The 70,555-nt window shown below is 45.8% G+C and overlaps 2 protein-coding genes and 1 pseudogene across 2 annotated transcripts; all 3 read right to left on the bottom strand.

Annotated features, from left to right (window-relative positions):
* Positions 1-18,270: 18,270 nt before the first annotated feature.
* On the bottom strand, positions 18,271-21,413 carry LOC136493092 (uncharacterized). The gene is made up of 4 exons (XM_066489136.1): positions 21,101-21,413; positions 20,379-20,811; positions 19,837-20,057; positions 18,271-18,959 (listed from the first exon to the last, which is right to left on the bottom strand). The coding sequence occupies exons 2-4, from the start codon at positions 20,788-20,790 to the stop codon at positions 18,390-18,392; spliced, it is 1,203 nt and encodes a 400-aa protein (XP_066345233.1). The 5' UTR covers positions 20,791-20,811; positions 21,101-21,413; the 3' UTR covers positions 18,271-18,389.
* LOC136491942 (cytochrome c-type biogenesis ccda-like chloroplastic protein 2) lies at positions 20,849-49,715 on the bottom strand (annotated as a pseudogene).
* A 100-nt stretch (positions 49,716-49,815) lies between these two features.
* LOC136491941 (uncharacterized) lies at positions 49,816-50,805 on the bottom strand. Its single transcript, XM_066488134.1, has 2 exons — positions 50,483-50,805; positions 49,816-50,398 (listed from the first exon to the last, which is right to left on the bottom strand). Exons 1-2 carry the CDS (start codon positions 50,803-50,805, stop codon positions 49,816-49,818), a joined length of 906 nt encoding a protein of 301 aa, XP_066344231.1.
* Positions 50,806-70,555: the final 19,750 nt, after the last annotated feature.

Below are 70,555 nucleotides of genomic sequence, written 5' to 3'. Positions count from 1 at the left end.
AATGTCATGCCTTGAAACATTTAATTGATCGGTATTATAAATTCATTGGACATAAATATCCAGCTCAATAATAAAGATATGAAGCACGCTTGTATCTTCAACCTGACACCACCAAGAAGGCCAGTTTTTCAGAACAAGTTTCATAAGAAACCAAGTAGCAACCAAACACTTAATTAATAAGTGGGTCTTATGAGCAGGGAGAGCACAATCATCAAATTTACTTCGCTTGATCCATTTTGAAGACCAAAATTTGTCTCCCATTTACAAAATATGTAGTATCTACGTCCCATTTTGATGTTGTAATATAAAATATTGTCATCAATTTCAATTGAATATCATAATAATGTGCCATCACATTTGATATTTCATTAATTAACTTGTATGTAATCTATATATCTGCAAAGAATGTCATTATATTCTTCATGCTATATATAGACTTATATGGGAGTCAATCCAAATGCAAAGAGGAATTTTGCCTAATAGATAGTTGCACCACAAACTCTATACATAGGAAAGCAAAATATTCCTAAACTCTTACATAGAGACAAAAAATATTTTGTTAATCGCTTGACGCGATGTCATGATAGTGGGCTTTGGTCGTCCTACTATCATACTCCCTATTGGTACTCAAATAATAATCTAAATCTATTCTTGTATTCTAATTCCATAATGTACCTAATTAAAATTATAGAAATATCTATCAATTTGGTTTTCATATGGAAACCCCAAGATGACAACTAAGAGGAGTATTTTCTCTGAACAATGGATATGGCAATACTTAAACAAAATATCCTTAGTTGGATTTGACTACACATACATAACTTGTATCCAATATTGCGTACAAAATAATTCTCTCTCTTGATGTTAACAAGACTTGGCACATTTTCCTTGGTTATTCAACTATAGAGATAACGTGAGAATTATTGTCAATTCTATTGGTCATAACATTAATATGAGCCACTAAATTTCTTGAAGAAATTCAAGAACATACATGTGACTCTATTTACCATTTTATGGACCATAAAGATACTATGTAATGCATATTTATGCATCCATAATATAGTCCCAGGTGTGTCTCTTAGTCATGAGAACCATCACTATACCAAACTCATTGCTCGAAATCTTAATTTAGAGCAAATCATCCTAGACACGGGACCAAATTCATTTTATATGGACTGTTTGGTTTTTGGGTACTATATCAAGTACCTTATGTCCATACCCATAATGGTTTGATTGAGTCTCTTATTGAGAATCAAATTGCATGACATATTAAGATAGAATTGTAATTTACCAGCACTAAGTTGTTTTCATGCGGCCTTACACATCGCATCGTTAATTCAAATTCATCAAGGTGCACTTATACAACTCCCTCCGTTGCAGTATGTACGTGAAACTTTGGCCGCAGCCAAACATTTCCCATCTACGCATCGAGTATGTTTTCACATACCCATATCACCACCCCAACATACCAATGGGCATTAGGGATCTGAAGAAGTAACTCTGTAGGGGATTTACAAATTGCCCTATGTTGATCACATTTGAGAATAATTCTAGGCATTCAGGGGAGATTTATACCGCATTAAGAATGCCAGGAATCAAAAGAGCAATCCTCACATCCACGTACCAAAGATTCTAAACCTAATCAATTAGAATATCTTATATTTGCATCAGCTGTAAAGAATCTGCCAGAAATATTTACTAATAATAAGGGTGTCACAAATTCTTCTTATCCTACTTAGAATGCGCCCGAAAGAATGAAGGTACCAATTAAAACCATTCAACTCCTACTTCCAAAGAAGAGGGGGATAAGTACGGCCGCTCCTACGGATAATGCTCCAAGTAAGCGTCCGAGGATACCGAGGACAAGATCCTCCAAATTAGTAATTCCAAGCCAACCTCAAGTTGGTAGACAGACAAATGGATGAGCATCCAAAACTCGGATCAAAATCCACCTGGATCAACGGTGCACCCAAATTCTAATTCTGGGGCATTGGAACACCCTGACTCCATATGAGAAATGACTCGGAGTCCAAAAGGATTAACATTTTCACATGCTATATTGATTCCAAGCAATGAATCAATCATTTAAGGACTACAAATTGTCGTGATATATACTCCTAAAAAAGATTGCTTTTTCACCTTACTGGATCCAGACCAAAAGTCCTAGGCAGAGTGTCTTCACACTCAAATTTGGTCAAACTAAAAGGTGACAATTAAGGAGAAGTGCTCTTATTCAATGATGAGAAGTATTACCATAATAATATCTTCTCTCACATAGTCTCTTTTCAGAAGCAAGGTGGCGACCAATGAGAGCTTGTAGCATATGGTTTCATACAGAGACCTAGCATAGCATACCCCATGTTATGTGTGAAAATGAAGTTTTCCAAATTCAATAATTGGCAGATCAAATGAATTTGATAGATTCGGACATATAAGTCCCAATGGACTTCACATTCTGAATCCAAATACAAATCGCAACATACATTGTGTATAATTAAGCATGATCACGTATATTGATTATTTTAATATCATCATGATACACAAATAATTATGCAATCATTTGAGATACAATTTCCATCATGTGGATTCGAGATGGAGGATTTGGGTAAGACCAAATATTGCCTAGGCTTACAGCTTGAGCACCGTCCTTCGAGGATTTTAGTGCATCAATCATCCTATATCCAGAAAATATTAGAGAAATTCAATATGAACAAATCATATCATAACAAAACCCCGATGGTCGTTCGTTCTTTAGAAATAGAGAAAGATCCATTTAGACCACAGAATATTGGAGAAAAGATATTGAGACCGAGGTTCCATATCTTAGTGTTATTGGAGCACTTATGTATCTTGCAAATTGCACCAAGCCTGATATCGCATTTGCAATGAACATACTAGTTAGACTTAGTGCAAATCCAACTCACCATCATTAGATGGGAGCGAAGCATATCCTCAGATATCTTAATGGCACAAAGGATATTAGTTTATTCTTTAAGAGAAATCATGATCCTAATATAATTGATACACGGATGCTGGTTACTTATCTGTTTCCCATAATTATGAATCTCAAATAGGATTTGTATTCTTATATGGAGGTACAACTATTTCATGAAGTCTTCTAAACAAAATCTGACGGCGACCTCTGCTAATCATTCTGAAATTATTGCTCTATACGAGACATCAATTGAATGCGTATGACTTCGCAGAATGATTAACCACATACAACAGTCATGTGGTAATGGTTTGATTGAATCACCTACAATTATCTATAAAGATAATTTCGCTTATGTTACATAGATGCAAACAGGTTACATAAGAGTAATGTCACTAACCACATTGCCCTTAAGCTGGTTTATCCCCATGAATTACAAGGGGAAATAAACATCTTGCAAATTAAGTCATGCGATAATCTCACCGAGCTATTTACTAAGTCCTTACCAACATCTATGTTTCAAAAATTGTACATAAGATTGGTATGCGACGACTTTGAAATTTGCAATGATCAGGGGGAGACATCTCTTAGATTTTAACCTATACCAGTATCATATTATACTCTTTTCTTTCATAAGTTTTACTCACAAGGTTTCTTGTTAAAGTTTTTAATGAGGTAATATTAACATAAGCATGTGTCATATTTTCTATTTTCTCCACCGGGGTTTTTATGTGAAATATCAAAGACACATATTTCCCTCACAACTCATCCATGATTTTTTCTTGAAAATGTTTTTCATGTGAGTTATCCAAGAGGCAATACCAATAATATGTCGTCATATTTTCTCCTAATTTTTTCATTGGGTTTTTACAGGAGTTTTAGCGGCATATCACCTTATATTGCTCCTCACATTTTTCATGAAAGGTTTTTGGGGGAGTTATCTTTATGTCGTATCTCCAATATTTTTCCCCACTGGGGGTTTTAATGGGATACCAATGACATAGTGGTTTATTTAAACCACAAAAATAATTATGCTATTTTCTCCTTATTTTTCAATAAGGTTTAAATGAGTTTTTATGGCATATCCATATATTCCTCAGATTTTTTTCATAGGGTTTTTTCGAGAAATTTTAGCTTATAGTTGCATTGATCCCAAGGAAGATTCGATCAAGGGGGAGTGTTGTGAAACGACACCTATACGTGAACAGGCGTCTACAGACAAACAAACATCTCTTCATGAGTGATCTCATCCATCAAGCACAGGATTAGTGGATAGGATTAAACAATTAGTTTTAGTCTCAAAGGGCATGCCTTTTGGGAACTATCGTGTCCCTTCGTGACACCCCTTCACTTGTATAAATATATTTTAGATATCAATGAAAGCAACAATTCTTCCAAATCTTGTTCATTTACATTCACACTTTTAACAGGAGTAAAGGACCGCGGGTTCGGAAGAAAGACGCGCGCGGCTGGCTGCATGGGACGGGAGAAGAAAGGAAAATGCGCGCGACTCGGTCTAACGGCGTAGGACGGAGCAACATTTCACGCAATTATTCCGAGATGGAAGCTGCCCTGTTGGCTTGGCTGATAAACCATGGCTGAAAGTACTGTTGACTGATTTGTTATGAGAGAAAAATATTGTTCGTTGGCTGAAAAAGTACGACTTATAAGCCAAGCGAACAGGGCGAATGAAGGGATGTTCTTGGGAGCATGCAGTAATTAATGTATTCCTTGGTCTTTATAATTTTTGAGTTGCGCCTAGTATCCTGACACGGAGGGAGTAACTTCTAATTGCTAGTAACTTCTAATCGCTATGTTCTCTCTCTTTTCGCTTTCTATGCCCTGTTCACTTGGTTTATAAGCCGTACTTTTTTAGCCAATAAACATTATTTTTCTCTCACAATAAATTGGCCAATAGTACTTTCGACCCTGGCTTATCAGCTATCTATCGATACGTGAGATGAACATTCCAGTTGGTGTGACAATTTGACCAGTGATTATATATGCTTGCTCCCTTCGGACTGATTCGATTTTTTGCAGAGGCTGCCGTAAATTAATGCGCCGAATCAATTTCTAGTTTAAGTTTCACCGAGTCGAGTTCAAATTTGCTCTGCATTCTAAATTATCTTGGTGGGGGCATTTGTTTGACATTATTCTTTTACATTTTTTTGATGAAGGATCTTGTTGATTCACAATCATTACATCAAGTTGATACACTAAAAGTAAATACGTTTCTAGCTTCTGCATAAACACAATACCATAAGCCTAAATTTTGATAGCAAACCAAACTAGAAATGCTCGTCCAGGGAAATTAGATTTGGTATACATTCACAAAACGGGCGACCAGATGCCAGGTCATAAAGAACAATTTGGATAATCACTGAAAGCATCTAGGCCCCTAGTTGGGTTTCGGTGATTAATGACAATATGTGATTACTGTGACTAACGTGTGTTTTGTAGAGGCAATTAAGTTAGGTCATGGTAATGGAGATTGATTGGGCAATCATGGTGGTCATGCCCCTACGATGGAAATCGTTTTGGTTTTCAAAGGATGGATGATAAGGTTAAGGATGGACTAGTTCTAAGTGTTGTTTGGAGTTGAAGAGACACTTAGAGTAGTTTAGGACTTTATTTTTCCTTTGGCCGTACTATTAAGGGGGGTATGGATGGGTAGCTTGACCTAGGTGAGTCTAGTGGGTTAGGTGTGGTACACACTTGCTAAATCTAGCACTAGGTAGCTCCAAAATAGCCCTTAGATCCAATGGAACAAACTTCATTCACATATGATCGAGAGTTGAAAGTGAATGGAGGGTCAAATACTAAACGGGCGCTGGCTCTGGTGTGACCGGACGCTGGATCAGAGTCCGGTCAGTTCATTTGACCAAGCTGGTTTCGTCTGGTGCGACCGGACGTTGAGAGATGAAGTGACCGGACGCTGAGAGCCAGCGTCCGGTCGACTCCAGTAAGGTTCCAGAGAGGGAAAATTACGACCGGACGCTGGCCAGCGTCCGGTCACACTTTAAACACTAGAGTTCGGGGTGAACTGATCGGAGCGTCCAGTCACCCCGTAGAGGCACATAACGGTTCGTTTTTCAGCCAGTGTTATAAATACCACCTCCATTCGTGTGTGGGGCTACTTTTGCTCATTCCAACAGCTGAGAAACACCTTTGAGAGTGCCAAGAAGAGCAAGGTCCTAGTGAGGTGATTGAGATTTGAGAATCCCAAAGAGAGCCCTCATTAGTGAGATCAAGAGTAGCAAAGTGTGCATCCACCCTTCTTATTAGGCTTGTCATGGTCAAGTGAGAGTCTGTGCTTGTTACTCTTGGTGATCGTCATCACCTAGATGGCTTGGTGGTGATTGGGAGCTTGGTGATCATCTGAAGAGCTTGTGGATGACCCAACTCAAGTTGTGAGCGGTTGTGGGTGATTCACCATGACGGAGTGTCAAAGAATCAACTTGTAGAGAGCACTTGATCCTTGCGCGGATCAAGGGGGAGCTACACCCTTGCGCGGGTGCTCCAATGAGGACTAGTGGGGAGTGGCGACTCTCCGATACCTCGGCAAAACATCGCCGTGTTCCTCCTTCTCTCTTTATTTTGAGCATTTACTTTGAGCAATTCAATTCTTGTCATTTACATTCCTAGAATTGTCATGCTAGAGTAGGATTGGAACTTAGGGTGCTAAACTTTTGTGCGTTAGATAAATAGAAATACTTTCTAGGCACAAGGGGTTAATTGGGCTAACCGTAGAGTTTAATTATTGCAAAGAAATTTAGAATTAGCCCAATTCACCCCCCCTCTTGGGCATCTTGATCCTTTCAATTGGTATCGGAGCCTCGTGCTCACGTATTTAGGCTTAACCGCCTAGTGAAAGATGTCTCACGGGGATGTACCTCCTCCTATCTTTGAGGGAGATGATGTTCCATATTGGAAAATCCGCGTGGAGGCGTATCTTGAAGCTCTAGATGTTGGAATACTTAGAGCCGCCTCACAAGGTTTCCCAAAACCTCGGGATGCCGCACACCCACAAGGCGATGAGTTGAATTACGAAAAATGGAATGCAAAGGCTAGAAACACCATATTTAGAGGCCTTTGTAAAGATATGTTCAACCGGGTGAGGAACCACAAAGACGCCCATGCACTATGGTCGGACGTTTGTGCGCTCCATGAGAGAACAAGGAGTGAGCGTGAGGAACACTATCATCTTGTCATAAAAAAGCTTAACTCTTTTGAAATGCTTCCTAAAGAATGTGCTAATGAAATATATTCACGTTTGAATGTTCTTGTAGAGGAAGTCAATGGGCTTGGACTTACTCAAATACAACCATCCGATATTGTAAGAAAGATCTTGAGTGTCCTCCCCATTGACAAATATGGGCATATTGTGACCGTGCTTCATCAAGGTGATCTTTCCACCGCTACACTGGCACAAATCTTGGGAAAGATCAATGCTCATGAGATGTACATGCACATCGCATCACAAGATGGCTCATCCTCTACCAAGAAGAAAGACAAGGACTTAGCATTCAAAGCTAGTCAAGAGAAGGGCAAAGCAAGACTTGAGTATGAGAGCTCAAGTGATGATGAAGTTGATGATGCAAGCCTTGCTCTCATGGTGAGAAAAACCGCCAAGATGCTAAAGAAGCTTAACAAGAGTGGCATCAAGTTTGATGGCAAGAAGAAGAAGTTTTTCACAAGCTCTAGAAGGAAGCCAATCTATGAAATGGATTGCTACAATTATGGAGAACTTGGTCATCTAGCTCACCAATGCACAAAGCCCAAGAAAGACAAGTTCAAGAACAAGAACAAGGGCAAGAAAGATGACTCAAGTGATGAAGATGAGAAGAAGAAAGACAAGCCATACAAGAAGAGAGATGGCAAGAAGAAGAACTTCCATAAGAAGAAGAAGAGTAGAAAGGCATACATCGTCGGTGATTGGCTCACGGACATTGATTTATCTAGTGGCTCATCCGATGATGATAGTGACAACGAGAAGGTGGCCGCCATTGTTATTGACTCTTAATCATCTTCACCGCCACCATCGCCATCATCCTTTACACACCTATGCCTTATGGCCAAGGGTGAACGTAAGGTATCAAATGATGATGAGAGTAGTGGTGATGAACATGCTAGTAATGATGATAGCGATAGTGATGATGATGAATATGAATCACCTTCTTATGATGATCTTGTTAAATTGCTAAATAAATACTCTAAGATCATTATAAAGACTAGAGCTAAGAATGACAAGCTAGAAGCTAAAAATGATTCTCTTTTAGCTAAATGTGATATAGCTGAAAATACTAGTGTTGAGCTTAGAGAAGCAAATGAAGTTATGTCATCCAAACTCAAGGAGCTCAAATCTTCTAAGAAAGAGCTTAAAGATAAACATGATAAACTTGAGAGGATGCACAAAGAGCTCATCACTAGCCATAATATGCTGAAAGATGAATATACTACTCTCAAGATTAATCATGATAATTTTGTTATTGCTCAAGAATATTTATCCAATGAGCCATATGATGCTACTAACAATGTTGTTAAGATTGATATGGCTACATCATGTGATGATTTGATCATTGAGAGCATTGAGCAAAGTTCTAGTAGCAAGGGAAAGCAAGTGGTTGAGGCCGATGATTATGATGAGTTTGTCAAGCTCAAGAATGATAATGAAAAGCTCAAGAAAGATCTTAAAGAGATCAAAAGCCACAATACTACTATTCTAGAAACTCTTGATCATGATGGTGAGTTGATGCTTGAGAATGAGAAGCTCAAAGAAGAAAACAAGAAGCTCAAGGAAGAGAAAAACAATGATGCTCTTAAGAAAGAGAACAAGAAGCTCAAGTTGGAAAAAGAGCATCTCAAGATTGGATTGAGCAAGTTCACTAGAGGCAAGTATCTTCAAAGTGAGATACTAATGAACACCGTCATGAAGATGGATAGAAATGGAATTGGGTATATGGCAAACAAAGAGAAGAAGGCTCAAGCTCAACAACAACAAAAGCCAAAGCCAAAGAAGTGTTTTGAGTGTGGACAAGAAGGCCACTTTGCTCATGAGTGCCAAACTCCACCACCACAACCCTTGTTCAAGCATGCTTGACCTTTTGCCTTCAATGCTCACTACATGCTTAGAAAGGATTCTAGTGGGAAAATGAAAGTCTTGTTCTTAGGACCTTCCAACAAGAATAGGCCTAAGAAAATTTAGGTTGCAAAGTCACTTGTTGAGAAGGTGAAGGGCCCTCAACAATTTTGGGTTCCTAAAGCTTGATCTCTTGTGTGTAGGTGAACTACAAGACCGGTGGAAGTCATTGGGTTATTGATAGTGGTTGCACACAACATATGACCGGTGATCCTTGTATGTTCACCTCACTAGATGAAGAAGTAGATGGACAAGAAAGAATCACATTTGGAGATAACTCAAAGGGCAAGGTTAAAGGATTGGGCAAAGTGGCAATATTAAATGATCATTCAATCTTAAATGTGCTATATGTTGCTTCATTGAGCTTCAACTTGCTATCTGTTGGTCAATTATGTGATCTTGGTTTCCAATGCTTGTTTACCGAGAAGGAAGTTGTTGTATCCAATAAGGATGATGATCAAGTGATATTCAAAGGATTTAGATACAACAACCTATATCTAGTGGATTTCACCTTCGAAGATACAAATTTGAAGACTTACCTATTCACCAAAACAACACTTGGGTGGCTATAGCATAGAAGACTTGCTCATGTTGGGATGAGCTCACTCAAGAAGCTAATGAAGAATGATTTGGTGAGAGGGTTGAAGGATGTGAAGTTTGAAAAGGACAAGCTTTGTAGTGCATGTCAAGCCGGCAAGTAAGTTGCAAATACTCATCCAACCAAAGCTTTCATGTCAACCATAAGAGTGCTAGAACTCCTTCACATAGATTTATTTGGACCAACCACATACAAGAGTTTGGGAGGAAATCTTTATTGTCTTATGATTGTTGATGACTATTCAAGGTATACATGGGTATTCTTCCTTCATGACAAATCCGAAGTTGCATCTTGCTTCAAGAAGTTTGCCAAGAGAGCATAAAATGAATTTAAAGTGAAGCTCAAGAAGATTAGAAGTGACAATGGGAAGGAATTTGACAACACAAACATAGAAGCCTATTGTGATGAAGTTGGAATCAAACATGAGGTCTCCACAACATATACTCCTCAACAAAATGGTATAGTTGAGAGGAAGAACCGAACATTGATCACTCTTGCAAGAACAATGCTTGATGAGTACAACACCCTCGAAGCTCTATGGGCGGAAGCTATCAACACCACATGCTATGCATCCAACCGCCTATTCCTTCAAAAGTTCCTTGGCAAGACACCTTATGAGTTGCTCAATGGGAAGAAGCCAAACGTCTCATTCTTTAGGGTGTTTGGTTGTAAATGCTACATCTACAAGAAGCGGCAACACCTAGGGAAGTTTCAAAGATATTGATTTTCTTGTTGGTTACTCATCAAAGTCCAAAGCATGTAGAGTATTTAATCATGCCATCGGCTTAGTTGAAGAAACATATGATGTGGAATTTGATGAATCTACCGGATCCCAAGGAGCACATGAGAATCTTGATGATGTAGGTGATGAACCATTGAGGGAGGCTATGAAGAACATTTCGGTTGGATACATAAAACCTAAAGATGATGAAGATGATGTACAAGTGATTGATCCGCTTTCTTCATCAAATGTGCCACAAGATGGTGAAAAAGATGGGAGAGTGGAAAATAAAGACACTCATGTCTCCCATGATCAAATGGTGGTACAAGCATAAGATGTTGATGCTCCACAACCTCCTCCTCAAGTGGTCAATAGAAGAAATACACCTCTACTACAAGATCATCCACAAGATCTCATCATAGGGAGTCCATCAAATGGTGTAATGACTCGCTCACAAAAACTTGTTTCATTTATTGCTCATCACTCTTTTGTCTCTTGCTTTGAGCCTACTAAGGTAGAAGAAGCTCTTCAAGATCCGGATTAGATAAATGCCATGCATAAAGAGTTGAACAACTTCACCCGCAATGAAGTTTGGACTCTTAAAGAGCGACCAAAAGGTGCAAGAGTCATTGGAACAAAGTGGGTGTTCTGAAACAAGCAAGATGATCAAGGCGTAGTTGTGAGGAACAAGGCAAGACTAGTGGCAAAGGGTTCTCTCAAGTTGAAGGTTTGGATTTTAGAGAGACCTTTGCACCGGTTGCAAGACTAGAAGCCATTCATATCCTCCTTGCATATGCATCACATTATGAAATGAAATTATATCAAATGGATGTGAAAAGTGCATTTTTAAATGGCTTTATTAATGAACTAGTCTATGTTGATCAACCTCCCGGGTTTGAAGACCCTAGATATCCTAATCATGTTTATAGGTTGTCCAAGGCATTATATGGGCTTAAGCAAACCCCAAGAGCTTGGTATGAGCGCCTTCGGGACTTCCTTATTGAGAAGGGCTTCACCATTGGAAAGGTCGACACCACACTATTCACCAAGAAGCTTGATGGATATATCTTCATTTGTTAAGTATATATTGATGATATCATCTTTGAATAATCAAATGAAGATTCTTGCAAAGAGTTTGGTGAATTGATGTCGAAGGAGTTCGAGATATCAATGATTGGAGAGCTTACATTCTTTCTTGGTTTTCAAGTCAAGCAAATGAGAGAAGGGATCTTTATCTCTCAAGAGAAATATACTAATGATCTTCTCAAGAGATTCAAGATGGATGAATGTAAGCCAATCAAGACACCAATGCCAACTAATAGATATCTCGACCTAGATAAGGGAGATAACACGGTTAATCAAACTCTCTACCGCTCTATGATTGGTAGCTTGTTATATTTAACCACATCTAGGCCCGACATCATGTTTAGTGTGTGTATGTGTGCTAGATTTCAAGCTAATCCTAAGGAAAGTCATTTGATTGCCGTTAAAAGAATCCTTAGGTATCTTAAGCACACACCAAGCATTGGCCTTTGGTATCCCAAAGGAGCTAGATTTGAATTAATTGGCTATTCCAATTCGAATTATGCTGGATGCAAAGTTGATAGAAAAAGCACATCCGGAGAGTGCCATTTGCTTGGTAGATCACTTGTGTATTGGTCCTCCAAGAAACAAAATAGTGTGGCCTTGTCCACCACCGAAGCAGAATATATTGCCAAGGATGCTTGTTGTGCACAAATACTTTATATGAAACAAACTTTGCTACACTATGGTGTAGTTTTAGAAAAAGTACCTCTTTTGTGCGACAATGAAAGTGCGGTAAAACTTGCAAATAATCCGGTTCAACACTCTCGCACCAAGCACATAGATATCCGTCATCACTTTCTTAGAGACCATGTTGCAAAGAATGATATTTCACTAGAAGGTGTAAGGACCGAGGATCAATTGGCGGATATCTTCACTAAACTGCTAGATGAGGCAATATTTTGTAGATTGCGGAATGAGCTCAATGTTCTTGATTTTAGCAACTTTACTAAAAGATAAGCTTGTGTTGTCCCTTGCATTGCATTGTAATATACAACATGTTTAATGTTTGATAATGCATATAGGGCTTGTCTAACATGGTTAAGATAACCGCCGTAAAGCGTGTGAAGAAGCTTAACCTTGGATCAAACTTGACAAGCAACAAGATTTACTTTCAAGTATTGCATTGCATATGCATGATTGTTGTTTGTCGTTTATCTTCAATTGCCCTCTTATTGCCTATTTTCTTAAAAAGAATTATAGCCTAAGGCAAAATATTTTTAAAAAAATTGAGGGTTTGAGAGAGGTCACTCACATCAGTCCCAATTGGTGTTTATTTGGATCTTATTGGAGTTGGGACTTGATTGGAAACAGGCAGCACGATGGACTTTGAAGATTTGCTAGAAAAAGACTGACCGGACGTGGCACCAGACTCTGAAGTCCAGTGTCCGGTCAGTTCATAGGAGGTAAACTGCTACTGAGAAAGAGTGACCGGACGCTAAAATAGTGTTCTCCCAGTGTCCGATCAGAAGGCGATCCAGCGTCCGGTCAAGTGAAGAACAAAAAGTCTGGATCGACCGGACTCTGTCTGTGTCCGGTCAGTTGGGATCAGACACGTCTGGTCGTGACTCCAGGGGTTTTGGACCTTACTGGAATCGATCGGACACTGGGTGGCAGCGTCCGGTCGCTACCACCGGAGCGTCCGGTCAATAGAAAACGTGCGGGACCTAGATTCTTTCTTCTTTCCTAATCCAATATGTCGGGGGACCCATATAACTCAATCGCCGCGCGCACTTTTGACCTAACCCGCCGACATCGCCGCCGTGCCTCTATCGTCTCGAGCCACCACGCTACGCCTAGCTCTCCTGCGCCGCATTGCTTCCACGCCAGCGCCGCCTTCCGCACCAGCACTGCTCGCGCGCCACCGAGCAGCAACGCCGCACAATCGCAGAGCCGCCCGTGCACCCATAGTTCTCCAGCGCCACCGAGCAAGCCCGTGCCCTAGCTTCATCACCGCCAGTGCCCTAGCCATTGCTCCCCTCGCTGATTCATTGCAGTGCATCGCCGATCCACGCCACTACAAACCCTAGCCGACCTTGATTCGTTTCTTATTCTTTGGTTCGTCGGTTCATCAGGTAGCAAGCCCTCAATTTAATTTCGCACCTAATTGCTTGCTTTCTTAGGGTTTCGTATCTCTAGATGAATAATTAAAATTATTTGTATATCCTATCTTTTCTATCGTGCAGCGAGTCGGTGCCGTTGAGGTCCTATTTGCAGTTGTTAGTCAACTCAAAGCCAAGCTCGCGAGTACGGATCGAGGCTAAGCCTCGAAAGTGACAGTCGGCAGTTGATCTATGTCAGAGGCAGCAGTTCTTGTCAGATGGCTCGTGTCAAGAACACCGAAGGTGGTCTAGGTGATGAGGATCTGAGGTGTCCGCCTCGCTTGTCTGCAGATCCAAAAGGCAAGGCGACAAAGAAGTTGGCAACAAGGAAGCGCAAGTATCTAGATACAGATACAGCTCGAGCAGCCACAATTGCAGAGGCTATAGAGCATGACGAGAGAGGAGGTGCTCGTAGTGGTGTAGTTATTGCAGATCAGCAGCTTCCACCAGCGACGAGAGAAGCACTTGAGCAGGTTGAGCGCCGTCATGGTGGTCCAGCTGGGACTGTCATGGTTGCAGGACGACGTCTTGCCATTGATGAAAGTCAGCCTCAGGGGGAGTCACAGCAGTAGCCACAGGCAGCAGAGTAGACTCAGGTGGGACAGCAGGCTGAGGAGACAGAGTAGGCACCTCAGCCACAGCTTCGCCGCTTTGGTCATACTCGTGCTCCAGTCACACCGAGGGTAGATACACAGCGGAGGGGTTCTCGTCCATCGCCCAGACCACAGGGTCCGCCTCCAGTGACACATCTAGATCTAAGGGCCGCCATGACCAAGCAGGTGTAGCAGCTCAGGTTTGTGGACTTTGAGCAGTGGTTCCCGCCGAGGAGGGATGATAGAGCTTCAGAGGGCTTTTACATACCACTACAGGAGGATTTCTATAATGCATATCTTAACAGTGGTGCTGTATTCAGATCTCAGAGGGTGTGTAACATTGAGTCTATTGTAGCAGTAGCCAGAGAGCACATTCGCCAGTACCTATCTTACTTACTAGGGCTAACAGATTTACTTTGATGGACAGACTTATATGTTCCATCTTGGGTCCGTTAGTTCTATGCTACTCTCTGGATTGACCCACAGCATAGATATATTCACTTTGCATTCAGAGGCAGAGATTACAGGCTGACGAGCACTAGGGTTAGGGAGATACTCAGGCTTTAGGAGCAGCCCGTCAGGTTACATGAGGTTTGCTATGGACAGACAGCGCCTCCCAGATGCCCTCATGGCAATATGGTGCCCCATACAGATTTGGTCTACCATTGCTTTACAAAGCCTTTTGGCGAATGGTCGAGAAGGAACCCCAGTGATCTCACTCTCACTGCTCACATGCTTGAGGCTATCATGAGGAGGACACTGCTCCCGAGGATGGGATATAGAGAGGGCTTGACTCGTATACATCTATGGCTTCTTAACTCCCTGATGCAACAGACCATATTTGACATTTGGAATCTCATTCTTTCAGAGATGGAGGATACTATTGTTGAGGGGTTCAGATGTCACCAACAGTTGCCCTATGCCCACTGGATCACATTCCTTATTCACATGACAGTTACAGTGAGGCCGCCTAAGATGCTAGCTAAGTACAGTGGTACTACTACAGAGTTCCCTACATACAACCTGACTCAGATGATCCATCATAGTACACTGAGTGCACCTAGCCAGTCGTGCCATCATCTAGAGGTGCCAGAGACTACAGCCCAGCAGGATGATATTATCAGGGGTATTGCAGCTACAGAGGAGGAGGAGCTTACTCAGCAGCAGGGGATGGTTGAGAGCGACCCCAGTGATAGCTCAGACGAGGACTACCGGGACATTCCTCAGATGCCTACACGTCGACATGATCATGAGGCTGGCAGCTCCAGTTCAGCTCTACCTGCACCGTAGACAGACCCCGCTCTACTTGCTATACTTGAGCGGATAAGGCAGGATCAGGTTCATTAGGCTTAGGAGACCGCTGCCACTTTTGCACAGTTCCAGACTCGGCAGGATGAGTTTCAGAGACAGCAGCTGGCTATTCAGCAGCAAATGTAGGCTCTACAGCAGCAGCAGCAGGCCATGCATCAGCAGTAGATCCTCATGCAGCAGCAGCTACTTAAGTTTATGCAGCATGTTGTGATAGTTATTAGGGCTCCACTGCCACAGCCTTCGCCCTAGCTTGGTCTGACTGCCACCACTTCTATGACTCTAGCATTACAGCCTAGTGGGCTTCAGAGTCAGGGACAGCCACCAACATAGTTTGCTTCACCTACAGAGCAGGTGTCCCAGTATTTTGCTTCGCCAATGCTAGCCCCGCAGTTCACACCTTTTCAGATAGGCTTCACACCGACTGAGACTTCCTTGCTGCTAGTGCCAAAGACTACAGTGTCCAGGAGCCTTGGTGCTTCCTTTAGTGAGTTGACAGGGCAGCCTACTTCGCCATATCTACATGTCCCAGGTCCTTCTACAGTTGCACCTATTACTGGGACTACAGAGACGCTCCTTTCCTCAGTGGCATCATTAGAGCCGGTTGCATCAGTCATACCAGCACAGTCTACAGTAGCTCCAGTCCCTGATCCAACCCAGACTGCTTCAGCATCACTTCCAGCTATAGAGGGTCAGACTGCTCAGAGCTCAGGGTCAGATGATGATGGCACCCAGTTCTAGCTCGCTCCTCGTACCTCAGCGCCTGGCTCGTCCGCTGCAGCCCCTCCGACCGACCCTTAGGTTTTGGTTTTTGACGCCAAAGGGGGAGAGGGATCGAGTATGTTAGATTTAGGGGGAGCGACATATCTAGGGGGAGCTTAGTTTATCTATTAGCTTATCTATTACATTTGGAGTTTACATTTGGAGTTTTTATGTGTGATACACTATTATGCATTCATCGTATGTTTACTTTTATGCATTAAACTATATTTATGTGATAGTGATATCTACGTGATCGTGATATATGACATGTGTGCTCTCTACTTTGAATTATTTATATGTCATATCACTTGTGCTATGCTCATTTGCTTTTGCTTTTGCGTTTTACTCCGATGCAAATGAGCTTCATTACTTGTACTCATACTTATTTCATATCTTTTGAGTACATCATGTTGGCTTAGGTCATATAAGCTTGCCTAACACTTTTGTTCTTATTGCCAAAAGCTTATATGAACCAAACATGTTAAAAACCTCATCTCTTTCACATACTCGAGGTGGTATTGTCATCATTCACCAAAAAGAGGGAGATTGAAAGCATCTAGGCCCCTAGTTAGGTTTCAGTGATTAATGATAATATGTGATTACTGTGACTAACGTGTGTTTTACAGAGGCAATTAAGTTAGGTCATGGTAATGGAGATCGATTGGGCAATCATGGTGGTCATGCTCCTACGATGGAAATCGTTTTGGTTTTCAAAGGATGGACGACAAGGTTAAGGATAGACTAGTTCTAAGTGTCGTTTAGAGTTGAAGAGACACTTAGAATAGTTTAGGACTTTGTTTTTCCTTTGGCCGTACTATTAAGGGGGGTATGGACGGGTAGCTTGACCTAGGTGAGTCTAGTGGGTTAGGTGTGGTGCACACTTGCTAAATCTAGCACTAGGTAGCTCCAAAATAGCCCTTAGATCCAATGGAGCAAACTTCATTCACATATGATCGAGAGTTGAAAGTGAATGGAGGGGCAAATACTGACCGGACGCTGGATCAGAGTCCGATCAGTTCATTTGACCAAGGTGATTTCGTCTGGTGCGACCGGACGCTATGAGCCAGCGTCCGATCGACTCCAGTAAGGTTCCAGAGAGGGAAAATCACGATCGGACGCTGGCCAGCGTCCGGTCACACTTTAAACACTGGAGTTCGGGGTGAACTGACCGGAGCGTCCGGTCACCCCGCAGAGGCACATAACGGTTCGTTTTTCAGCCGGTGTTATAAATACCACCTCCATTCGTGTGTGGGGGTACTTTTGCTCATTCCAACAACTGAGACACCTTTGAGAGTGCTAAGAAGAGTAAGGTCCTAGTGAGGTGATTGAGATTTGAGAATCCCAAAGCGAGCCCTCATTAGTGAGATTAAGAGTTGCAAAGTGTGCATCCACCCTTCTCATTAGGCTTGTCTTGGTCAAGTGAGAGTCCGTGCTTGTTACTCTTGGTGATCGTCATCACCTAGACAACTTGGTGGTGATTGAGAGCTTGGTGATCATCCGGAGAGCTTGTGGATGACCCAACTCAAGTTGTGAGCGATTGTGGGTGATTCACCGCGACGAAGTGTCGAAGAATCAACCCATAGAGAGCACTTAATCCTTGCGCGGATCAAGAGGGAGCTACACCCTTACGCGGGTGCTTCAACGAGGACTAGTGGAGAGTGGCGACTCTCCGATACCTTGGCAAAATATCGCCACGTTCTCCTTTTCTCTTTACTTTGAGCAATTCAATTCTTGTCATTTACGTTCCTAGAATTGCCATGCTAGAGTAGGATTGAAACTTAAGGTGCTAAACTTTTGTGCGTTAGATAAATAGAAACACTTTCTAAGCATAAGGGGTTAATTGAGCTAACCGTAGAGTTTAATTATTGAAAAAAAAATTAGAATTAGTCCAATTCACCTCCCTTTTGGGCATCTTGATCCTTTCAATCACATCGTCAGGCCAGTGCAGGGAAAATTGAACATCAGATGCACGCACACGCCACATTTGTCCGAGATAACAACACTTCAGATTCTCCGTCAAAACAAAATCATCAAGTACTAAATCATTAGATTATATAATACAAATTCATAGTTCGAGAGATAGTACAAATTCATTCAGAATAAACAGCCAGTAGGAAGTTCCAAACCTTCATCAGTATTTTTTCAACTAATTTAGAAACGGGACCAATAAACAGTGATTTCCAACATACAGCTACCAATTCGCAGTTCCTTACAGCTTGTACCCATTTGCAGAGGTTTGAAGTCCTTTACATCCCTATAGACATCAGAACCATTCCTAGCAGCAACGAAAACTATCAGCTTTCCATGAGCTTCGATAGAAACAACCTGCCGTGCCAGCCTGATCTCATTACCAGTAAGAGACAGTTTCTTATCTCCAGAGTCAAGCAACACAATATGCTGTTTTATGCTGCCGGCACGGACCGCAAACCGACCACCAAAACCATCTGGCCATGTCCCAGAAGCAACTCGCACTCTGATTGTAGCTTCCATAGAATCAGTAAGATGGCCAAGCATCAATTTCAGTGTGCTCAGCCTGCTCGTGTAGGATCGCTGAAACAAGCACGATTCCAAGGTAGGGTTTGGTCCCACTGACGTAGCTAGAAGGCTTAATTCTTTATCATCAGATCTAGTAGCACCCTTCACATACAATGAAGCCTCAAAGATCACAAGACCATATGCCATGACAGCACGCACAGGGCCTGTCAATACTAAGCATGGATTCTGCATGCAATACCATAAATAAACAGTAAGTAAACTAAGTAAAATAATTGAGCAGCAGCATAATAAATACACACCAAAAAACTAAAAGAGGCAAAGTGCATTGCATAAAGTATACCACAAATGACGGGAGACAGATATTTGCTCCATGGTTTCAGCCATACACAATTTTAAAAGGGACATTTGTTGCATGTTTGTAACACAAGATCAAAGAATGTTTTTTTAGAATAATTGTTGCCACTTGCAAACAACCATGAAACATTTTCTTGCTGAAATACATTGGAAACTGCTGGCACCAAAACATAAACCACAGAATTCAAACAGATTTGAGGGGTAAATAGCAAAATAATAAAACATTGTGGGGGCAGATGCAAAGGATATAGAATTATTAGCAAGGAAATAAGTTTATATCCCCCCCCCCCCCCCCCTCCCCCCCTCCAAAAAAGAGACACCCACACCTGACAACAGTAACATACTTCCTGTTTCCATCTACAAGGATACATAACATAGTTAAAATTCATTCCCACCTTATATTCATCTACCAGTATGTTTGTACAAGATCTGAGCTCTCTACATAATTCCAATATAAGTAATGCATGGCAACTCTGGGCATGGGAGTCCTGGAAAATTTTTACAAAGCAATAATACAATAACACCATCTATAATTCATCCTTCTGAGGATAAAGAGCAGTCGGTAATAGAATTAGAAGATCATTTGGGTTCAGAGAAACAATGGGTACAACAACGGCATAGTACTAATTACTAAATACATACATGCTTGGATGCTAACAACAAGAACAAGTACACAGGGAGCATAAGTAGGAAATAGGCACATTGGCAATATTAGAGAAAGAGAAGTGGAAATAGGCACACTTCGGACCTGATCTGTGAGTATCTGACAGTTATGCCTTTCGCGCTTGAAGATAATATTACGACTGAGATCAATCGAGTCCCGTAGAGCAACCATACCAAACACCTCAAGCGGCCACTTTAAACCTTCAATTATTTCTTCAACTTTGACTGAAAATACTTGTAGAGTACTGCACACAATGCCACCCCGTGGAGCAAGATTATGTGTAAAACGTTTGCAAGGGATGTTAGCTGCATGTAGTTGAAGTAGATATCAGATGAGTTTAGGATGTACAACCCCAGTTGCAGGCAGTACCTAGTAAGCACTAAGCAGTAACAATAAAACTAAATATGTGCATAGATTGCATATAAGCTCATTTTTGTTCATTGATCCAGTTCTGATCCTTTTAGATGTATATCATTTGAGATCAAAGGAACGCCATTGTAGATTGATATTATAGGAGTATTTAGTATGAAATTCGAAAATACAAGGAGTACCAAACCAAAGCAACAAGAACCAACTAACTAATTAATGCATGAGTCAAGAATGAGATAATTGAAAGTCTAACTCACTGTTCTTATCGAAGCTACCATAGACCTCCAAATAGATTTTGTCCCACCTCTTTCTGAACATCTTAGCTTCGAAGGCTAAAGGATCTGTTATCTCCTCTGGGTCCCGATCACGTTCTTTCTCATCCTGCCTCCTCTTCCACTCCAAATACTTCTCATACCCCCTCTTAACTTCTTCCTTAACGGGCTTTATCTTCATCGCCGCCATTTCGCTTCTCACTTCGCCTTCTCCTTTGAAGGTTCCTTTCCTTGCAGCTTCCCTCCCCTCCTCGCCTTTGGGATCTCCCTCTGTTTCCTTCAGCCTTCTCTGCTGATCTGCAATCTCCGCATCGGAATCGACCTTCCCCATCTCCTCACTCTCCCTAGACAGCTGCTTCATCTCCAGGACGTCTGGATCATCCGCTTTTTCATTCATCCTTCTCACCCAGTGGCAGATCTAAGATTTTTGCATGGGGTATGTCAGATCAAAATTTTCATATCCAAGCCGGTAAAAGTAGCATAAAAATTGCCCAGCAACTCAGTATACAAATACTAAAAACTGCCACGCGATTCAGAGCATATATGCATAAGTAATAAACCAATACATGCCCGCTAATTTCTATAATTCTACTACCTACATACATCTACAAGCTACATCAAAATATCAAATTAAATCAGAAAAAGTTAGGGTTAGAGATTTTGCAAGCAAGAAGAGAATGGAGGGGAAGAGGGTTCTCAGTTCTCACCAGGCTTGCCGCCGGCCGGGCTGCAGAGCGGACGACGCGGGAGCTGGGGGGCGCGCCGGCGTGGCTGGAGACGGCGGCGCGGGGACTTGGGGGCGGGCCGGTGCGGCTGAAGACGACGGCAAACAAAGCGGGGACTGCGGGCGTGGAGGCGGAGAGCTGGGGCCTGGCTCCCTGGGGAGTCCGCCGGCGTCTTAGGGGCCGACTCCCGACTGGGCCGTCGTCGCCCGTCGCGAGGAGGCGGACAGGTGTCGAGGAACCTGGGTCGGGCGATGCGCCTGCCTCGGAAAGCAGTAATATTTGGCCGAGTAATGTGCACCAGCGGTACCGCTGATCGATCGTTAGTCCTCAAACTTTTCATATGTGTCATTTCGGTCCCTAAATTTATTCGACTGTGTTATCCCGATCTCTAAACTTGTAAATTGAACATTTAGATCCTCAAACTTGTTCAGTTGTATCATCCCGGTCCCTAAACTTGTTTTTGAGTCTCATCTGAGTCAAAAACAGGGTGATATAGAAACTTTATATCAAAAAAAATAATTCATAACTTTTTCATATGAATTCAAATGAAGATAAACTTTATATCAAAGTTGAAGCCCTCGACGCGATCTACGACTTTGTAGTTGAAAAGTTTTTGAGTTAAAACTGTTTAGGGTCCCAAAATATTATTGTATGTTTATAGATTTTAAAATTTAAAATTTAAAATTAAATTTTGAGACACTAAATGACTTCAAACAAAAACTTTTTAACTACAAAGTTGTAGATCGTATTGACAACTATAACTTTCATATAGACCATATCAATATCCAAGATGAGGTACTAGTATTCCCAGTTTAGTCCATATCAGAAACGGAACGAACGCTAGACCAGCTTAAAAGCCTGGACCTAGGAGGCTGTTAACTCTGGATCAATCCTTTTGCGCGAAGCGAGGACGAAAGCGCAAGAGAGTTAATTAGCAGGTGTGGCTCATTCAATGTGTAGAGTGGGTCTTAGCCGTCTTCCCGAGTCGAGACGTTACAAATGGTAATCAGAATCAACTCTCGCGGTTTCACGATTGCGTATGATCCGAAAGCCTGGACATGTTGTGCATGGCTCTAGAGAGGACGTGACATTTGGGGCGGGGAATTGGAAATACGGACGTGGCCAAGAGAGTCGATCCTGAACATTTGTGCCATGTAAATTGGTTCGATAGCTCGACGAGGACGTCAAATCCTTTGAGGGTGGGTGGATGTGAGACCCAGCCCATTGGGCCGGACCAAATTCGTGACACTGTAGCGATGATGTACTAGTATTCTCAGTTTAGTCCCACACCGAAAACGGAACGAACGCTAGACCAGCTTAAAAGCTTGGAACTGAGAGGCTGTTAGCTCCGGATCAATCCTTTTGCGCGAAGCGAGGACGAAAGTGCAAGAGAATTAATTAGCAGGTGTGGCTTATTCAACATATAGAGCGGTCCTTAGCTGTCTTCCCGGGTGGAGGTGTTAGAGATACCTGACATCAGTCAACTTAATATGTGTAATTTTTTTTCAAGAATATTGGAGGAATTTACAGTTGGCAAGTTGAAAGCGACAATAGGCACGCTCGAGCCTGTCTGTCAAGAAAAAAAGATGACAGCAAACAGCAGGTTCAAGGCCCCCATGGTTTCTTGGTGTGTATGATCACCAGCACTGTTTTGCTTCAGCAATGTTTGTGCACAAAAGATGACAATAGGAACCAAGTTGACAGTGGACACCTATCAAACTGATTCTGTAAAACATCTGCTCTTTTTGCTGTCCCAAAACCATTTATTTGATTACCCTATCACGTGGGATTGTTTAGCTAACAAAACTATTAGGTACTACTATACCCTACAGAAAACATGCTCAAGACAGAAGTGTGACAGAAAGCATAGCACAGGTTATGCGGTGGTTGGAATCATAAGTCAAAATCCCAACGACTACTTGCGTAGTCGTATTTTTCTGTTCTGGTATTGATACGGATTTCCGTACTCTTTCAATCTATCCAGAAATTAATACATTTTAGTAGGGTAGACCGTAGACCCCCAGGCCCCAATTATCGAGGCCCATACAGTGATGCAGACTACTGTACTGAGGTCAAGATGTTTTGCTTGTCCCGGAATGCTCTTGGGTTTATCCATGAAGATACTCTGGTCCTTGAATTGATATGGAATAACTTATCTAATGCAATTGTGAGTTTTCTAAACTTTGCTTCCATTTCATGTTTTATCGCAACAACCATTAAACTAACCTGTCATTTGCTTTATTGCAGGCTCAAAAACCATCGTTGCATAACATGAATGGTTTGTTTAGAATTATTGTTACACTTGATGCCGGAACTAGTAAGCTCATGAATGGAGATGTTGTAAAGCTTATAGCTGGTTACTTGGTTGATGCATCTTTGGTGCGTACTTTTTTCCAATTTTAGAGCTCTGACACTCATACTTGGGCGATTTGATACATTTTTTCCATTATTTTGCCGATTGGGTTTATCCATGCCGAGTATCTTCTGAATGACAACAAACTCTACAGAAGACAAACATAATAATTAGTGGCACAAAGGTAGAATAAACTACTTTGATCAATTGATCTTGTGCTATTACTATATTTTTTTGAGAAATTCAAAATTCCAATATTGTTTAATAAATTTCAACTCGGTTTGAACACCCACCATGAAGTTCTCAAGAAAATAAATTAATTAATTAATAAAAGACAACATTCTTACCTGCAATGCTCCAGCAAAAGAAGCTGCAATAATGTTGTAAAAAAAAAGAAGCTGCAATAAGAAGAGGTGCAACATAGCCCGTTGTGTATGTCAACAATAAGCTTCCTCCAATAATTGGGTCCTAAAACAAGAAGCTTAAAGTTGTGGTGACAGGACATCGTCATCATCTTAGAAAAAAAAACATAAGCTAGGAGAGCATATCATCTAAAATAAAGTACTGCAGGATAGAATATAATTATTAATTCCTGATTAATCTAAATCTCATGATAAAACTCCAATAAAATGTTTTTAATGTGTTGGATTTTAAACAATTGTAATAAATTATTGACTACTGAGGCAATTTATCATACTCTTGAAGTGGCGACATATCCCAGAAGGGTAGCAAGAACAGGTGTGCTGCAAGGTGATGCTGCCAATGCAAATGTAAGACCAGCAAGGTATGCTTGTACACCTGGCAATAATGCAACATAAGTTAAAAAAAATATTCATGAACAAAGAGAATCATAGTGATATAGAGATTAGTATTTTAATAAGAAAAATAAAGATGATGTGAGGCTATCCGCACTCGTCCACCTCTATTTTCATCTCTAAAAAGGAATATTCTATCCTAGTCATCGAGATCCTATACTCTATACCCATTTCTCCCGCACCCGTGTTATCTCTATCATATACTCTATACCCACTATTCCATATTTTATTCTCCTCCCTCCCCCTTTCTCTCTCTCCCCAACTCTCTCTCACTCTCGCTACAGTGTTTTAGCGTGTGAACAGCCGTCCTCTGGAAATAGCGCTCACGCAGCTGGCCGCTACGCGCGCGTGCGCGGTACAGGCGCGCGGTGCAGCATTTACAGGCGCGCGTGCGCGATACAGGGCCATTTAGCGTGCAGGGGTGCGGACAGCCTGAGGAGGTATCACCTGAAGGGTGGTTAGCTGCAGCAGCTCGAGGGTCAAAATCGCTGAAAAATGAGGGAAGTTGCAATTCAAGTACCTGTTAAGGACAGAAAATAAAAAGCTTGGGGCAGAACATTTGATAATGTAGTTACATGTACTTTTACAGGAGCAAGCAGGAATACAATTTTCATAAGAACGAACTATCACAAAAATTGGTTTGTACTTCTACAGGAGTATTTATAATGAGAAACCAAGAAATACAGGGATTAAATCAGCTCGTAACTTGAGGAAATAAGGTAGGAGGAGATTCTGTTTGGCATGCTCCAGTCTATATATGTAATTTTCGTTTCATGTGATTTACCTCCAGAAGATTAAATCCCATGATGATGGCCAAACCAGAAGCAGCCACTGGGAGCCCTTGTCCTACCTGACCATAAGCCTTTCCAGCAAAAGAAGCAGCAACACCAAGAATAGCTAAGGTTGTTGCTAGTCCTAATGAAAATGCAATTGAATTCCCAACAACCTAATAATAGACAGAAAAGCAAAGTCAATGCATGTATCAAGGGAAGTTCCCAGCTAGAACTATCAAGTTTTCAACATTATTAATAGCCTTAATTAGTCAAGTGAGTCCTTCAGTGAAGATAACTTTGTGGTAATGCATATCCTAACAGATAAATAGCAATACTTCAAGTTTTTCCATGGCATAAAGAAGTACAATTTTCCACTCATCTTAAATTACCTCAGATCGGCCTTTCCCTGAGCCAAATGCACCTAGATGTTTTATGAAGAAAGCACTGAATCAGAGTAATCAATGATGATCAATTCTGGGCATTCCAACGATCATCTCAAATAAAGCAATATACTTACCTATATATCCTAGAGTTAACGGTAGAACACTGAGTGTACAAGGAGATAAACTAGTTACAAGTTCAGCACCAAAAATAACTGCCAAGCTGGAGAACCAAAGGTAAAGGTTAGTAAAACATAAAGAGATATGGGCAGTAACATAGAAAAAGAAAACAGACCTAGAGAAACTAAGAGCGGACAACTGATCTTGGACAGCCTCATTAGCCTGCTGCCCAGCTGAAAACAGCAAACCCCGATTTTTTTACAATTTGGCCATTTTTTTGAAAGTTTCTCACAAATAGACCTCTGGTGGAAAGAATTTAGGAAATGGACCCTTAGCTCGGCGCCATTGATGCTGGTGCCGAGCTCGGCGCCAGTGTCTCTGGCGCCGAGCTCCTGGGCACGATCGATGACCTGCCAGGAGGCTCGGCGCCAGAGTGCTTGGCGCCGAGCTCCCTGCATTTAACCCCGGCCCAACCTTTTTGTCCGAGCGTTCTTTCTCTTCTTTCTCCTCCCTCTCGGGTTTTTCTCTCCCCACTTCACCCTACCTCACGAATCGATATATTGGACCTTGAAAACCTTGATTTGATCCGTAGATCTTCGAGAGCAAGGTATTCTCGCTCCCCTCCTTGTTTTTTTCGCATCGATTCGGTATATATTAGTCGGATTTTTGAACCTAAGAATCGTCATCACTTAGGGTTTCATTGTATCCCTTAATATATGTATTATACAATCGTATGTTGATTCCAAGGCGTGGAAAAAGCTAGCAAATCTAGGCGCATGTAGTTATGTTATGGGTTCATTGTTGTGGATCAAATGAGAAACCCTAGGTTTAGGGTTTAATGTTAACTGCTTTCGGTTCTTAGAACGAAATTGGTTGTATTGTAGTTATGGTTCTCATTGATATTTATTTGTGATGTTTTGATTTATGTTTGTTAAATTACATCCGTTTTGTTAGATGCAAGAAATGTTTCGGGAGGAGTTTTGGCGAAAACGGGGTCGTCCTCGAGAATTATACCCCGACGCGTCTAGCAAAGATGCCCCCGTCTCTCCTGACCTCCCTGTCCCTAACTATGACTGTGGTTTCCCGGCTCATGTTTTTCAATCGAAACATCCGGACACAGCGGCGCGTTGCTTCTACACATGTAGTCGGTTTAATGTAAGAAATTTTTTGCACTATCCTTTTTCTTTATTTGTGTAAGTATGTGTCGGGTACCATAAAAAGGGGTCCCCTGAACAAGAGCCAAAGCTAATTGCTTAAACCCTTTAAAAATCAAAGTCAAGAGACAACTATTGGCTAAACCCCAACCATGTCCGAGCCCACCGACTCTCTGCCTCGATCGAGGCCTCGATCGAGTGGCCTCGGACGGTCTACCGATTCTCCGTCTCGCTCGAGGCCGGCTCGTAAGGCCTCGGATGGGGAACCGATTCTCCGACTCGCCCGAGGCCCCGCCCAGAAGGCCTCGAACGAGTTACCGATTCTCCGCCTCGCTCAAGGCCGGCTCGGCAAACAACCCCGTCGCCTCCGCCTCGACCAACTTCTCGGACAAGATGTCACGTCCGACCAGCGCGTTCAACCGCTCCCACAATATCAGCCGAACGACGGCTCAACACAGCGGAGTGGCCGACGAGACGCCAGTCACATCGAAGCCATGCCGTCCGAGACGAGATAGAGCAGGGGTTACCGGCTGCTGTGCTCAGCACTGTGCCCACAACTAACACCCATACCACACTATGCTACCTAACCCCTGCTCCAGGAACAACGTGGCGTGGGGAGTCAAGTCTGGGTCACTATAGCCTCAGAATCAGTGTACAGGACCAACTGCTCCCTCCACGCCTCGGCAATCTATTTCACGGTCTCGGCAACCTCAGGATTCGTGCCCGTCGAGCCCCCCATGATGGCTCGGCCTCGGCACCAACTGAGCCTCGGCTCTTCACGTGATCAACACACAGCGACCGGCACGCCGCCCGCCAGGCCCTACGTCAAGCTATCACTGGAGCTCCCACGTCGCATAGGATCGGATGTGACTGGCGCGTTGCTCCAGCACTTCAAGGGCAGGACCACTCCATCGACCATGCCACCACAGTCATAAGCTACAGGGCTCGGACATGCCGCCTCTGTTCGCACGACACCGCGTAATTAACACATGTATCACCCCTGTCCCCCCTTCAACTATAAAAGGGAGGGACCGGGGCCGCTTCTAGGGGAGAGGGACTCTAGCGCACAAGATAGACGAACACATATAGGAAGACAGACTCACTCTCACGCTCGCACTCACCCAGGCATAGGTGGGTTCACGAGGTAGACGAACACACGCTCAACACTCCGTAACGCGCACGCTTCCCGCTGCCTGAGATCAACATCTCAAGCAATCCACGCCACTCCACGTAGAGACCTGGGACTAGCTCCCTCTCTCGCCCTTGCTTGTAACCCCCTACTATGAGCATTTTGGTGCAAGGAATACAAGATGGACCTCTCAGACTGGACGTAGGGCACCTATTGCCCGAAACTAGTATAAACCTTGTGTCTCTTTGCATCACCATCCGGGATTAGGAGCACACTAGTACATTTTTACTAGTTGGTTGAGGGACCCACCGGTCTAAACACCGACAGTTGGCGCGCCAGGTAGGGGGCTTCTGCGTGTCAGCTTCATCATCCCTAATGAGTTCTGGATGGCAGACCACGTACGACCACTGCGTCTCGGCACGGTGATTTGGTTCGGGAGCCTAGAGTTCATGTCTCTAGGATGTGAGTACGATATGGTACTCCTCACACCCTGAGCCCCACCGACCAACGATGACATCACGCATCAGCAGCCCAGGCGCAGACGGCGCTCGAGCGGCCGCTCTCGTCGCGCTCGCCAAGCACGACATGAGCGGGGCCACCCCAACACTGCACGAGCTCACGGCAACGCACCGCGTTCTGCCGGTATCTCATACCCAGCTGTTGGCACAAGGTCCCTGGTTGGGGACCTATCTAGCCTGAGCCTAGACAAGGGAAAGATGCCAGTGGCGCACGGCGACGCCCCATCATCAAGCGCTGCCCCGCCACCCTCCTGAGGAGTCGACTTTGGCGGAGCAAAGCCTGGCGATGGCACCATCCCCGTACCCCTTTGGGTTGAGAAATGCCGCCGCCACCTATGCTTCCGCCTATGCTTCTGCTCACACAGAGCCCTCAGGACGCCACCAATGCTTCGCCCTCGACTTTGGCACCACGACTTCGACCCACACCCACGCTGACTCCTTAGAGGAGGACGAGGCATGGGCCGAAGCGGACTTCTCTGGACTTCACGACCCTAAAGCCATGCGTTGCTTCCTGGCCGCGAGCGACTACTGCTTCGGCTACTCCGACTCTGACGACGAAGGCACTTATGATCCCACTCGTGAGTGCTTCCACGTCGGACTCGGGATGCCGAGCATAGGCAATGAGGACGAGGGGGCAGGCAACCATTCCCCGCTTCACCAGGGAGCAGGCGATGCCACACCTTCACGCGCTGTCCCACTGGTAGCGCGGAACGGGAACCTTGCCCCCGGACAACTTCGACGCCCGGACCTAGAACAGCTCTGAGAGCTTCAGGCCAAGGTTGAACAAGACCGACTCCTCCTACAACAGCTACAAGACACTCTCGAGTAGGAGCAGCAAGGTCACAGTGATGGCGGAGGAGCCCAGCAGAGGGCCCACAACGTCCACCACCGCATTAACGACGACGAAGGGGGTGAGCAACCCCCAATCTTCAATCGCGCTAGCCAGAACATCATAGCTACGGCGATGCTAGTCCGAACGATGCCCGAGCCCTCTACCACGGAGGGACGACGGGTCCACGGCGAGCTCCGGGATCTCCTCGAGACCACTGCGGTGCAGCAGGCCGAGAGTTCCGCCTCCTAACGGCGCGGAGGCGCCTCGGACCTTCCCATGGCACCGCCTCGGCAGGACAAGGAGGCCTCGGCTCGTCCCGAACCCGCTCGGGCACCGACAATCAATAGGGTCCCCTTACTGCACGACCGCCTCGACAACCGACGCGAGGCGCAGGGCGACCACGAGGTGGTCAGCAGGCGACGACACCACGACAATGAGGGGCCCACCCGAGGCTACCATCCGCACCAGGGTGGCCGCTACGATAGTGGGGAGGACCGCAGTCCTTCTCCTCCGGCCAAAAATTCCTGACGTTCCACGATGACCACCACATCCATGTGGCCTGGTCGGCCGTAGGACACCCTAGGACAAATGGCCAAGTAGAGCGTGCCAACGACATGATCCTACAAGGCCTTAAGCCAAGAATATACAACCAGTTGAAGAAATTTGGCAAGAAATGGCTTGCCGAACTCCCATCGGTCATCTGGAGCCTAAGGAACACCCCGAGCTGAGCCACGGGGTTCACACCATTCTTCCTGGTCTACAGAGCCGAGGCCATCCTCCCCACTGACTTGGAATACGGTTCCCCGAGGCTATAGGCCTACAATGAGCAAAGTAACCGCACCACCCACGAAGATGCCCTCGACCAACTGGAGGAAGCCCGAGACGTTGCGCTGCTACATTCGGCCAAGTACCAGCAAGCCCTGCGACGCTATCAAGCCCAGCGCATTCAAAGCCGAGACCTGAAGGTGGGCGACCTGGTGCTGAGGCTAAGGTAGAGCAACAAGGGCCGCCACAAGCTGACCCCGCCGTGGGAAGGACCGTACATCATCGCCCAAGTGCTGAAGCCCAGGACCTACAAGCTAGCCAACGAAAAGGGCGAAATCCTCACCAACGCTTGGAACATAGAATAGCTACATCGCTTTTACCCTTAAATTTCCAAGCATTGTATACATTTTTTCTCGAAATTCAATTAAGAAGCGTTCTTTAGTTGTCCTAATTTTTTGAGAACCCCCCGGGTCCATCAAAGGCCTTAGCGATACGATAACTTCATTAGGGAGACTCGGCTCCACCTCTGCAGAGGTGCCCACTGCGGGGCTCGAATAAGACACGACTCTACCTCTGTAGAACTGAGCCTCCCTCGGGGGCTAGTAGGAGGGACTCCCCCTAAAGTCCCACGCACCATTTTTAGTCCTTTTCCGAAAAAATTTCTACACCAAACTCTCTATCACACTCTGACAAATCAATTGTAAAGAACCTAAGGACCGAAAGTCTATCTGAGGGCCAAAAGGCCGGACGAGTCGCGAGACGGCCTACGTGTCCGGGCTACGGCACTCCCTCACCACCTTTTTGCCCTAGGGACAACTTAGGCTCCGAGGAAGTTTTTTGCAGATGATATGTTTAGAAACAAGACAGAGGGCAGAGGCTCGGAAATACAATAAAGAAAAACAATTAAGAAGCGTAGACACATAAGTATTTCAAAAAGGCCTTGATAGGCCACCAGCATTATGATACTATAACGTAATCCCTAATTTATTTACATGGCCTCTTGGGCCCAGGCAGGGCTCAGGGTCTCCAGCATCGGTGGACGGCGGGGGAGGGACCACCTCCTCTTCAAACAGCTTGGCCAACGTCGTGTTGGGGCCCTCAGCTGACTCCATCAGCTTTGCGACCTCCTCATCGGCCTCCTCATCGGCCTCTGGCAAGACGTAGCCATCACTGACGGCCTCGAGGTCGACGCCAGCATAGTGCGAGGAGATGATGGCCAGGGCATGCTTGACGCCCGCATGCAGCGCCCCCGAAGTCGCTCGCGCACTTGGCCGTTCAACGCGACCAAGTGGCTCTTAAGGGAGCTGCCCGACTGGGCCCCCTCAACCTCTAGGGCCTCGCACATGGTATGGGCAGCACTCTTCAGTGTGTCGTGCTCCCTGATCTCAGCCTCAAGCATCGCCTGCACTACGACAGGGGCCTTGGCTGCCCGGGTGACCTCCTTCTCCAACTCTGTGCCAAAACAAACGGAATGGGGTTGAGCGCAAAGGAAAACAAGCCAAATAGGGGCAGAGGCCTACGGGACTCACCCTCGGCTTTCTCCTCCTAGCGCTGGGCCTCGACCCGAGAGGCCTCGGCTTTCTCCTTCCAGTGCTGGGCCTCGACCCGAGAGGCCTCGGCTTTCTCCTTCCAGCCCTAGACCTCGACCCGAGAAGCCTCGACTGCCCTAGAAGCCTCTTTCTCCAACTCTGCATCACACCAGGGAGTTAGGAGTCGAACACAAGAGAAACAAATAAAACAAGGGGAATAGGACTCACCCTCGACCTTTCCCTTCCAGACCACAGCCTTGGTCCGGGAGGTCTTGGCTACCTTGAGGGCCTCTGCTAGGGCACCTTTCACCAGCAGGTGCGCACCTTGCTCCGCCCCCAGCTGCCCAGCAAGGGCCTTGGCAGAGGCCATCGCTTCTTCAGCCTGAGACCAAAAGGTGTCCCGATCGCCGGCCACCTGGGTCAGCTCCACCTCCAGCTCCTTGACCCATGCCGCCAAAGGGGCGACCTGCTCCTGAGCCATGGCCGCCTCGGCCTTCATATCGGCACAGCGGAGGCGGAGGTCCTCCACCTCCGTGCTCCGCACCGATAGAAGCTCGTTGGCATCAGTGAGCAAGCCCTTCTACCGCTGGAGCTGGTCCTAGATGTCCTTCTCCCATCGGAGGAACAATAACTTCCTGAGGGACTGGGTCTCGAGCTCCTAGATAGGCAAAACAGGGGTCATTCACTATGAGAAAACTCAGAAAAAGACGACACCACATGAGAAAAGAAGGCGCGAACCTGGGCGACCCCGGGCAGATCGTCGGCCATGATGGACATCGCTGTCTATAGTGACCGCTCCGCCAGCTAGCGGTATTGCTCAAAGGTGTCCCAGTGCCCCCCCCTCGGTCGCGTCCTCGAGGGCGAATAGAGGCTCCCCCTCAGGGTTGTCCCAGCTCTGCCATAGGACATGCGGGTGATCCCACCCGTGGGGCTTGGGTCATACCCGCACGAGGGATGAGCTTCCCTCGCCCGAGGTCAGAGCCAGCTGCTCCATAGTACCGGCCGCTTCGGCATCGACCACCCCCTTCGCCCGGGAAGTATCATCGGAGGAGATCGAATGGACCTCCACTTCCCGGGCACTCTCCTGTAATGGTGGTGGGCCTTGGACCGATGGTGGTATTGAGGCTTGCCCCGCCTCCGCCTCCACTTCCTGGGCCGCTGGCTTCGCCGCGCTCACGCCGGCTCCCGCCACCCTGGCCTTGGTGGTCTCGGGGGCTCCGGTCCCCACCACCCCGGCCTCGATGGTCTCGGGGGCTCCGGTCCCCGCCACTTTGGCCTCGGTGGTCCTGGGCACCCTAGCCTCCGTCGCCTCAGCCTCGAAAGTCCGAGGGGCCTCTGTCTCGCCCTCGGTGGCCTCGGCAACTGAGGGCGCCTCGGCCCCATCTGACTCGCGGGCCTCGGCCTCACGGGGCATAGGCATTTCCTCCCTCGCTCGCTCCATGGCCGCCCCGGTAACCTCCCCCTGGGCGACCAGCTCCTTCGGGTTGGCCCTCACCGATGCCCCGCCGTGCTATACGGAGGCCTGCGCCTCCACCACCTGATGAGCGGTGGAGTCCATGCTCACCTTGAGCGACTTAAGCGGCGCCAGGGCAGGCACCTCTGCCTTACGCTTCCGGCTGAAGGCAAAACACCCACTTGGTCAGCATATGACCATAAAGCGAGCGGGAAACGATACGAACTCCGCTGAAAAAACACTCACCTCGAGCAGGGGTGCAACCGCTTCGGCACTGTGACTCGCCTCTGCAACGGTGGTGGCAGCGGCGGTGGCACGGCCTCCATATCCACTAGTGCCAGCCGGCCCTTGCCGGACTCCGGCACCCCCTCAGCCCTCTACGGGGGCAGTTGTGACACCCTTGCCGCCACCTGCTCCACCTCTGCTGTCGAGCCCACCTGGCATGAGGCAGTTTCCCTAACGCCCGTGCCTCGGGCGTGTCGGCCTCGGCCCCAGGGCGAGCGATCGCGGCCCCGAGGAGTCCTCTCCTCCACCTCCTAGAAGTGTTGGGCTGCTCGCCGATGCCCCCGAAGCATGTCTCCCCGACGTCGGGGGATGGTCCAGGGGACCCCGCCCCATTCTCGCTCTCGTCATCTCTGTCTAAAGCATCCGTCGACAGTGATGGCGATGGAGATGGGACTCCATCGGGAGACCGTTCATGCCTCTACTGCTCAGAGGCACTCTCCAGTCCCTCGCGCGCAAGGATCTTCCTTGTGTGCTTTGCCTCCTTGGCGTCCTTCCGCCTCTTTTGCACCTTGGCGTGCGCCTGGTTCACTTGGTCGCCGCTGCTGCGTCCTTGGGAACGGGCGGTCGGGGAGGCTCGCACGTCTCTCATCCCCTGTTAGGAACGGCAACACAAATAAAGGACGGAAAATAGTAAGGAACGAGGAGGCCTTGGGGGCCACAGCAACGTGCGACTTACCAAAGAAAGGTACCCCTGCGATGGGCACATCGCAAACGGGGTCAGACCACCGATCTTTAGTCGCCCCTCCACCGTCTCTCTCACCCGACGAAGAATCTCCTCATCGGAGAGGGCGGAGGCGGACATCCGGATGCCCTCGATCGGCTTGTCCGATCTCATCTCAAATAGGCACCGCCGCTGAGCCATCAGTGGCAGCACCCTCCGGCGGTGGAAGGCAGCCACGACCATAGCCACCGTAAGGCTGCAGTTTCGCAGCCTCTCTAGCCCATCCTAGGAGCAGCTACAGCTTGGGCTGATCCTCCTTCGGGACGCCATACCTCCACTTCTCCGGACAGCTCTCTATGATCCGCCCGGTGTAGGGGGGAAGTCCGCCGTCATCGTTGTGGAGGTAGAACCAGCTGGTGTACTAGCGGCGATTGGTCGACGTGAGCTAGGCTAGGATGTAAAGGTGCTGCTGATCCTAGCGCACTTGGAGAGTGCAGCCGCCAGCCCTCACTGCCTTCCTCATGCCCATCATGCCTGTCGGCTTGGTGGTATGCCCCGCCCGGAAGAGGTGGAGCCACAGCTCCCAATGGGGGGCAATCCCTAGATACCCCTCGTAGACGGCGACGAAGATGGCCGCCTGCGCGATGGAGTTGGGGTTGAAGTCGTGGAGCTCCACGCCATAGTAGTGCGGGAGCGCCCACATGAACTGGTCCGTCAGTAGGCCGAGACCGCACTCGTGGAAGGACACGAAGCTCACAACGTAGCCATTACACGGCCTCGGCTCTGGCTCGCCCGATGGAGCAATCCACTCTGGCCTGTTGGGGTCGGTAACCGGACAGAGAAGGCCATTGTCGATGAGCGACTGGAGCGTCTCCATGGATACATCGAACTGACCCTAAGGGTCCGCCTCAATGACAACAGCGCCAGCCATGAGTGCGATGGAGAATACGACTATGGCGGTAAGCCTCTCTCGCTCTCTCTACCTCGCCCTTCTCCCTTCTTCTCCTCGGCGCTCTCTATTCCTAGCAACAGCTCAAGGGCGGCAAAGGCGAATGCAGGCAAGGTAAGGAGGGGAGGGGCGAGGCTCATTGCGTATTTATGCAGGAAGGGGGTGAAATGGGTAGGCAATGAAATCAGGAAAGTTTCCCTCAGATCCAGCATAGTTAATCTAGATCCGATTTAACCGCCCACACACCCACCTTTTCCTTATTAATTGCGTGAACAGTTATGTCCCATCCACTGACAGAGCATCGTGTCCGACTGCAGCAGCGGCAGGCGTGGTTCTGCCTCCCCGAGAAAATTACCTCAAAAGGAGCGCCTGCCGTTGTCAAGCCAATGGGGGGGGGATATCCCCCACCTAATTCCTTTCAGACGAAGGAACTAGGCACCGAGCCCGTTACGGTCCAGGGGTTCAAAGGCTGGGCCCTTGAGGGTTTCGACAGCCGCCCTAGGGCAATAGAGTCAGGGACGACCATGGGCGAGCCCATGTGGGGCTAAGGCCCAAGCAAGCGAAACAGTTGGGATGCCCTAAGTCATGTCCGAGACCGGTAGGGAGGTCTCCGAATGGGATCCCACCATAGGGAGGCACCGAGCCACCGGGGCCCATCGAACGGCCCCGGCACCCACTAGAGAAGCCCTCTGGTACTTTTGGAGTGTGTCTCTGGACCGCTAGCCGACCCCTATCGAATGGGGCATGGGCCTCCACTTGGACTTACTCGATAACAGCTCACTAGAAGTGTCACCGCTCGCGCCCACTGAGGGTAGCTTGGCATATTCCACCCCTCCTTCCGAGCGAAAAGGATGCGCGAGGGTCACACAAAAAGCCAGGGGAACCCCTGATGGCCCTCTTGCTCTGTGCAGAGGCTAGGGGGCTCTTCCTGCAACCTTGCCGAGACCCAGCGACCTAGGCTCGCACCCAAGGGGGCTCGGTAAACAACCCCTCCTTCCAAATGAAAAGGATGCGCGAGGGTCACACAAAAAGCCAGGGGAACCCCTGATGGCCCTCTCGCTCCATGCAGAGGCTAGGGGGCTCTTCCTGCAACCTTGTCGAGACCCAGCGACCCAGGCTCGCACCCGAGGGGACTCGGCAAATAACCCCTCCTTCCGAACGAAAAGGATGCATGAGGGTCACACAAAAAGCCAGGGGAACCCCTGACAGCCCTCTTGCTCCATGTAGAGGCTAGGGGGCTCTTCCTGCAACCTTGCCAAGACCCAGCGACCTAGGCTCGCACCCGAGGGGGCTTGGCAAACAACCCCTCCTTCCAAACGAAAAGGATGCGCGAGGGTCGCACAAAAAGCCAGGGGAACCCCTGATGGCCCTCTCGCTCCATGCAGAGGCTAGGGGGCTCTTCCTGCAACCTTGTCGAGACCCAGCGACCCAGGCTCGCACCCGAGGGGACTCGGCAAATAACCCCTCCTTCCGAATGAAAAGGATGCACGAGGGTCGCACAAAAAGCCAGGGGAACCCCTGACAGCCCTCTTGCTCTATGTAGAGGCTAGGGGGCTCTTCCTGCAACCTTGCCAAGACCCAGCGACCCAGGCTCGCACCCGAGGGGGCTCAGCAAACAACCCCTCCATCCGAACAAAAAGGACGCGTGAGGGACACATGAAAAGCCAGGGGAACCCCTGATCGCCCTCTCGCCCCATGCAAAGGCTTGGGGGGCTCTTCCTGCACCCAGGACGAAGACAAGCGACCTAAGCTCGCACTCGAAGGCTCGGAAAACACAATAAAGGGCATTGAGCCTGTTACGGTCCAGGGGTTCAAAGGCTGGGCCCCCGAGGGTTTCGACAGCCGCCCTAGGGCAACATAGTTAGGGACAACTATGGGCGAGCCCGTACATGGCCAAGGCCCGAGTGAACGATTGCTCGGGGCGCCCTAAGTCGTGTCCGAGACCGGTAGGGAGGTCTCCGAATGGGATCCCACCGTAGGGAGGTACCGAGCCACTGGGGCCCATCGAACGGCCCCGACACCCACTAGAGAAGCCCTTTGGTACTCTTGGAGTGCGTCTCTGAACCGCTAGCCGACCCCTATCGAATGGGGCATGGGCCTCCACTCGGACTTACCCGATAATAGCTCACCGGAGGTGTCACTGCTCGCGCCCACCGAGGGTAGCATGGCAACCCCCACCCCTCCTTCCGAATGAAAAGGATGCATGAGGGCCGCACAAAAAAGACAGGGAAACTCCTGATCGACCTCTCACTCCACGCAGAGGCTTGGGGGCTCTTCCTGCAACCGAACCGAGGCCTAGCGACCTGAACTCGCACTCATGGGCACGGTAAACACAATAAACCCCTCGCACGATGTAAGAAAAGCCCCTGGAGGAATAAATCCACTCCTCTAGGGCCTCGGGGGCTACACCCGGTGGGTGCACTCGCGCGCACCCACCGAGGCCTCGAGTACGAAACACCATCCCGCCAGGAGCTGCCGTGAGCCGAGTCTCGTCAAAACCTCAGGAAGAGCGCTCGCACTCTCCCTGAGGCTCGGGGGCTACTGTCGGGTACCATAAAAAGGGGTCCCCTGAACAAGAGCCAAAGCTAATTGCTTAAACCCTTTAAAAATCAAAGCCAAGAGACAACTATTGGCTAAACCCCAACCATGTCTGAGCCCACCGACTCTCTGCCTTGATCGAGGCCTCACACGAGTGGCCTCAGACGGTCTACCGATTCTCCATCTCGCTCGAGGCTGCCTCGTAAGGCCTCGGACGGGGAATCGATTCTCCGACTCGCCCGAGGCCCTGCCTAGAAGGCCTTGAACGAGTTACTGATTCTCCGCCTCGCTCAAGGCCGGCTTGGCAAACAACCCCATCGCCTCCACCTCAACCAACTTCTTGGACAAGATGTCACGTCCGACCAGCACATTCAACCGCTCCTGCAATATTAGCCGAACGACAGCTCAACATAGCGGAGTGGCCGACGAGACGCCAGTCACATCGAAGCCATGTCATCCGAGATGGGACAGAGCAGGGGTTACCGGCCGCTGTGCTTAGCACTGTGCCCACGACTGACACCCATACCACACTATGCTACCTAACCCCTGCTCTAGGAACAACGCGGCATGGGGAGTCAAGTCCAGGTCACTATAGCCTTGGAATCAGTGTACAGGACCAACGGCTCCCTCCATGCCTTGGCAATCTATTTCAGGGTCTCAGCAACCTTGGGATTTGCGCCCACCGAGCCCCCCATGATGGCTCGGCCTCGGCACCAACTGAGCCTCGGCTCTTCACGTGGTCAACACACTACGACCGGCATGCCGCCCGCCAGGCCCTGCGTCAAGCTATCACTAGAGCTCCCACATCGCATAGGATCGGATGTGACCGGCGCATTGCTCCAACACTTCAAGGGCAGGACCACTCCATCGACCATGCCGCCACAGTCAGAAGCTACAGGGCTCGGACATGCCACCTCTGTTCGCACGACGCCGCGTAATTAACACATGTATCACCCCTGTCCCCCCTTCAACTATAAAAGGGAGGGACCGGGGCCGCTTCTAGGGGAGAGGGACCCGAGCGCACAAGATAGATGAACACGTATAGGAAGACAGACTCACTCTCATGCTCGCACTCACCCAGGCATAGGCGGGTTCACGAGGTAGACGAACACACGCTCGACACTCTGTAACGCGCATGCTTCCCCGCTGCCTGAGATCAACATCTCAAGCAATCCACGCCGCTCCACGTAGAGACCTGGGACTAGCTCCCTCTCTCGCTCTGCTTGAAACCCCCTACTACAAGCATTTTGGTGCAAGGAATACAAGATCGACCTCTCAGACTGGACGTAGGGCACCTATTGCCCGAACCAGTGTAAACCTTATGTCTCTTGGCATCACCATCCGGGATTAGGAGCACGCAGTACATTTTTACTAGTTGGTTGAGGGCCCGCCGGTCTGAAACACCTACAGTATGCTACTAATATTTTGTTGGAATGTCGTTGTGTAGGACCATGAGAGGTGCTTTTTCTTTCAGTGGATCGATGGTGCAGACAAGTTTGATCCTACTACCTCTTTTTTGACGATTGGTTTAGAGGGAGACATCCACGTGAGCACTTCAAGCGGTGGGTTCCACCCCCCTAACCCTCTACCAATGATGGCTAAGGAGAAGCACCTAGCCACAGTTAGACAACTCGAGGAACCTCCTCTGTGCGATTACGGAGATCGAGCTATGATAAACCCTGAGAATACGTTGGAGTTTATGTGTCCAAACAAAGCATGAAGTAAGTGCAAAGTGTATGTCTTGAAATCTTGAGCTATATGTGTTCATGTACTAATGTCTCATTATTTAGGTGTTTTCAATGGCGAAGTGTCATTTCAAGGAGTGGTTGTATGGTCCTAAGAACCAATGGCTGGAAGAACCGCGAAGGGTTAAGGAAAAGAAGAAAGAAAGGGTAATCTACAAAGCACCTACTGTCATGTGCGAATGTGGTGTAATTGTGTAAAATCCAACTATGGCCTAGTCCCTTCGGAGCTTGGAATAGGCCATTATTGTGTCCATATGATTGAGTATGATGAGGTTCATTATTTTTCTGGTAAACATGAAATCGTATTTTGTTTGTTTTGCTAAGACATATATGATATAATATTTCTTTTGAACAGAGCACTAGGAAATACAGTTGGGAATGTTATGATGGTTAAGGTAAGTTCTTGGATGAACTGAAGAAGAGGCAACTAATTGCATGAAAGAGGGGATATGGACCTGACTATGTCAACCTATTCGTTAAACATCACAAAGAAAAGATGCGTGAGTTTGCTAGACAGCACAGTATTTGTAACTCGATCGATGTTGGGCTTAACAAATGGGGATTGGAGAGGCGGATGACGTTAGAGGAGGAGAGGGCAAGGAATGAGGCAAGGGAGGAGACAAGAGTATAGATGTAGGTCTTGAATGAGCATGTTGCTACATTATGTGCCAGTGAGTGCTTGAAAACCTTTTTTTCGTTGCCTGGTTTTAAATGTAATATAATCGCGTTGCTAACTGATTGCATTTTATACATGAAGGGATTGGTTGCAGCGGGAAACATGCTGTAGAGGTGGCTCGTGCAAGGTATGAGGAGAAGAAGTTAGATGACCATAGATCGTGAGCTGGTCGCACCGTTCAATCATCGATTGTGTTGTCTGATGAGGGAGACGAGGATGAGGATGACACTGCCAAACTGAGTGAGCTCATTGCTCTAGCAGAGGCGGGCATGCAGGCACATGAGGCTAAGGACAACACTGGTAGACTTAGCGAGCTCATTGCTCTAGCAGAGGTAGGCATGCAAGCACAGAAGGCTGAGGATGACACTGGCAGACTGAGCGAGCTCATCGCTCTAGCAAAGGCGGGCTTACAGGCGGAGGAGGATGACGACACGTTCTTCACTCAGGCCGCAGCGGCCGTAGATGAAGTGACGGCCGCTTACTACAAGCGACAGGCAGGTCAGAGCAACGCAGTTGAGCCTAGCCACAGCAACAGGGTTGTAGTAGAGGACTGGTACTCGGATGATGAGTTGCTTACTCAGTACGTTTTAGACTAAGGATTTGGAAGTGCATTTGCCCCTATGTCTACTGTTGGCACGTAGTTGTAGTATTAATATGTTGTGTAATGTGGCATAGTATTGAACTTTTCATTATGTGGTTGTTTTCATTATATATGGTCTTAATATTCCGCTTAATGATACGGACGTATTGAAATGTGAACACGTGCTGCAAAAAAACCTAACGACGTACGTCATTATATAAATCAACACACGAAATACATTAAATGGCATGCGACTACATATACTGAACCTAGGTATAGAGTTTCCTTCGACTAAACCTAACATGCCTTAGGTAATTAAACCTAACATGCCTTAGGTAATTAAACCTGGGTACATGTGAAAAAGATAAAGTCATCCTAATAGTGTGGCCACATAGCAAATTGTGTTGCACATTCTCCATAGTAGCCTCCCGTTGTTGTTGTTGGTGGTGGCGAGGGTGATGGGGGAGGCCCCTTGTTCTTGTGGTTAGGGCAGGTGCAATATGGATTATTGCAGAGTGCCTCCTGTGAATCGGCACCATTGTTGTTGTCGTCCTGTCCATCGTCCTTGTAACCGCTGCTAACTTCCCTTTCTAGATTGAAGATACGGTCCTATAGGTAGTAGATGTACTCCGCATATGGATAAATAGGTCAAGGATCGACCCACCTACTGAACCCATAGTTTTCTTCGGCCAAGGAAGACTACAATAAGTATGTCGTGTAAGTTATATACAAGACAAACATATTGAAGAAACAAATAGTAATAGCAATTACCCATGCTCGCGAGCATTTGAAGAAACAATGACCTCCATCTATTCCCTCGATGAACATCTGCACTAGGCAGTCCTCACCATACATGCATTTTGGTCACTCTTTTTTCCTTTTATCGTATCCTCTCAGTGGTGCCTCTTTGGTGAAATCACTTTTGCTCTCAACTGGGAACCTCTCATAAAGAGCTTCCTCAAAGAAATTGGGACCAAGAGGACTCTCCCACCCCCAGGTAGTTCCCTTCCCCTTTCCTCTCCCTCTAGACGACCCTCTAGACATTGGTACTGCAACGAAAGCAAATGCTGAGGAGTGTTCTTCTTCCTTGTTGTGTGTGTGAATGAGAGGGAGTGAGTGGTTATTTATAGGTTGAGAGGAGGAATGGAGGCCTCTCAATGTGCCATGTCAGCGATCCGTGTGCCTCTTCACCTCAGCCCTTAGATCAAACAGTCATAAGATGGATGGTGGAGATAGAGTGGAGTTATGCTTCCTTGCATGCCAGTACAATATCAGTGATGTGATAATTCGATGCTGTCCTTGTATCTAAAAAGTCTATGTTTATTGTCTGAAAAGCATAAATTCGTTCACTGTTGCTTGGTAACCCTAGATTCATCTACAAAGTGTATGTACGATACGTTTGGATTATACACGTTCTAATAAATTTATAGTTAATCTGTGTACTACATTTGTGCCTTTGTAGAAGTGTAGTATGATTAATGTTTCATGGGAAAAATTCACAAGAGTTTGCCTTGTTTTTGAGCATCCACAGTTACAAACAGAGACATCAATATATATTCCAAACATTTAATCATCCAAGGAGCATAATGCAACCACAACGAACATCACAACCAACATAATATGTCATGCAAAGTCCAAATAGTCCACAATGTCCATACAATCCCAAATTGTTATAGAAAAGTAAATACAAAATCCATAATAGTTCATACTAACAGCTATCACATCCCTCACTGCCTCCTACTCTTGCCCTTACCCTTGTGACCCATAGTGCTGGTGCCTGGAGTGTAAGGGTCACATGGATGGCGTCGCCTAGTGCCTAGAGGCGGTGTAGGATGAGTCGAGGGAGCGTCATGGAGCTGAGAGGGGCCAAGCTCATCATGCCTCTTGTCCATGTCCTCCTCCTCCTCCTCCTCCTCATCCTCGTCCTCGTCCCTGTGCCCTATAGCTGCTTGACTAGAGGAACCCAAGCCTCCTCTTCCTGCAGAAGGAACGTACACGTCTTGTGTCGTGTCTGTCCTGCAACCACAACGACCAGCCGCACGATGTAGACAACGTGACAGCCTCTATTGTACAAAACTATGTTAACTGAAAGAATATAACGTATTAATGATATGTTTGAAAGAATATTTTTAATCTTATGTCCAGGAAGCCAAGTATGTAGTCGTCATTGACTCTCGGCCGAACGCGCTCGATCTCTTCAACTGAGCATTTCAGTGTATTGCCCTGCAACAAAGTTCTCAATAATAATACTTCTGAATAGATAGCAATAGGTTTTGTTTTCTTTTGTATAAGAATCTAACGTATTATAAGGGTTATACGGCTCGAAGGTTGCACTAACTACAATAGATAACTCCTAATGTCGGTCCAAGAACGCCTAATGTATTGTTATGCAACTTAACGTACAAAAATAAGGCAATTGGATTACCACTCTGTCCAAGATCGGTCCTGCCTCCACCTGCCTTCCTGCACGAGTTGACTGGTCGTACGTCATGTCTTCATCGTCGGAGGACTCAATGTTGGCGTAGTCAGCTTCGGTCCACTGTAGCCTCAGCCTGCACCGTGTCGCACGCTGGTACCAAGCTTGGTACTGCCTGAACTCATGGTTCGTGTGTGGCTCGTTGTTGTCGTCCATGTTGTCGTGCATCTCCTCCCATTCCTCAATGAAGGACTGGTGGTGCCTCTCCCAGTCAAAAATCTTCTTGTTCCTCTGACGATCCAACCTACACGTATGTCATCGTTACATGAATCCATGTACGTGTCACCATATTAATAGAAATGGACCATCATCATGAGACATTTGAAATATCAAAACACTTACTTGTGTAAGTCAATGCCAGTCGAGAACAGAGTTGTAGGCCAAAGCTGTCTCACTCCAAATTGGCGTGCAACCCTATCTGGCAGGTGGAACTCGACAACATAGAAGCAGATTAGAGGGCACCTCATCCTATAGAAGTCGTCGTCGGCCCCACAAACGTTGCTCAGCTAAAAAGGAAGTGCGTCCTCTCCACCATACGGCTCTCACTCCACCTGCAACATGTCCAAATAAGATGTTAGATGGTATACTAATCCTTTTCAAAGCAGCATGGAAAATAAAATTTACTTACACTAGATGCCGTCAGCGTATCTAGCTTGTTCGTGTACTCAATGTACTCCCGGTCTATCCTCGTGTGCAGAACCCTGACCTGGTCCCAAAGGTATGCCCACGTCGGCTCACTTACACTCACGATGATCCAAAACCTCTAGAACCCTAACCTAGTCTATCCTCGTGTGCGGAACACTTACACTCACGATGATCTAGAACCTCTGAACGGCCAACTGGAAGACAAGCCCACCTCCACAGCTGTAACAGGTACACGCATCCACCAAGTGACGGGTTGGATGAAGACCGATGACACCCCTCACACAGCTGCCGGTATAGAAAACACAAGACTGCAGAGCCCCAGCTGTACTGACTCGCCTGGTCCCAGTCACTGAGGTAGTGGATCCACATCCAGGACGCACTGTCACCCATGGCGTCGGGAAAGAGAACGCAGACAAAAAGGTGTAGGATCCACGCCCGGCATTAGTACCCAACTGTCTCCTCATTTGCCTCCTTGGGGCACTGTGCGAACTCTGCACGTAGCCAGGAGATGGGAACTCCAGAAGTGCGAGCCCCTTGCTTGCCAAGCTCATGCCCAAGGAAGGCCTCCACTTGTGCTCTCCAGCCCTCTGACCTGCACTGCCCGATGACTGGGTTGCCATGAATCCTTAGGCCTAGCATCTTCTAACAGTCCTAGAGCTAGACTATCATCTCCCCGAAAGGTAGGTGGAAGTTGTGAGTCTCTGGCCGCCACTTATATTTAAGACAAAGCAAGATTACTTATCAAAAAGTCAATCGCATGAACAAATGGCCATGAATGGAGGCAATGATTCACTTTAATACTTATCTACCAACACAGTTATCGCCGCTGAGTTGAACTTGAGCAACCCACGATGAACCTGAAAAGAGATGACATCTAGGCCAGCTCTTTGCAGGAAAGGAGTGTACCTGTCGTCGTACCGAATGTCCAAGAACCCATAGTGGGTTCTAGGACAAAGGTGCGGAAGGTCCTGCATCGAATAAAACATAGTCTCCTGTTACTTCATGAACACATGTATGAAATAAACTTATAGATTATTACCTGCCCCAGCGCAACGAGACATCCTTGGTGGGTCGCTTCGTACGTCGGGTCGAGCAGGTGGAATTGATCCATCCTACAAAAAAGTGAATGAATTAGAATTCCAATATACAATAAAACATGAACTTAGAAATGTATAAGTAATTGACACAAATACAAGCATAAATTGAGACATGCATAATTAAATATATGAATACAACAAATATAAAATAATAATATAAACCAATAGTCCTACCTCACTAATCTGTCAACGGCAACTTCGTGAGTTGTGGCCAAGTCTACTACACTTGCCGCACTCGTACTGCTCTAGATCAGTAACAAATGGAGTTCCTCTCCCACGCCTAGTTCTTCCGGGTATCTGATCCATAATCCTCCTATGCCTCGTCCTCTGCCTTGATCCACGCTTGTTCCAATGGTAAGCTAGATCCGCAATGTACTTCAGCCCATCATATGGAGGCCACTCTCTAGGGTCCCGGAAAGGCACGAAGCGGGGGCTCCATGTGTTCACAAGCGTGTCGACACTGAACTCATGAGGTATCCTCCTCTCGATATTATAGTTGCGATGCCTAGCTGCTACCACCAAATGAGAACATACAAAGTGGTATTGCCTTGGTTTACCATAAGTGCACTTGAAATCTTGGAGGACAACCACATGTATCCTTGACTCTCGGACCTCGCCGTCGGACGTTGTACCGCCCCTATGCTCGACCTAATAAGTCCCTGTGGCATGATCAAAGCATACAACCTCATGTGTGCCAGTCCTTTCTCTTGCCTTCTCTAGGCGTTCCTTTGGTTTCGGAGCCCATATCTCTCCATCACTCCGCAACTGCAATGCATGGGCGTGTCTATCGTTGAACCAGGCAACAAGCTTATAGAAGGTGAATTGAACGATTGCATTTATGGGCATATCACGTATCCCCAATAGCAACTTATTGAATGACTCTGCCATGTTGCTGCACTGAAACTCGTACCTCCAGCCACTGGCGTCGTGAGCTCTCATCCATTTCTCCAAATCCCGCATCAAACCTGTGAGCCATTGTCTACCTTCTGTATTTGATGCGGTTCTGACCTGCTCCAACTTTTCCTTAAAGTACTTGTCCTCAAGCTATCGAGCAGCCTCCTGAAATAGATCAAAGTTACCCTTGACACCATCCTTTCGGAGTAGATTCTCGGCAAGGTGCTGAGTACACCAATGATGGTGCAATGGTGCATACCCCTCTATCTGCTCTTGCACGGCATTAAGTTTGCCTAGATGCCTATAAGATATGACGCCAACCTCCCTGCCAGGCCCAACCACATGTATCCGGACTAGCCTCAAGAACCATCCCCAACTATCATTGTTCTCCTTCTCAACCAAGGCAAATGCCAAAGGAACCAACTTGTTGTTCGCGTCACAGGATATGGCTATAAGAAGTATGCCCTAGTATTTGCTAATCAAGAACGTACCATTAATGGAGAAGACAGGACGACAGTGCCTAAAGGCCTCGACACACTGAGGGAAGCACCAGAAGGCACGGAAGAATATCTGCCTCCCATCCTTCCATGCATTATGTTTTGGGATGTACTCATAATGCATGCCTGGATTCACCGCTTTGATTGCATTGAAAAGAACTGGCAGCTGCTCATACGATCATACCCATCCTCCCAGTCCCCATATATCATCTTCCACGCTCGCTGCTTAGCCCTCCATGCTTTACCATAAGTTATCACATATCCTCCATACAACGCTTCAATGGTCCTGATAATTGTCCTCACCTTCATGTTGGGTTCTCCCTGCAAAATTCCCATCATCCGCTTGGTAATGAAGGTAGATGTCAACTGCCGATGCCTTAGTGTCAGCTCATGGTCAGCACAATTGTGTGGCCCGACAACTTTTGTGATCTTCCATTTTCCGGTTACTTGTTGCTTCCTTGAACAAACCCTCCATGGGCAGCGTTCCTTGTCACACACAACTATATAACGACGCTCCACATGAATGCAATACCCTGTAAGGCCTCTTTCGTATCACTGCAAAAGCCTGCAACCACCTCTTCAAAGCAGGGAGGTCATTAAACACCCTCCCATTCTCAATTATCATGTTAGGACCGGCCTCAGGAGCTTCTAGGAGCTCATCATCACGTCCTTCTACAAATGCCTGATCGAAATGAGCAAGATCGCTGAACTCGTGAACTCTAGGATCATGGCGGCCGGGAAAGATACGCCTCATCATCTCAACATCACTCTCCGTCAGCTCTCCAATAGGGCGATCGTCATCAGAATCAAGAGCCCTAGCCATCTCATATGGCTCCGAATCATGCATAATTTCAACACTATTTGACCCACGGAATCCATCTCCAAAGTGCATTTACGCAGCAATAGGGGGCACATCCACATTTTTAGGATTGTCTCCTGCAACATCATTACAGAAATAAGGAAAGAATGAAAGAAATAGATGTAAGGAACGGGGTAAGCTCCCAAAAACCATACGGTTAAGACACTTACTCAGATGATTCTGTGTCAAAGGGATCTCATAAGGAGGATCTGGCACGAAAAAATGAGTCTGACAACCATCTCCAAATACCGCATTGGGGGCAGATTGAGCATCGGGAACCGTAGGTGCAATCTGCACATGCAGGTAAGGTTTCGGAATGGGAGGGTCCATGTATGCCTGATGATCCATTGCTGGGGTAAACCCATGAGGAATGGGATCAACTAACACCCGACGCACAACCACGTCCAAACATTGCAGCTGGCTCTTCATAGCCGATCTTACATAGTTCTTCCACTGATCCGCACAACCAATTGAGATCATTCATCTGAAGATGTTCGGAGGACAACCTAGGTGCAGTACACCATCAACTGCAATGACATCATCTCCAAGGCAATGCAGCTCCTCCCGAGCCCTTGCAACCATGTCACTAAATGAAGACCTATCATTGAATAGCACAGGCACGCTTTGCATGTCAAGAAACTCAACATATCCATAGCGATCGCTTTCAACGGTGCTTCCATGATATATAGTCACTAGGTTGTCCATCTAATTCAAACACGTAACGAAACACATATCCTTTAGTCTAAATTAGACGATAGATAGTACCAAACAAGTACTTTCTAACTACAAACTAAGTAATCAAGATAATAACTACGTATATATTTATAGTGTACTCACTAAATAGCTAGATCATATGTAGATAACTAAAAATATAACTACATATCTAAGTAGCTATCTAACTATATCTATGTGCCTATGTGTCTATGTTTCTATCTATCTACATATATATCTCACTAGATCACTAACTAAATCAACTACCTGAGTCATCACATTAACTAATAAATAACAAATGCCAACTAAGTAGGTACATTGCATATTCATAATTTTTACCTTTCCGGGCCGGCGGATGATGGACGTGGGTTAGGCTGAAGATCCGGGCCGGCGGTGGCGCGGCAAACGACAGCGGTGGCGCGCGACGGGCGCGGGATGCCCGGGGCTACGCACGGCGAGTCCGGCTCGACGGGCGCGGCCTTGGGCCGACGGTGGAGGGCAAGGCGAGGACGGCGGTGGAGGGCGGCGGAGGCGTCGCGGCGTGGGGGCGGCGCAGCGCTACAGCACGCCGAGGCGCGGCGCGGGGCGGAGGGCGGCCTCGGCGCGGCACGGGGCGGGGGGGGGGGGCGCGGGCACGGCCTCGGGCGCCGCGCGGGAGCGGGTGCGGGCGCCGGAGCAAGCGCGGCCTCGGCGCGGCGAGGGGCGCGACGCGGGGCGGCGGCGCGGGCGCGGTGCGGGAGCGAGCGCGGTGGCGGGCGCGGCGTGGGCGCGGCGGTGGCGCGGGCAAGGGCGGCGGCGTCGGCGGGGCTAGGGCGCGAGAGGAAGAAGAAGAGAGGAATGACGCGGACCCGTTAGATATTTCCAAGCTCGGCGCCAGAGGCATGTCATCGACCGTGCCCAAGAGCTCGGCGCCAGAGACGCTGGCGCCGAGCTCGGCGCCAGCATCAATGGCGCCGAGCTAAGGGTCCATTTCCTGAATTCTTTCCGCCAGGAGTCTATTTGTAAGAAACTTTTTTAAAAAAGGGCCTAATTGTAAAAAAATTCGAGCAAACCCCCAACCCAATCTCCAATGCCGATCCGTGCTGATGAGAAACAGGCCGTTTGCAGGAATTAACGAGATATCAATTAACAATTGTATTGACAGTCTAAGATATTGACAATCTTATTCATATTCTGCAAAGAGAAGCAAGAAGAAAGAAATAAGAACTACGAGTTGGCTGCATCACATCAGTATGTGTTTGGTCGTTACTATAATCTTTAGATACATGCTACAGTTGCTGCGGTAAATAATTCTAATTGGCAGAATTACCCATGCTCTAACCACAACCTGACACATCAACTAGGAATGGGCCTTCATGAAAAAAAAACTAGGCATGGGTAACACCGTTCCATAAGGCACGCTGAAAAGGTGAAAGGGAACTAATTTTGAAAGCACTTAAGCACTTTCGTGTGTAAGGAAAGCACATAATATTTTCCTCACCAAGGCCAAGGGATCCCATAGCTCGGCAGCATTTGCAGCGCCAGCGGCGACCAGACTCCCCACTGCAATCCACCAGACAGGGAGCTTATCGACAAATAGTCCCGGAGATCAAGGCGCGGGAAACCTTATTTGAAGAGATACGGTTCATTCATGAGAATCGCCGACATAACACACATGCACATAATTTAGCAAGGAGTAATATTTATGCTAGTATAGGTTGACATGTGTGGCTGCTCAGACCGCTGCAAGGCGTTTGTATCCCAGAACCAATTGTTCTTTAATTGTGTCTGAAGTTTCTCAAAAAAAAAATCTATAGCAACAGGATCAGTACAATTTGAAATGATTCCTGCCATTAAGGAAGGCTGAAATCTAGGCCTACTGATAGAGAACAGCTCTACTGGTAATATTTATAGAAGCCAACAACAATTTACTGGAAGCAAAACTTCAGAAGTAGTCGAACAGGGCACCAGTAACAGGATCAGTACAGTAATCGTCAAAGGAGAATTTGAAATGATTCTTGCTAGTAAGGAAGGCTGAAATCCAGGCCTACTGATAGAGAACAGCTCTACTGATAATATTTCTAGAAGCAACAACAATTTACAGGAAGCAAAACTTCAGAAGTAGCCGAACAGGGCACCAGTAACAGGATCAGTACAGTAATCGTCCGAGGAAATTTTGGACATGATTCTTGCCAGTAAGGAAGGCTGAAATCCACGCTCTACTGAAGAAGATGCTAACATAGACAGCTCCGCTGATAGTGATAGTGGGAAGGAGCAGCAGACTTCACTCCGCATCAGGTTGAGGGGGGAGCTCAGGATGCTGAAATCCAGGCTCTGCAACTGGTTCAGCGTTCCTCTTCATCAGTATCTTATTCAGTTGAGTTCTCTCCTCAAAACTCGCTATCAGATTGGGAATTGCCTTTACAAGCATCATCTCGCCCAAAGCTCCAACCACGTCATCTAATGTGTTAAGTGCCCTCAATTCATGTGAGCCTGGTCTCCTCACTCTAATGTTGTGAAAAGGAGCTGGGGCAGCAGTATGCAACGCTGGCAACGGCCCCTGGTTGCACTGGAGTAGCAGCTCAGACGAAAATAGGCCCCAGTCGTGCAGCAGAATCCATAGACTACCATCAAGCTCAGATGAACCCTCGTCATCCTGAATTCTGGCTCGCACAGCAAGGTATATCGAACGGAATCGAAATGCCTCACCAAAAATCACTATAGCCTTCAGTAATGCCTCCTTCACTCTCTGGTTATCAGTTGGATCAATCAGTCTTCCTTTTTTGTCACGCCCACAATCTTCAAACCCAGATAGTACTTCAAACATGTCATGCATAATATAGATGCCTCCGGGTTTTGTTTCATCGCTGCATGCAGATAGGTCACCATGTAAGCAACTAAGAAACGCACACAATTAGTTGGCTAATGCAACACAGAATAGTGCAACTGACCTGTCACCATGTGAAGACTTGAAACCCAAATCGACTGCATTATCTTCTATGTCCTTTGGCAGATCAATCACGTCTGTATATCTGTACCATGTACCAGGATACCATTTGCCCTCAACTAAAAGTTGCCGACGAAATGCTACGATGTATGCATCGACGTCTCTTATCAGAACATCAACGGCATAACCGGCTTTCCAGTCGTCGATCACGTTGATTACATGGTAACTGTGACCGCTCCGCGGGTTGATTAGGGGGGTCACTGGAATGCCATGAGGACCTATCAGCTTAGATGAAATCTCCGTGGCTCTACGCCACCGGCTCTCCATCAAGTTGCAATAACCCGCATCCCCGCTTTGAATGCGAAACGTGCGAGATGGTATAGGGCGCTGTCCCTAAAAACATATATAGCATGATAGATTATGAGTAAATTGAGGCAATATACTATTATTAATTGGAAATACAAATCCTCACTGCGCACGCTAATAGAAATAAATCCTATTTTTTTTAAAAAAGAAAAGAAAATATGAACATTTGGTCCTAAATTCAATAGGATATAGGCCATGTTCGGCTTACCTCATATTCGGCTTGTTTTTTCAGCCGGAACAGTGTTTTTCTCTCACAACAATTCAGTCAGAACAGTGTTTTTCAGCCAGTTTCAGCCAAGTTTCAGACCAGCGAACGAGGCCATAATCATCGTTAGCAATAATAATAAAATTGTTCTAGTTTGTAAAACAATACTTAGGGCCTGTTTGGTTAGACTCTCCTAAAGTTTAGTCAACTAAATCTAGTCTCATTTAGTCACTTTTCACCCAAACACTATGACTAAATGGGAGTAAATAAGCTTTAGCCAACTAGTCACCAAAATGTTGCTAAAAGGGACTAAACCTCACCTTTTAGTCACTTTGAAGCCCAACACCCTGGCTAAAAATGGATTAAATCTATTAGTCCGTTTTAGTCACCCAAACTAAACACCCAGTGACTAAAGTTTAGTCCCTTATTTAGGTGACTAAAATTTAGGAGGAGGAAACCAAACAGGGCCTATCTCTACCACTATAAAGGTATATATATTTTTTTGTGCAAAATCTTAATCCTACCTGCCCCGCAATCATGAAAAGGTAACCTTCCAAACCGAAAACCCGCATATTTCCTTATAAAGAATAATATAAATAACCCCTAAACTTACATCTAAACTACAAACATTAGCTATTAATATAAACTAACCTAAAATAGCCTCTAAATTTGTAGGTATATTATCTGCATTATATATTTTAAAAGACAGTCCAATATAGTTCTATATATGCTTTCAAATTACTTAGTTTCTCATTGTTAATGTAGGCCATATATACTAGGTGGATGAAAGCAAATGAGCATTTCGATTCTGCAAAATAATACTAACTCCAGTATTTTTAAGTAGTGCTAGCTAAACCAAAATTGTACTAACCAAAGTGTCATTTAACAAAGATCCGTGGGAGTAAAAAATATTATATGTAAATCATCCATCTATAAATTTATATGCAGGAAGTGATAGTCATACCCATCTATAAACACATGTCGAAATGCAAAGGGAAAATATATGAATGAGATTGAAAGTCTATGAAATAATTGGAAACTAAACGATATCACAACCTAATATAATGGAAGTGCTAGAGTAAGATTGCAATTAGTTGGGTCTTACTCTGAATCCAGTCTGCTCAGGCGCGTAAATCCTACGTTGTCCTCCTGCAGCCATCCTCGCCAACAACCGCCCAGCCATCCTAGCAAAGATGAACATAAGTAATTCTCAGTGTCAAAGAAGGAATTTTCTCCCTTGTGATTCGATGAGTTATTTGTAGAGCATAGAACTAGTAAGTGGTAGATTGCAGTTTCTCATGGTAGTCGTATGCAATACCAATTTAGGTGTTGGAAATTTAGCGATGCTAGCTAAGAAACAATTGTCTAGTGCTGAGAAAAGAAAAAAGATGAAAACAAGCATATCAATTTATTCCATCACAAAAGGGTTTTGTTTAAGTTCTTTTTATTTCTAGTAGTGTTGTTTCCAATGATAATTATAATGATGGATGAATCTAATATTGAAGAACAATATCAACGGCAGAGTTTATAATTTAATAACAAAGAAAATCTCAATGATATAGCCTTGGAACGTTCATCTTGATCAAGAACTGTTGTAACTTGGCTTCGAGCGCAATCCTCTGGAACACACTGTCTACAAGCGTGGCACCACCGATTCTCTCCTTTTGGTAGGTGTCTATGAAGACGATTTGATCATCAACGGACAACACAAAGAAGGTGTCATGGCGCTCAATGAGCAGATGCGGGAGCATGAGCGACCTTGGGGCCGCCTGCCGCCGGTTCGGCGGCCACCTCAAGCTGCAAGCTTGAGCCTCTCAGCACTTCGCTGCCGTCGGCCGCAACCTCCCGCCTACATCCGCCGCGGCCTCGCCGCACCACCACGCCGCCGACTGCCGCCGGTTCGGCGGCCACCCCAAGCTGCAAGGTGCAAGCTTTGAGCCGCCCTTGGGGCCGCCTGCCGCCGGTTCGGCGGCCACCTCAAGCTGCAAGCTTGAGCCTCTCAGCACTTCGCTGCCGTCGGCCTCAACCTCCCGCCTACATCCGCCGCGGCCTTGCCGCACCACCACGCCGCCGACTGCCGCCGGTTCGGCGGCCACCCCAAGCTGCAAGGTGCAAGCTTTGAGCCGCCCCAAGCTGCAAGCCTGCAGTACTTCGCCGCCGTCGGCCTCTACCATTATACGACATGCCTGCTGCCAGTTCGCGTACATCCAATCTTCCAGCCCGTGTTCCACCTCCCTCGCTGACCGGAACCCATTCCGCCTCGCCATCCCCTTCCGCCCCGCCGTCCCGTGCTCCACCTCCCTCTCGCTGACCGGAACATTTTTTGCCCTGCCGTCCGAGAAAGAGCCCAGAGAGAAAGCGATCACGGAAACTTACGCCGAGAGCGCGCCGCCGATCCGCCCGCCTGACTGCTTGGAGCACCCCGAGCAGGAGTGCCGGCGTGAGGGGCGCAGGGCGCAGCCAGGGACGACGCATACAAGAAGTCGAGAACTGTGAAGGTTTTTCAGCTGGCCCCTTCTAAAAGCAGCATTTTTGGAAATGGTAACTCAAAAAGTTAAGCTATTCGTACGTATGAGCCTGGTGCATGCAAGGCAACTATCCCCGGTTGAGCAATACCAAAAACTAAAAATAAATTAAAATCTTACAAATTCGTCAAAAGGTGAAAGAAAAAGAAAGAGTCTTTAGGAATGCATAAGTGGAAAGCGGGACAAAAATACTATATAATTTAGGATGGGCATGTTAATTGAAAAAATTGACAAGAACATGAAACAAAATTGTAAGAGTAAAGTTCACCGATGTTCCTCAAACTTGATTTGCTGTGTCATTTCTATGCCTAAACTCACAAATCACATATTTAGATATCTAAACACTGTTGGGATCTTATTACCTATTCAAACGGGTTAGAACCCGCAACCCGATGATGATGTGGCATGTTAGCATGGACTCAGAAAGGTCTATTCGAATCCCCTCAATCACCAACCCCAATTCTCATGTACGTCGTCAGTTCTCCCATCCTGCCGCTGATGCGCTCGCCCTCCCTGTCAATGAGAAGATCTACCGTTGTCGTGCTCCCCTCCCCGTCCAGCTCGTCCGCGGCACAGTAGGCATGGAGCTAGGCTCGGTGTCTTCTAGCTCGTCCGTGTCACAGAATTAGTGGCAGAAGAGACCGGAGCTACTATCATCCTGCATAAAGTGCGGTCGGCACAGGGTGCTTGAGTTTGAGGTAAAAACAAACAAGAATGGTAACCAAGGTCATACTTTTTATAGGTGCCTAGATCGGAAGGTTAGTAGTTTTTCTTAATTTGTTCATATTTGACTAGTTTGGTTATGTTTTGATGTGTGTCTGAATGAATTTGCTTGCAATTGTGTGCAATGGTGTTTGTGCTTGAAGATGGATGGTTCTTGGAAGTGACCATTCAAACAGCATCATACAAGGCCAACGTTTCTATTGTGAACCTGTATAAAACATTTTATGAATATATCACATTCTTCTATCTTCAAACAGCATCGTACAAGGCTGGTTCAGTCAATTGATACTATTCAAATACATTGCAGCAGCATCCCTGTATATAAAAACCAAGACATGGCATGGCCTATTACAGAGTTAACTAAGTCATCCAGGACCGCAATTTCAGCTAAGACATAAGCTGAGTTACTCTCAAGTCCTTGTTCTGAGTACTGACAAGAAAGTTCAGTTTCAGTTATTCACCAATCCAGATACTACACAATACAAAAGATAAACAGTTCTGTCTAACATTATGCAAATTGCTGCTGCCATCAAGTACATCGGCGTGTCCGTCTCCAGGCTTAAAACTAATGCCATGTGAAGCCTGCACAACATCTCCTCAGAAGTCAGAATGCTTGTTGATTTATAGTTTCTTCATTCCATCCCTATGAGAGACAAGAGACATTGGCATTAGCATTCTCATTATGTTTCTTTGGTACTCCCTCCATCCAAAAAATAAGTGTTATTCTCGTTTTCCGAGGAATCAAACACTTTTAACTTTGACCAAATATATACAACAAAATATTAATACTTTTAGTGCATAATTAGTATCATTAGATAAATCATTGAATCTATTTTCACAATACCCTTATTTAGAGATAAAAATGTTGCTAGTATTTTTTATAAAACCATTGAAACTTAAGAAAAGTTGACCGGCACAAATACTATAGCAAGACACTTATTTTGGGACAGAGAGAGTATCCACTGGTGTAGTTTCGCTTCCATGACTACGTGACCTGAATCGTTCAAGGGACCTCCATTTTGCCAGTCTGACTATACGGCCTTGCCCCTATGTTCATAAGAAACAGATAAATAAAACAACAGAGGCAATTAAAACATTACCTTTTACTACCTTCGTCCACAGAAGAATGCAATTCTCATATTTTAAGAAATCAAACATTTTGAACTTTGATCAAAGTTACGTAAAAGAATGCTAACATCATGATACAAAATAAACACTACTAGTAGCGTGCCCGTGCGTTGCTACGGGACAACTAAACTTTTGTACTAAAAACACACGGATTGCACGTTAAGATAACAATACTGTAAGACATTAAACTGACATTTAATCCAAAAAAGCAAAGTTTATGAAATTAACTGTCACTAAGAGCACGGCACCATAGGCTCACAAACTCTACTATATAGACATTTCCGTGATACGGCTAAAATAATGTTTTATATCGGCAAGAAGTCTCCGATATTACAAATTAAATGAAGCAATCAAATATGTCAGACAAACATTACTCAATCCACGTATTTTGAACCTGTTTGACCAATGAAAATGCACAAAATGACTATTATATTAAACTAAATTCATGTCCATCATCTATTCAAAGTGCATGTCACAAGCGTGTAAATAATTTCAATAGTATTTAGTTCTCTAAATCTATGAGATGCGACATGGTGTCCTTAGCAAATTCTTGAACTCGACGACGTCTGGCTTCATCAACAAGCAAACGATTGCGTAGGCCTATAAACAAATAAAAAACTTTTGGGTCAGTATTGTAGTCAATAAATTAAATCAATGAATTACCCCAAAAGAACCTCACTTTGAAAATCATGTGCCTGATTACAAATAGGACTGAATACAAATTCGCTGAAATCGTCAGTAGTGGTCACTCCGTCTATCATGCACGAGCAAAAAATGTAATAACTAATACTTTATTTAGTCAATACATATGAGAACATTAGATACAACACAGGGTTCAATTATCAAAGATTGAGCAATCAGATAAGTCTGAAGATTGAGCTCACTCTTTACTCTGTCTATGAGGTCATGACATGACATGCATATGAGGTTATGGCGATGAAAATCATCTATGTTATTGTGCTTATGGCCCAGTCAAAAGTGAAAAGTTAAACAATTTCAATACCAGTAGGGATGGAGCTTCATTGGACCAGAGTTGGCCATAGTCCCTCCTGGATTTAAACAAGCACAAATAAAAGACGAGGCAAAGCTTTTGGCTGGCCATACGCAAATAACCAATTTCTCAATGTATCAGTCTAAGAAATAGAGTGTATTCTTATCTTTTACTCCTAAGAATCTATCATAAATAGGGCAGCAAGTTCACTATATCCACAACAATCATACCACGAACTTGCAGAACTATTAGCTGATCTCATACCACGAACTTGTTCGCACAACCAGCAACTTTACTGATGATAACTTGCTAGGGCAAAATAAATTTCAGTTGCATGGAGGTTTTTTTTCAGTATTTTAGACAGCTTTCTCTGCATATATATAGTTAAGCATAAAAAACACCTCAATAAAAACTATATAGGCAGGACCATTAATCCAAAGTATGTATTACTGCTTACAATGGAAAATATGCTGTCAAGCATTTATAGTTGCCAGGATAAGCTTATCCATTGCGAGGAACAAAATGCAGGCAGTATGTGCATGTGCAGATTGGGTGGGGGTGATGTCAGATTAGATGAGGCCTAAAGGAAGAATCTGAAGATTTTAACTTAATTACCTTGTGTCTCAGGTTTAGTCACTCAACAGGCATCCAGGAGGGCACTCAACACTCAACAGGCACCTGGCAGAGATGCAACCTTATTAGTTTTTCTTCTGGAACGACTTATGGACATAAGAAGCATTTTTTGCAGACTCAGAGCAGCAATAACACTGCATTAGAGAAGTTAATAAGCTGATCACAATGGCAAAATTTTCAAAAAAAATGCTACCATTATAGATACCTATGTCTGATTAAACTTTTAACCTTACATCAAGACATACCGTCTAAGATTGGTAGGTTAGATGTTCACCAATAATCCAATATATTGTTATAATAAAGTCTAAGCTAGGCTTGCTGGGAAGCTTATCATGTGATATTATAGTTATCTTCGTCCAGATGCAATGTCGCGTACAATTTAAATTTATCTCCAAATTGCTATGATCTCTGCGGGAGATGAGAAGTGACCAGAGATTTACCATCCAGTCTATATTGTCAGATCGTGCAGTCCATATCAGTCTATATTAAACTTCTCTAAAAAAAATTAGTGTGCAGGCAAGTCATAAAGGATACAATATCAATGAACTCTTTGTAATAAATAATGATGCAATAACAGGAAGAGTTAAACTGTAAAAGCCCATTGCAGATACTGTAAATATTCTTTTAAGTTGAGTTTTCTTTCTGCCATAAGAGGGACTTGGTATTCCAACTCTGGACGGTCTTGGTAATGGTAAAAATGGGTAAGCCAATATAAGGTGCTATGACTTTTTGGATATGATTTATGGCTGTTAAGGAACCATATGCATTATGCCGTAATGTTTAAACCCAAAACATCATACAAAATTTTCAACGATGAGTAGCACATTCGTATTGACATTAATACATTGTAATGGCTCCATCCCAACGCAAGTAGCATGGCCTGCCATGAAACAAAAAACGAAAAAGTCAGATTCCATGTACATTGTCTAGCAATTATATCGTTCTCAAATTTTATCAATTCCAGCAGGCCAAACCAGCAGCTGACCATCTTGTGCAGCTCTGATATCTTGGTAAATAGGAGAAGGGCAAGAGGATCCCAGTTCTTAGAAGAGGGGGATTCACCTGGTCAAGATCTGATCTGGAGAAGAGGTTGGCGGCGGTGCCTTCTAGCTTGTCGTGCGCACCGAAGAAAGCAGGACAGGGCAAGCAAGTAGGACAAGGCAGTAAGACTGAGATGTCACCCTTCAACTGATCCCAGCTAAGATCCCTGAAAGACAATAAGACAAAGAGTAGTACATGAGAAAACTTGCCTAAACTACAACCAAAGCCATTCTTAACATAGCACAGACCAATGATTATAGTCCGACCAATGATTCTAGTCAGACCATAGAATACTGAATTACTGGTAGTTAAGAAAATAGACAAAAGCATGTTACATAGAAAACTAAATTACTGAACACTGATAGCCAAATACCAGACATGGTTATATAGTTTTTGTCATTATGAACCACACTCTTAACATCGTTTTTTTTGGTAATGGTACAACATACATTCAAACTTTAATTATCATGGTTATATCTTTTTTTGTTCCCGTTGCAATGGACGGGCAAAGTACCAAACAGCTACACGAGAACAAAATAGAAGTGACAATGAGGCACTCAATAATTAGTGAAATGGATCCTAGTCATCTTTAGCTTCAGGTTACTATGAGTTTCTTATATGTGACAATTGATGCATCTGAAGTTCTGAACAACTGGACACATCTTCATGTCTGTTAGCTTCTATAAGTTCAGTGTAACCGAGTACTGAAAGCATCTAGGCCCCTTGTTGGGTTTCGGTGATTAATGACAATACAAGATTACTATGACTAATGTGTGTTTTGCAGAGGCAATTAAGTTAGGTCATGGTAATGGAGATCAATTGGGCAATCAAGGTTGTCATGCCCCTACGATGGAAATCATTTCGGTTTTCAAAGGATGGACGACAAGGTTAAGGATGACTAGTTCTAAGTGTCGATTGGAGTTGGAGTGACACTTAGAGTAGTTTAGGACTTTGTTTTTCCTTTGGCCATACTATTAAGGGGGGTATGGACGGGTAGCTTGACCTAGATGAGTCTAGTGAGTTAGGTGTGGTGCACACTTGTTAAAACTAGCACTAGGTAGCTCCACAATAGCCCTATGATCCTATGGAGCAAACTTCATTCACATATGTTCGAGAGTTGGAAGTGAATGGAGGGTCAAATGCTGACTAGACGCTGGCTCCGAAGCGATCGGACGCTGGCCGCAGGGTCCGGTCAGTACATTTGATCAAGGAATTGCGTTCGGTGCGACCAGACACTGGAGTGGTCTAATGACCGAACGCTGAGAGGCAGCGTCCGGTTGACTCTAGTAAGGTTCCAGAGAAGGAATTCTGCGACCGGACGCGATCGGTCATTACTGACCGGACCCTGAGGATCCAGTGTCCGGTCGAGTATAGTAAGCATCCAGTGAGGGTTTAATGCGACCGGACGCATCCGGTCAGTGGTGATTGGACCCTGCCAGCGTCTGGTCAACACTTAAACACTGGTGTGTGGGTTGAACTGACCGGAGCGTCCGGTCAACATGACCGGAGCGTCCGGTCACCCCGCAGAGGCACATAACAGTTCGTTTTTCAGGCTGCCTTATAAATAGAAGCTCCACTCATGTGTGGAGTCACTTTTGCTCATTCCAGTAGCTGAGAAACACATTTGTGAGTGCCAAGAAGAGCAAGGTCCTAGTGAGGTGATTGAGATTCATGAATCCAAGAGAGTAGCCTCATTAGTGAATCAAGAGTAGCAAAGTGTGCATCCACCGTTCTCATTAGGCTTTGAGTGGTCAAGTGAGAGTTTGTGCTTGTTACTCTTGGTGATCGCCATCACCTAGATGGCTTGGTGGTGATTGGGAGCTTGGTGATCACCCGGCGGAGCTTATGGGTGACCCAACTCAAGTTGTGAGCGGTTTTGGGTGATTCGCCGCGACGGAGTGTCGAAGAATCAACCCGTAGAGAGCACTTGATTCTTGCGCGGATCAAGGGGGAGCTACACCCTTGCACGGGTGCTCCAACGAGGACTAGTGGGGAGTGGCGACTCTCTGATACCTCGGCAAAACATCGCCGTGTTCCTCTCTCTCTATTTACTTTGAGCATTTACTTTGAGCAATTCAATACTTGTGTTTACATTCATAGAATTGCCATGCTAGAGTAAGTTTGGAACATAGGTTGCAAGTCTGTTGTGCGTTAGATTAATAGAAACATTTTTCTAGGCACAATGGGTTAATTGGGCTAACCGTAGGATTTAATTATTGCAAGAAAATTTAGAATTAGCCCAATTCACCCCCCCCCCTCTTGGGCATCTTGATCCTTTCAATTGGTATTAGAGCCTCATGCTCACGTTTTTAAGCTTAATCGCTTAGAGCAAGATGTCTCACGGGAATGGATCTCTTCCTATCTTTGAGGGAGATGACTTTTCATATTGGAAAATCTGCATGGAGGCATACTTAGAAGCTCTAGACGTTGGTATTCTTAGAGCCGCCTCACAAGGCTTCCCAAAACCTTGGGATGCTACTAACTTATAAGACGATGAGATTAATTATGAAAAGTGGAATGCAAAGGCTCGAAACACCATCTTTAGAGGCCTTTGCAAAGATGTGTTCAACCAAGTAAGGAACCACAAAGACGCCCATGCACTATGGTCGGACGTTTGTGCGCTCCATGAGGGAACCAAGAGTGAGCATGAGGAACGCTATCATCTTGTGATTAAAAAGCTAAATTCATTTGAGATGCTTCCCAAAGAATGTGCTAATGAGATGTATTCACGTTTAAATATTCTTGTAGAGGAAGTCAATGGGCTTGGACTTACTCAAATGTCACCATCCGACGTTGTGAGAAAGATCTTGAGTGTCCTCCCCATTAACAAATATGGGCATATTGTGACCGTGCTACACCAAGGTAATCTTTCCACCGCTACACCGACACAAATCTTGGGAAAGATCAATGCTCATGAGATGTACATGCACATCACGCCACAAGATGGCTCATCCTCTACCAAGAAGAAAGAGAAGGACTTAGCATTCAAAGCTAGCCAAGACAAGGGCAAAGCAAGACTTGAGTATGAGAGCTCAAGTGATGAAGAAGATGAAGATGAAAATCTTGCTCTCATGGTGAAGAAAGCCGCCAAGATGCTAAAGAAGCTAAACAAGAGTGGCATCAAGTTCGATGGCAAGAAGAAGAAGTTCTTCACAAGCTCTAGAAGAAAGCCAATCTCCAAAATGGATTGCTTCAATTGTGGTGAACTTGGTCATCTAGCACATCAATGCCCCAAGCCCAAGAAAGACAAGTTCAAGAATAAGAACAAGGGCAAGAAAGATGACTCAAGTAATGAAGATGAAGATGAGAAGAAGAAGAACAAGCCATACAAGAAGAGAGATGGCAAAAAGAGGGACTTCCACAAGAAGAAGAAGAGTGGAAAGGCCTACATCGTCGGTGATTGGCTCACGGACATTGATTCATCTAGTGGATCATCCGATGATGAGAGTGACAATGAGAAGGTGTCCGCCATTGCTATTGATCTTCCATCTTCACCGCCACCATTGTCATCATCCTCTACACACCTATGCCTTATGGCCAAGGGTGAACGCAAGGTAACTAATAGTGATGACAGTAGTGATGATGAGCAAGCTAATGATGATGATAGTGATAGCGATGATGATGATTCACCTTCATATGATGATCTTGTCAAAATACTAAGAAAATACACTAAGATCATTAGAAAGAGTAGAGCTAAAAATGATTCACTCTTAGCAAAATACGATACATTGGAAAAGGCTAATGTTGAGCTTAGAGAAACAAATGATGCTATATCATCCAAACTCAAGGAGCTCAAATCTTCTAAGAAAGAGCTTAAAGATAAACATGATAAACTTGAGTTGGTGCACAATGAGCTCATCACTAGCCACAACAAGCTAAAAGATGAATATACAACTCTTAAGATCAATCATGATACTCTTGTTATTGCTCAAGAATTTTTACCAAATGAGCCACATGATGCTACTAACCATGTTGTTAAGATTGATATAGCTACATCATGTGATGATTTAATTGATGAGAGCATTGAGCAAGGATCTAGTGGTAAAGGCAAGCAAGTGGTTGAGTGCAATGACTATGATGAATATGTCAAGCTCAAGAACATAGATGAAAAGCTCATGAAAGATCTTGAAGAGATGAAAAGCCACAACACCATTGTGCTAGAAACTCTTGATCATGACAAAGAGTTGATCCTTGAGAATGAGAAGCTCAAAGAAGAAAACAAGAAGCTCAAGGAAGAGAAGAAAGATGATGCTCTAAAGGAAGAAAATAAGATGTTCAAGTTGGAGAAAGAGCATCTCAAGATTGGATTGAGCAAGTTTGCTAGAGGCAAGCACCTCCAAAGTGATCTACTCATGAACACCGTCATGAAGATGGATAGAAGTGGCATTGGATATGTGGCAAGTGTAGAGAAGAAGAAGGCTCAAGTTCAACAACAATAATCAAAGCCAAAGAGATGTTTTGAGTGTGGACAAGAAGGCCACTTTGCTCATGAGTGCCAAACTCCACCGCCACAACCCTTGCCCAAGCATGCTAGACCCTTTGCCTTCAATGCTCACTACATGCTTAGAAAGGAATCTAGTGGAAAGATGAAAGTAATGTTCTTAGGACCCCCTAACAAGAATAGGCCTAAGAAGATTTGGGTGGCTAAGTCACTTGTTAAGAAGGTGAAGGGCCCTCAACAAGTTTGGATTCCTAAAGCTTGAATCTCTTGTGTGTAGGTGAACTACAAGACCGATGGAAGTCATTGGGTTATTGATAGTGGTTGCACTCAACATATGACCGGTGATCCTCATATGTTCACCTTACTAGATGAAGAGGTAGATGGACAAGAGAAAATAACCTTTGGAGATAACTCAAAGTGCAAGGTTAAAGGATTAGGCAAAGTAGCAATATCAAATGATTATTCCATCTCAAATGTGCTATATGTTGCTTCATTGAGTTTCAACTTGCTATCCGTTGTACAATTGTGTGATCTTTGCTTCCAATGCTTGTTCACCGAGAAGAAGGTTGTTGTATCCAAGGTAGATAATAATCAAGTGATGTTCAATGGATTTAGATACAACAACTTATATTTAGTGGACTTCACCTCCGAAGATGCAAATTTGAAGACTTGCCTATTCACCAAAACAACACTTGGATGGCTATGGCATATAAAACTTGCTCATGTTGGTATGAGTTCACTCAAGAAGCTAACGAAGAATGATTTGGTGAGAGGGTTGAAGGATGTGAAGTTTGAGAAGGACAAGCTTTGTAGTGCATGTCAAGCCGGCAAGCAAGTTGCAAATACCCATCCAACAAAAGCTTTCATATCAACCACAAGAGTGTTAGAACTCTTACACATGGATTTATTTGGACCAACAACATACAAGAGTTTGGGAGGGAATCTCTATTGTCTTGTGATTGTTGATGACTATTCAAGGTATACATGGGTATTCTTTCTTCATGACAAATCCAAAGTTGCATCTTGCTTCAAGAAGTTTGCCAATAGAGCTCAAAATGAATTTGAAGTGAAGCTCAAGAAGATAAGAAGTGACAATGGAAAAGAATTTGACAACACAAACATTGAAGCTTATTGTGATGAAGTTGGGATCAAGCATGAAGTCTCCGCAACTTATACTCCTCAACAAAATGGTGTAGTTGAGAGGAAGAACCGGACTTTGATCACTCTTGCAAGGACAATGCTAGATGAGTACAACACCCCTGAAGCTCTATGGGCAGAAGCAATCAACACCGCATGCTATGCATCAAACCGCCTATTCCTTCAAAAGTTCCTTGGCAAAACACCTTATGAGTTGCTCAATGGGAAGAAGCCGGACGTCTCCTTCTTTAGGGTGTTTGGTTGCAAATGCTACATCTACAAGAAGCGGCAACACCTAGGGAAGTTCCAATGATGTTGTGATATTGGTTTTCTTGTTGGTTACTCAGCAAAGTCCAAAGCATATAGAGTATTTAAGCATGCCACCGGCTTGGTTGAAGAAACATATGATGTGGAATTTGATGAATCTAACGGCTTCCAAGGAGCACATGAGAATCTTGATGATGTAGGTGATGAACCATTGAGGGAGGCTATGAAGAACATTCCGGTTGGAGACATCAAGCCTAAAGATGATGAAGATGATGTACAAGTGATAAATCCACCCTCTTCATCAAATGTACCATAAGATGGCGAAAAAGATGGGAGAGTAGAAAATAAAGACACTCATGTCTCCCATGAGCAAACGATGGTACAAGCACAAGATGTTCATGCTCCACAACCTCCTCCTCAAGTGGTCAATAGAAGAAATACACCTCTCCTACAAGATCATCCACAATATCTCATCATAGGGAGTCCATCAAAGGTTGTAATGACTCGATCTTAAAAACTTGCTTCATTTATTACTCATCACTCTTTTGTCTCTTGCTATGAGCCTACCAAGGTAGAAGAAGCTCTTAAAGATCTAGATTGGATCAATGCCATGCATGAAGAGTTGAACAACTTCACTCGCAATGAGGTTTGGACTCTTGAAGAGCGACCAAAAGGTGTAAGAGTCATTAAAATAAAGTGGGTGTTCTGAAACAAGCAAGATGACCAAGGTGTTGTTGTGAGGAACAAGGCAAGACTAGTTGCAAAGGGGTTCTCTCAAGTTGAAGGTTTGGATTTTCGAGAGACCTTTGCACCGGTTGCAAGGCTAGAAGCCATTCGTATCCTTCTTGCATATGCATCGCATCATGAAATGAAACTATATCAAATGGATGTGAAAAGTGCATTTTTAAATGGCTTTATTAATGAACTAGTCTATGTTGATCAACCTCCCGGGTTTGAAGACCCTAGATATCCTAATCATGTTTATAGGTTGTCTAAGGCACTATATGGGCTTAAGCAAGCCCCAAGAGCTTGGTATGAGCGCCTTCAGGACTTCCTCATTGAGAAGGGCTTCGCTATTGGGAAGGTCGACACCACACTATTCACCAAGAAGCTTGATGGGCATATCTTCATTTGTCAAGTATATGTTGATGATATCATCTTTGGATCATCAAATGAAGACTCATGCAAAGAATTTGGTGAATTGATGTCAAAGGAGTTCGAGATGTCCATGATTGGTGAGCTCACATTCTTTCTTGGTTTTCAAGTCAAGCAAATGAAAGAAGGCATCTTCATCTCTCAAGAGAAATACACAAAATATCTTCTCAAGAGATTCAAGATGGATGAATGTAAGACAATCAAGACACCAATGCCTACCAATGGACATCTCGACCTAGATGAGGGAGGTAACCCAATTGATCAAACTCTCTACCGTTCCATGATTGGTAGCTTGTTATATTTAACCACATCTAGGCCCGACATCATGTTTAGTGTGTGTATGTGTGCTAGATTTCAAGCTAATCCTAAGGAAACACATTTAATTGCTGTAAAAAGAATCCTTAGGTATCTTAAGCACACACCAAGTATTGGCCTTTGGTATCCCAAAGGAGCTATATTTGAATTAGTTGGCTATTCTGATTCGGATTATGCCGGTTGCAAAGTTGATAGAAAGAGCACATCTGGAGGGTGCCATTTGCTTGGTAGATCACTTGTGTCTTGGTCCTCCAAGAAACAAAATAGTGTGGCTTTGTCCACCACCGAAGCGGAATACATTGCCGTGGGTGCTTGTTGTGCACAAATATTATACATGAAATAAACTTTGCTAGACTATGGTGTAGTTCTAGAAAAGGTACCTCTTTTGTGCGACAATGAAAGTGTGGTAAAACTTGCAAATAATCCGGTTCAACACTCTCGCACCAAGCACATAGATATCCACCATCACTTTCTAAGAGATCATGTTGCTAAAAATGATATATCACTAGAAGGTGTAAGAACCGAAGATCAATTAGCGGATATCTTCACTAAACCGCTAGATGAGGCTACATTTTGTAGATCGCGGAATGAGCTCAATGTACTTGATTATAGTAACTTCACTAAAAATTGAGCTTGTGTTGTACCTTGCATTCATTGTAATATACAACATGTTTAATTTTTGGTAATGCATATAGGGCTTGTCTAACATGGTTAAGATAACCGCCGAAAAGCGTATGAAGAAGCTTAACCTTGGATCAAACTTGACAAGCAACTAGATTTACTTACAAGTATTGCATATGCATGGATGTTGTTTTGTCGTTTTGTTCCATTTGCCCTTTTAGTGCCTATTTTCATAAAAAGAATTATAGCCTAAGGCAAAATATTTTGAAATTTTTAAGGGTTTGAGAGAGGTCACTCACATCAGTCCCAATTAGTGTTTATTTGGATCTTATTCAAGTTGGGACTTGATTGGAAACAGGCAACACGAAGGATCTTTGAAGACTTGCTGGAAAAGGGTGACCAGACGCTGCACCGGACTCTGCAGTTTAGTGTCCAGTTAGTTCACAGGAGGTGAACAGAAGCTGAAGGAGTGACCGGACTCTGCGTTTGAGCGTCCGATCAGGAAGGGTTCCAGCGTCCAGTCAATCTACATGGCGTTAAAGGCAACTAACCGGACTCTGGATGCGTCTAGTCATGGACCACCGGACGTGTCCGGTCACGATTCCAGAGGAATTGGACCTCTCTGGAATCGACCGGACGCTGGGTGGTAGCGTACGGTCGCTACCACCGGAGCATCCGGTCAGTAGATCTCATGCGGCTTTAGGACTCTTTATCCGTTTCCTTTCTTGTCACGTCGGGGGACCCTATTTAACCAAATCGGTCATACCTAGCATCGCATCCGCCTGTGCCCTAGCTAGCTTCCCTACGCCGATGCCGCCATAGCTCATCCGCGCCACCACCGTCACGCCAGCTCCACTGCCACCATGCCCGCACAACTCTTCCCCACGCCAGCTCGACGTGCCAGCGCTAGCCCACGTGCCCACCGCTGCCATCCTGCGTCCGCACGCTGCCATCAGCTTGCGAGCCTCCACAATCGCCATGCCACCGCGTAGAGCTCCACCGCCATCCACTCCTTGGGTGCCTGTCGTGCTCCCTTGTGAAAGCTCTAGTTTGGTTTTGGTTAATTGATGAAACCCTAATGCTAACCTAGTTTATCAAGATGATTATGAGATAGGTAGCACTACTCTAAGTGATGAAGCAATGATGAAGATCATGACAATGGTGATAGCATGGTGATGATCAAATGCTTGAACTTGGAAAAGAAGAAAGAGAAAAACAAAAGGCTCAAGGCAAAGGTATAAAATGTAGGAGCCATTTTGTTTTAGTGATCAAGACACTTAGTGAGTGTGATCACATTTAGGATAGATAGCCATACTATTAAGAGGAGTGAAACTCGTATCGGAATGCGGTTATCAAAGTGCCACTAGATGCTCTAACTCATTGCATATGCATTTAGGATCTAGTGGAGTGCTAACACCCTTGAAAATATTTGTGAAAATATGCTAACACATGTGCACAAGGTGTTTGCAGGGTTGAGATGGGTTTGGGTCCCTCTCTCCCTCCCGTCTAGCTTGCGAGGCGGGATTCGACGCTTTTGGGAAAATGAAATGTCTATTTTCTATTGCGCCGGATGCAAAATTCTTGGTGGTTGGCACACTTGAGCAAGGGTGAAGAAGTTAGAGTTGAAATGGAGTTGGTCGAAATGATGCTGGCGTCGGTCTACTGACCGGACGCTGGGTCACTCAGCGACCGGACGCTGAAGGGCTGCGTCCGGTCGAGCTGTCAGATGGCACAGTCGCTAGGGTTGAGCACCGGACGCTGGTCTGCGTCCGGTCAAGGTGGACCGGACGCGTCCGGTCGAAAAAAATGCCTCAGGGAGCTTACTGGAAACGACCGGACGCTGCAGCTTCAGCGTCCGGTCAATTTTGACTGGAGCGTCCGGTCAGCTTCGTAGCCGTTGAAATCTGACGAACAGCGTTTGAAGCAGGTGACGCGTGGCGTCCATCGGGCGACCGGACGCTGAGGGCCAGCGTCCGGTCAGTATGACCGGAGCGTCCGGTCAGAGCGCGTTTTGCCCAGTGAAGGGGTATAACGGCTCTATTTGATGGGGGCTCTATTTATAGCCCCATGGCCGGCTCAAAGGATAACTCTTGCACATTTTCATAGACATAGCAACCTTGTGAGCTTAGCCAAAGCCCTCCCACTCATCTCCATCATTGATCCATCATCATTGTGAGATTGGGAGAGAATCCAAGTGCATTGCTTGAGTGATTGCATCTAGAGGCACTTGGTATTCATGTTGCGCTGCGGATTTCGCTTGTTTCTCTTAGTGGTTGCCACCACCTAGACGGTTGGAGCAGCGGTGAAGGATCGGCACGAGTTGGTGATTGTTCGTGGCCACCTTCGGTGATTGTGAGGGGAGTTGTACCTTCCCCGGCGGAGTGTCGAAAGGTAACTCTAGTAAATTGCTCGTGTCATTGAGTTACCTCACTTGTAGGTCGGTTCTTGCGGTGTCCTATCGTGTGGACGAGGTTTGTGAAACACCTCTTAGCCGCCGAACCACCAAGTGTTGGTCGACACAACGGGGACTAGCGTGTTGGTAAGCACGTGAACCTCGGGAGAAAAATCGGTTGTCTCTTGTCATTTGCATTCTCCCGGTGATTGGCTTGATCTTCATCTTGTGATTGGTTCATCCCCTACACGGCGGTATAATCACCCTACTTACTTGTTTACATTCTTGCAAACTAGTTGATATAAGCTCTTTAGTGTAATTAGAATTGAGAGCTTGCTTTATTATTTACATTCATCTAGTTGAGCTCTTTGGAGTAGCAAGTTTGTGTGCCTAAGTAATCATTGCAACTAGAATTGTTGGATAGGTGGCTTGCAACCCTTGTAGAGCTAGAGCAAGTTTGCATTACGCTATTTGTCATACTAATCAAATTGCTCTAGTTAATTTGTAGATTTTTAAATAGGCTATTCACCCTCCCCTCTAGCCATATTAGGACCTTTCACCTTGTCATCGAGTCACTACAAAGCTCTCACAGTGCCAGTAAGGCCTTCTCCAACGCCGTCGTGCCCTAATCCGCATTGCTATTACATGATTTAACTTCAAATTGCAACCAGGGCAATCGATTCATCGCGAACCCTAACCCTAGCGGTCCCGGTGTTCCCCCCACGTGTCACTTCTCTTTTCATCGAATTGTCGGTTCGTCAAGTAGCAAGCCAGTCGTTTCTATTTCGCATCTAACTTGCTTGCTCTCATAGGGTTTCACATCTTTTAGATATATCGTATTTAATTGTATATCCATCTATTCCATCGTGCAGCGAGTCGATGCCATTGAGGTGACAGGTGTAGTTGTCAGTTAACTCAGAGCCAAGCTCACGAGTACGGATCGAGGCCAAGCCTTGAAAGTGTCAGTGGACAGTTGATCTTGTCAGTGGCAGTTTTTCTCTTGTTAGATCAGATGGCTCGCACCAAGAACGTTGGTGGTGGTCTAGGAGATGATGATCGGAGGCCCCCGCCTCACTTGCCCGTAGGAACCAAAGGCAAGGCGACGAAGCAGGTTACATCAAAGAAGCACAAATATCCTGATGCAGAGACAGCGAGAGCAGCAGCAGTCGTTGAGGCCACAGAGCATGCCGAGAGAGGAGGTGCCCGCAGTGGAGTTATCATTGCAGATCATCTGGCACTAGACGCGTAGGGCAGACTTGAGCACATTGAGTGTCTTCATGGTAGTCCACCTGGGACTGTCATGATGGCAGGATGACGTCTTCCTATTGTGGATCCTCAGCCTCAGGGGGAGTCACAGCAGGAGTCACAGCAGCAGCCCCCACTAGCAGAGCCTCAGCCAGCTCAGGAGACACAGGAGGGATAGCAGTCACAGTAGCCTAGGAGGGTGAGGAGGGCCAGCAGGCCGAGGAGACCGAGTAGGCACCCCAGCCATAGCTACGCCGCTCTGGTCATACCTGGGTTCTAGTGTCACCGAGGTCGCCGACACAGCGGAGGGGATCACATCCACCACCTCGTCCACAGGGTCTACCTCTAGTGATTCACCTTGACTTGAGGGCCGCCATGGCCAAGCAGGTTCAGTAGCTTCACTTTGTGGAGTTTGATGTGTGGTTTCCTCCGAGGAGGGATGAGAGAGCAGCAGAGGGTTTCTATACACCGCTCCAGGAAGACTTCTACAATGCATATCTGAACAGTGGGGTAGTCTTCCAATCTTAGAGAGTCTACAGTATTGAGGCTATTATGGTAGCAGCTGGAGAGCATATCCACCCCTACTTATCATATCTGTCGGGGCTGACAGATCTAATTGGTCGGACAGGATTATATGTACCATCTTGGGTTCGGCAGTTTTATGCTTTGCTCTACATTGACCCGCAGCATAACTTCATACACTTTGCATTCAGAGGCAGAGACTATAGGATAATGAGTTTTAGGGCCAGGGAGATACTGAGACTATAGGAGCAGCCTGTCAGGTTACATGAGGTATGTTATGGACAGCAACAGCCTCCTAGGCGTCCTCATGGTGGTTTGGTGCCTCCTACAGATCTTGTGCGTCATTGCTTCAAGGAGCCCTTTGGTGAGG

The sequence above is a fragment of the Miscanthus floridulus genome, chromosome 11 (assembly GCF_019320115.1).
Source record: "Miscanthus floridulus cultivar M001 chromosome 11, ASM1932011v1, whole genome shotgun sequence".
Lineage (NCBI taxonomy): Eukaryota > Viridiplantae > Streptophyta > Magnoliopsida > Poales > Poaceae > Miscanthus > Miscanthus floridulus.
This window is presented reverse-complemented; position numbering and strand designations above follow the sequence as displayed.

Excerpts from the sequence above, each read along its gene's own strand:
- LOC136491941 (XM_066488134.1), bottom strand. The coding sequence starts at position 50,805 with ATGGAGAGCCGGTGGCGTAGAGCCACGGAGATTTCATCTAAGCTGATA. Across the intron at positions 50,399-50,482 it reads AAGTCTTCACATGGTGACAG|CGATGAAACAAAACCCGGAG; the intron begins GTCAGTTGCACT and ends ATCTGCATGCAG.
- LOC136493092 (XM_066489136.1), bottom strand. The coding sequence starts at position 20,790 with ATGAATGAAAAAGCGGATGATCCAGACGTCCTGGAGATGAAGCAGCTG. Across the intron at positions 20,058-20,378 it reads TGGTAGCTTCGATAAGAACA|CTAACATCCCTTGCAAACGT; the intron begins GTGAGTTAGACT and ends AACTACATGCAG. Across the intron at positions 18,960-19,836 it reads GTCAGATACTCACAGATCAG|AATCCATGCTTAGTATTGAC; the intron begins GTCCGAAGTGTG and ends TATTGCATGCAG.